Source organism: Mesoplodon densirostris, chromosome 7 (assembly GCF_025265405.1).
Source record: "Mesoplodon densirostris isolate mMesDen1 chromosome 7, mMesDen1 primary haplotype, whole genome shotgun sequence".
Taxonomy (NCBI): Eukaryota; Metazoa; Chordata; class Mammalia; order Artiodactyla; family Ziphiidae; genus Mesoplodon; species Mesoplodon densirostris.
In genome coordinates, this window is record NC_082667.1 from 22918991 (window position 1) to 22991079 (window position 72089).

A 72089-nucleotide genomic window follows, 5' to 3' on the forward strand; every position below is an offset into this window, starting at 1 on the left:
AAGTGCCTTTAGTTCAAAATAATTTTATGTCAAAGTAGCATATTTTGGGGTGACATATTCTGGTTTCTTTCATCATGCCCTGTCACTTCTTTGTCTCATGCCCTGTCAAGGTTTCCTGCCTTTATGGGTTTTAATTTAAACTACCTTCTTGTCCTAAATGATTTTGGATTCCATGTTTCTGCTCACATAGACTCAGTTTCAGAAAGTCTTCCAAAGCTAACTCTCCTTCTGCTTGGAAACCAAGCAGTACCCTATGGGGCCCTCCCAAGTACAAAAGCCTTTCTGTGTCTCCCATTTCTTGCTTGTAGGAAAAAGGTTTCAGCCTCCTAGACCTTCCCTGAGTTCCAAAGGGCAGATTCAAACAGCTAGTAATCAGAGAAGTGAGGGAATACAGAAACAAAGGAAAAGCAGTCAAGAAACAATAGTGCAGTGATGGGGCAGGGTCCTGGTTCCTTGTGAAGGGATATACATAACAATCTGATACACATCTCTGAGCTCTTCTATGGGAACTAATGCCCCCCCACCAGGTGGAGGATGGTAACTTCAGGTTGAGCACAAGCATGTGGACCCCAGACTGGTTGGAACCAGAAGAGTGATGATTGAGATTCCTGGAACACCACCCAGTTACCTCACCACCAACCAATCAGAGGAAGGTCACACACCCTGCAGACCTCCTCCAAATTTTGCCTATATAAATTCTTCCTAGAAAACCATTAGGGAATTAGGGTTTTTTGAGCACTACCTGCCCAGGACTTCCTGTCTGATGTCTTACAATAAATGCTGCGTTTTCCTTCACCACAACCTGGTGTCAGTAGTTTGGCTTTACTGTGTGCAAGTGAGCATACCCAAGCTTGGTTCAGAAACACTATTTCCATTCAAATCTACTGGGTCACACTTTCTTTGAATTTTTAACCTGTCTCAGTTGACCATCATTACAAGCTGGTATTCTAACTACTGGTAACTACTTATGCATATATTCCTGTCTGATCCTATTCACTGTTGCTTCCTTAACATGTAACTACTACACACAGTAGATACCAAATATACTATATTTGCTGAATACATGCATATGTGAAGGAATTAACTTTAAGATAAGAATTTCAATGACTATAACTTAGTATTCCTTAAGGCATTTTATAAACTTACTACACAGGAATGAGCTTATCACTTGGAGAGGGGGGATCATAAATGTTTTCAATTAATAAATATCTATTAAGTTAATAGATCACTAATGACAACAGTAATACACAATTGAGAACATAAGACATGTTCAACACTTGATGATTATGAGAACACAAAATAGGACCCCTGACTTTAAGAATCCTAGAGTCAAGTTTAAATACAAGGTAGGTACAGGATGGGAAACACAATTAAATGAGACAACCCAAAGTATTTGTCAGTTTCTGGCACAAATTAGTACTCAATGAATATTTTCTTAGTAATAAGATGATGGTGGTAATGATCCTAAGTGTCAAATGAGTTGTAAAATCGTCAAAACTCTCACAGTCATTAAGAAAGATCACATAGGCAGGAGCAGTATGGCAAGACTTCATAGTAAGAAAGGTGAGATTTAGATCATTGTAAAATGGGGAGAAGAAATCATATGCAGGTAGTTGGCACATAAACAAAGGCACATAAGTAAGAAATGCATTTAGTTGAGCAAGAAAAACACCACTGCCTACGAAAGCAGTAATTTAAAAAGGACAGAGAGAGATAGATAAGGTCAAGGTTGTAGGATATATATATATATATATTTGTGTGTGTGTGTGTGTGTGTGGTACACGGGCCTCTCACTGTTGTGGCCTCTCCCATTGCGGAGCACAGGCTCCGGACACGCAGACTCAGCGGCCATGGCTCATGGGCCCAGCTGCTCCGTGGCATGTAGGATCTTCCTGGACCAGGGCACGAACCCGTGTCCCCTGCATCGGCAGGCGGACTCTCAACCACTGCACCACCAGGGAAGCCCTGTAGGAGATTTTTAATGGCTGGCCTCAAAATTTTTTTTTTAATGTCTGAAACATTTATATTAACATATTTCCATACAAATAACCCTAAGAAAGTTTAGTATTAGTTGTTTTTTGTTTGTTTGTTTGTTTATACTGCAGGTTCTTATTAGTCATCAATTTTATACACATCAGTGTATACATGTCAATCCCAATCGCCCAATTCAGCACACCACCATCCTCATCCCACCACGGTTTTCCCCCATTGGTGTCCATACGTTTGTTCTCTACATCTGTGTCTCAACTTCTGCCCTGCAAACCGGTTCATCTGTACCATTTTTCTAGGTTCCACATATATGAGTTAATATACGATATTTGTTTTTCTCTTTCTGACTTACTTCACTCTGTATGATAGTCTCTAGATCCATCCACGTCTCAACAAATGACTCAATTTCATTCCTTGTTATGGCTGAGTAATATTCCATTGTATATATTACCGCATCTTCTTTATCCATTCATCTGTCGATGGGCATTTAGGTTGCTTTCATGACCTGGCTATTGTAAATAGTGCTGCAATGAACATTGGGGTGCATGTGTCTTTTTGAATTATGGTTTTCTCTGGTTATATGCCCAGTAGTGGGATTGCTGGATCATATGGTAATTCTATTTTTAGTTTTTTAAGGAACCTCCATACTGTTCTCCATAGTTGGCCTCAAAATTTGATGTTTACTCTGAATGCTATTGGGAATCATCAGAAGTTCATGAATAGGAAGGATGACATTGACAAGAGTAATGCTTAGAATGAGCCTTGCAACAATGCCCTGGGGAAAGATGTTAGATTGAAGAGAGAATAGAAACAGGGAAATAAGTAGAAGTGTATTTACATATGAATTAAATAATATTGTACTGTTTGAACAAATATCACATGTTTTTGGAAATCACTCTAAAGAAAATAAAATGTTATTATATGGTCATGTTCCCAAGAGAGTCAGTAATCTTTCTGAGGAGAGAGATTTAAATACCAGAAATAGACCTAGAATGAGAAAGGTGATAAAGTATAATAATGTCCTTAATTAAATGACACTTATAATAAGTGAAACAGATCAGAGAAAGAGAACATGGGAATCATTGGGGAAGACTTCATGAAAAAAGTGACACTTGAAATTGTTCTGGAATGATGAGTAAGATTTAAATAGCCAAAAGGCATAGAAAAAAAAAGACATCTTGATGGAGACACATCATAAACAGAAGTGTGGAGACATGAATGAATACAGCATGTGCTTGGGACAATAACTGTAAAGAAAGAGTAGTCGATGAATCTATGCAAGGGTTAAGAGAAGGGTGGATAAATAAACAAGCTCCAAGTAGATGTTCAGATGGAATCATAGATCATTATGTGTCCAGTATCTAATTATCTACTTAATTCCAGGCATTGCTCTAACATTTTCAGATGTGGGTTTGTTTAATGCTCACAACAACTCTATGAAGTAGGTGTTATCCCCAACCTACAGATGAAGAAACTGAGGCTTCTAAAGCTTAAGTTATAAAACAGGACATCAGTAAACATTTTTGAATCCCCACTATGTGCCCAAAGTGCCAGTTATTACACATATATATATATATATATATATATATATATATATATATATATATAATTATAGATAGAGTCAGTATTTGAATTTAAATCCATTTCACTGGAAAGATCCTGCACTCTCATTACCCCATGTTGCCTCTCTCTATCTGGCAACGTAAAGCCCAGAATAGAGTCTTTACAAGTGAGTGGCAGAAGGACACACGAGTATCACATCTCCAAGTTGCCTAATACACGTTTCCCAGGTTTTTGTTAACATAGTCATCCTTTTTACTATGTCCTTTAAAAAAAGTCTTTCTTAGTAACAAAAAGCACTTTCTAAAACTGGAGTTATAAATGGAGCCATAAGCCAGCGCTTTGTAATTGAAATGAAATCATTAGAAGGCAGCACCAACATTCTGTTAGACTCCTCCTGTGGAGCGTGGCTCAGACTCAGCGTGGCCAAACCTGAGCTGAGACACATCAGAAAAAGCAAGCTAGTGGAGTTACACTGTAGTGGTTACAGGAAAAAGCAAGCAAACAAACAAACAAACAAAAAAATATATATAAAACATCATCTCAGAGCTATCTGTAGAAAAACATGATGGGCTTAAATGAGATTTAAATTAATGGGCTACATGCTTGCAGTGACAATTAACAGACCTTTAAGCTAACAAGAAAATTAGGCTAGAGAATAGCTACATAGCTATGTCTAAAACATCCTAGCAAAAAACTGGCACATCTCAATAGACAGATATATACCGTTAGACAGATAAATTGAGAGAGAGGGAGACGGGGAGAGAGAGAGAGAGAAATTGAAGGGTAGCAGAATATGCTACCCCGAAATATGCCACTTTGGTGTATTGATTATTTCAAACTGTAGGCACTTGAAAAACAGCAAATACAGGGAGAGGCTTTCTCTGAACTCTCCTTATCTACCAAAGGATAGTCCTTCAAAAGGCACTCAGTTGTTTAAATCCCCTCCCTGAGAGTTTCATCAACCAAGAAAGATTGATTCCTATCATAGGAGAGAAGAGGAGAGGAAAAATTGACACGACACCCCCAAAAAACTTTGTCACAAACTATTGTACCTCTCATCTGCTCTTCTAAGGGCCCATTCATCTTTCCTAAAAATCATTTACTCTCCCCTAAAAGGCCTGCATCATCCTCCCTTTTCCCTATTAAGATGGTATTTAAGCCTGAATTCTAAGCCAACTTGGGGAGTGATTCATTTTTTCCCTGGGTATCCCCTGTGTTATATGAGGAATACATGTTAACTTCTGTTGGTTTTTCTCTTGTTAATCTGTCTTTTATCAATGGGGTCTCAACTAAACTCTAGGACAAATACAGGGAAAATTACTTTTCCTTCCCTACAGTACCTATATCTACACACACACACACACACACACACACACACACACACACACACATGGTCACTTGCTGTAAAAAATGATGCCTTAAAGAGGATTATTTTAAAATGCATATACTACTTACTTTCAGTCACATCAAACACAACAACAGAATCTTAAGCAAAAGGCTACACACAGTAACATTATTTACTTATTTAATTGACTCTTCATAGGATTGTTAGAAAGTAAACCACAGGCCCAAAATGGTGTCATTTGGGCTAAAGCCCAAGATACAAAACCTAGAGTTTAACAGCTGATTTAATTGCAGCTTCAGCCTCTCCCAAAAATGTAATCTTAATCAATCAGTCTGGAAATTTCTGGACAAGCACCAGTTAAATAATCTGTCCTGAGGGTCTTCTCCATCCCCCAGAGGAAGAAGGGGCAATCAGCATAATAAAACCTTTGTCAAGTTCCCTTTTCCCAGCAAAAGATGATGTCTTGGCTTAAAAATAATCCTTTCTTTTCTTTTATTAATACCTTCTTGCCCCACCCTCCTTCTTCCTATAAAAACCTTCCATTTTGTACTACCCCTCTGAGCACTCTTCTAGTTGTTAGATGGGATGCTGCCTGATTCATGAACCTTTGAATAAAGCCAATTAGAGCTTCAAATTTACTCCGTTGTATTTTGTTTTTTAACAGGATGTTTGCCTTTAAAGTTCAAAATTAAGTGACTTAATGTAATGGAAAGAGTATGGAAACTGGATTCTAAATGGGGTTCCAACAACCACTTACCATTTACAAATAATAAAAACTAGCAAGTTGCTTACTATCACAACCACAGTTGTATAATCTGCAAAATAATGTAAAACTACTGGGTTGTACAGTTTTTATGAGATATAAATCAAGTGAATGTGATTAATTCCGCATCTTAAAATCAACTGAAGTGACTAGTTCCATGTCTGCCATGGAAGACAGTCAGTAAATACTAAGTCCTTTCACCTTGTCTATGGTTGTCTTGTTTGGAATCCCTGAGAAGCAAACCCTGAGCCAAGAATTCAAATGTAAGAAGTAATCTGGGAGGTGATGCCTAAAGACACAGTGAAGGGGAGAAGAGAGGCAGGGAAGGAGGACAATAAAGAATGCATTATCAAACCATCAGGCTTTGGGTAAATGAAGCTAAACCCCACTGTAGAAATTTGGGAGACAAAGTAGAACACATCTTATAATTAACCAAAATGAGAAGCAAGGAAGCTGGCTTATTTATCCACTACTCCCCACCTGTCATGGTCTAAATGATGCTCACTTGGGCATTAACTCTCTGGCATTTTTGGCTTGTCATTTGTGTGGCCCAGCATGCTCCCTTTGGCCAGAAGAGTTCTGAGGCACAGAGTCATAGGTACTCACAGAGTTGAACTGCTTCAGAGTTGAGGGAGGTGAGAGCCAAGAGGATATTCAGGGCATCAGCAGAGAGATATCTAGAACAATATTTTAAAATGCTACCTTTTCGGGCTTCCCTGGTGGAGCAGTGGTTGAGAGTCTGCCTGCCGATGCGGGAGACACGGGTTCGAGCCCTGGTCTGGGAGGATCCCACATGTCGTGGAGCAACTAGGCCCGTGAGCCACAACTACTGAGCCTGCGCATCTGAAGCCTGTGATCCGCAACAAGAGAGGCCACGACAGTGAGAGGCCTGCGCACCGTGATGAAGAGTGACCCCTTGCTCGCCACAACTGGAGAAAGCCCTCGCACAGAAACGAAGACCCAACACAGCCATAAATAAATAAATAAATAAATAAATAAAATGCTACCTTTTCTAAGAATTTGCCAAGATTCAGTCCTCATCCCTTCCATTTGACTCTTCTTAGTTCCCCCCACCCCATATGTACAGCAACAGTAACGGTCTTGTTTACTGATTTATCCCAAGCTCCCAGGACCTGGTAGGCATTTAACAGGCACTTTCCTTCATTTTATAATATATAATATTTATTCTTCACTTATGAAGAATGAGGCACTGTGATAAGTGATGTAGATACCTAATTGATACATTAATATATTTCACCTTCATTATTTTCCTGTTAGGTCCATTTCATAGAGGCAAAAAATGAATGACACAGGTTAGAATATATGCTCCGAGCCATACAACAGACTGACTGCAAAGGCCATGTGCTTGATTACCAGGAGACTGCCTTCATCCCAACTCTCACACCCTTGGAGCCCTCATTCACTTTCATGCTTTAAGCAATCACCGTTGGTGGGTGACACCAAAATCGTAATCTCTAGTCCTCCTTCTTTGGTTATCACACCATTCCCTCAAATTAAACCTCTCTAAAATGAAGCTCTTCCTCCACTAATTTCTCTTGTGGACAAATTGTGTCAAGGGTATCAGGCTCAAATCCTCTGAGCCATTCCTAATGCTGCACACCCTCCCGAGCACAATGAGTATAATAGTTTATACAACCAGTCCTTTAATGGATTCTCTGCTATGTACTAACAACTTAAATGACTTGGGTCTTATGAAGAATCCTCTTACGAAGATTTGTGTAAGTCTAGATGCTAATCTGGACATAAATATCATGAAGGGGATAATAGTTAAGAACTACACGTGAGCTACATGAGTAATGATATATGAAAAAGTGAGATGACAGGATTATAAAATTCTCTGTGGTCTTTTCTGTGTCTGCTAAGGGTTCCACTATTCCAGGATGGGATTCCAACTTAAAGAAAATAATCAGTTTTATTTGCATATCAAGTCTGTTAATGACCCCACATTAGAATCACTGGTAGAATAAACTCTTTTACAATGAGTAGCAATGAGTGGATGGAGGTTAGGTTATTCATTACTGCTTTAGGCCTGGCTAGAACTACCCTCGGTCTCAGGAAAGTTTGAGACAAAAATCTTTACATTGTGCCTGCCTCTTTTAAGGATTAAATGCTGGAGTTTCAAGCTTTGTGATAATTCAGTAATGAAGAATTTTAGATCTGAAAACCCCCTTGTATCACAAACACACTGATATCTATAAAATAACCATTTAGCTCTCAAATGGGGACAATGTCATCAAGAAGAGGCTAGTGGCAGTAACACCATGTTGCATTAGTTGAGTACTTACTCACTAACAACAGCTATTTATTATCACCATGAGATGGGAATAGTCTAGGCATGGCGGGTGCAGAAGTAAACAAAGTATTCAGAGGCACATCCCTGGGGGTGGAAGGGTAGGGGATGCAGAGTGATTTCATGTCCTTGATGGAGTTTGAAGCTCAAATTAAAATTGTCAGGGAGGGTGGGAGGGAGACGCAAAAGGGAGGGGATACGGGGATATATGTATACGTATAGTATAGCTGATTCCCTCTGTTATACAGCAGCAACTAACACAACAATGTAAAGCAATTATACTCCAATAAAGATGTTAAAAAACTAATAATATTAAAAAATAAAATAAAATTGTCCAGGGCAACTGTTGTCTTTCTTATCCATTCAGAAGTCATAGAATCATCCAAGTGATCATTTGGACTCTGCTAAACAAAGGAGGCCATGAACCTACTGACCATGATAAAAGGCTCTGTCTAGAAATTTATGCTTTCTTTTCCTGAAACAATGATTAAATAGCTTTGAATACAGTTAAGCATAAGATCTATTGAGATAAGACTAAGTAGAGCCATCCAACATTCAAATCTCTCAGAGATTCCAGTTGGTTTTAACATGCCTCAATTTTAGGAAAACAAAAACAAAAACAAAAAACATTCATTTAACCAGGGATTCATTTAAATAAGACAGATGCCAGGCAAGCCTAGAGGCTCTGTATTGCTTCAAATCATTTCCATTCATTCCAAGTAAAACCATGAGGTACTCATGTCTGTAGATTACTAAACCCTACTGCAAAGCCTCTATTATCAGGACAACTTCATTCATATTCCTCACCTTGGAAGCTATTCCATACCTTATTTTCCTTTTCAAACAATAGAAATAATTACACACCAAATGAAAGTTACAGTACAAAAATGACATATGCCCTTTTTCTCACCAATGAAAATTTTAAAAGACTGACATTCTGTTACATTGGCTTCAGATATTTTTAGGGAGATAAAATATCAATCCAGTTGAAGTCTTCCTCCGAGCTCCTTTCAATACACAAACTCTTTGGCTTGTGATGTTCTCAGCCCTGAACACTATTTCTTTGTTCTTCACTTGGCCAACTCCTACTCATCTTTCAAACTTTAACTTAAGAGCTCAAACCAGGTCTAGAAGCCAAGTTATATGATTAGTTATACAATTTCAAAACATGCTATACTCTTCAGAGGCACTTGGTGCAATTTTAAATCAGTAGTTTTAGTGGAATGGTTTGGTTTGATGCCTTTCTTTCGTAAGCAATTCTGAGCTGTGTCTTTGTCTGTCTTTTCCACTCTGCCCAGCACAAGGCTTGGCAAGCAGTAGAAACTCAGCAAGTATTTGTTGAGTCAATGGAAGAAACAATGCATTTTTCTAAATCAAAACAAGATGAAAATGAACTAATGTGTCAAATTCTATCCAGAGTGTGTTTTGTTCTATGGCATTTCTGGTCTGTAGCCTTTTGTTTTTTTCTTTCTTGCTACTATATAGTTGTTGTTACAAGAATAATATGATTTCTCTTGACAGTATTGCTTGTCTGCCTTTTACTATCTCAATACAGACATTTGAATCTGTGTTCACTCGGTTTAAAAACCCAGATATGTGAGAGAAAGACAGATTGCCATGGATGGGGCTCTTTTTTAGATATACAAGATTTTAAGACACATTTTTACAAGTTCCCTCTCCACCTTTTCAAGGGAAACTTTCTGATCTCTAATCCATTCTATAGGGATACTAGAAAAACTCAATCCCAAGCCCTATGGAATATTACTTGTTTGACTACAGCGTTAGGAAAAAAAAAAATCTCATTAAGAGATTCAGAATTTAGGCAGCTGAGTAAGTTAACAATTAGGTCAGTGGTTCTCAAATTTCATGTGTATCAGAATACCCTAGAGGGCCTGTTAAAATACAAATTCCTGGACCCTATATTCAGAGGTTTTAATTCAGCATACCTGTGGGGTCCAAGAATTTGCATTTCTAGTAAGTTGTCAGGGCATGGTAATGTTGGTGGTTCCTTTATATACTTTGAAGACAACTGCATTAGATAGTTCACAAGGTAGATACAGTGAGAACAAATAAATTGTATACTAGGGATCTATGTTCTCAAAGAAAATGCCTTTGCAAAATGTCAGGGATGACTGTTTTTGATGAACTGCTCAGAGTGATGGACAGAATTCTGGCCATGCTCCATTGATGATTTAGGAAAATGTGTAACTCCTGTGCATCCCAGGATAGTAGCTTTTAGTTATTAGACATTGCTTTGGAAAGTTCTTCTGCCAGTTAACAGCACTTTGAACTAGGACAGAATTTGTTTCCCTTTCTGTGCCTCGGTTTTTGAGGTATAACATGAGGAGAAAAATTTATCTACCATACTGCATGATTAATAATAATCATGCAGTATGGTAGATAAATTTTTCTCCCCATTATAAATGTATATTACTTATATATAATATTTATAAATATAAATATTCAAGACAATATATGATAGAGACCTTAGCATACTGCATGGTGTATAGTAAGTGAAAACAAATCTTAGTTCTCTTCTCTTACTGAAGATTCATATTGTATAATCTTTAGGATATGTATTTCAGCTTTTCTTTTGGATACACTTAATAGAACAATATTCCAAGAATGGTTCTGCAGACTGGTCATTAATTTGATCAGTCAAGAAAAGAGAGGCTTGAAGACTACTCATGAGGCTAGCCCCACTGAATCATGTAAACATATGATGAAATTCTTTTTCAGAGGCAGGATGAGGCAGAAGGCAGAACTCCACTCTTGGGTTTAGATGTCAACATCATCTCAAGAGCAAAAAGGGCAATTAAACCAAGTAATGTCTCTTAAGAGCAGCAAAAAGGTTGCTTCTGTGGCTAATAATACAAGCAGGTTAAATATTTATGCCAATATTCCCAGCTGTACTCTCCATCATCAAAAAGGAGATAGCTGTAACTTTGGAGAATTAAGCGGTACTGAAGAACAGTCTCTCTGTCTTCTAGAGGAACATATCTGGCCAGATGGATTCTGGGTTGCCTGGCCACCTTCTCTGTAAAGAGAATTTCTCTGTTTAATTTTGGAGTCTTCATTAGGACTCGATTTGCCACTGAACTAAGAATAATTTTTCTTCCTGTAGTCAAGAATCCTTGGTACAGGAAAGCAACTCTTGAGAAAATATTTATATAAATTATTTAACTTATACTACCCTCAAGAAGAAAATCCTCATGAAAAGTTAAAAGAAACAAAAAAACAAGATACATTCACTGCAAAGTTATAATAGGGTAGGATCTGATTACATTTTGAATTTTTAAAAACAATTAATATAAAATCTATGTTTAAAATTTCTTTGATATTATCCTAGGCAGCCCTTTTCTTTTTGGAATGTTGTAGTTATTTCTGAATTGCCATGTCACATTGCAATGAAGCCAGGACCTTACATTAGCTTCACAAGAAAACCTACCTCTGGCTTGAGAAGTGCTTCAATTAAATTAGAAAAGAAATGAAAATCTTTAAGTTGATCAAAACTAAAAGAGGTAATAGAAGATAATTAGAGATGCTTAATAAGGATTTAAGGCTTATGTTATGGTTGGGAGTGGGGATGGAATATGCCTGTGATTCTACAGACTTGAGTTCAAACCCCAGTTCCCAGTTTATTAGCTCTGTAACTAGAACATGTACTTGAGTGTCTGAGTCAACTTACTCATCATCACAGTGATTTAGAGAAAACTTCAAATAAAATGACTTGCACATATACATGATCCATACTTTCTCACTTTTTTCCTAGTATTCTCAAAACTCTGGGAGGACTAAGCTAACTTGTGAGATAAAATGAGGATAAAAAAATGCTCAGTGTTTCACCACACTTTCTCTGCCAAGGTGTTCAGATCAAATTGTGTCTACTTACACTAAATATAAGGTAATTTTTCAAACTCCCATTGAGATGAACATAAAATTGCATTTTTCCCATTTCTTTGGCAGTATCTTTCTAGTATCACTACTTTCCTGAAAATAACTGTCCTTCAGGAAAAACAAAACAAAAATAATATTTAAAAGCAATTAGAGACAGAAAGAAAGAAGTTTAAAAAAAAAGGAAAGTGAAAAAGTCACGAATTATATTGGAGAGTGATCTGAAACTACTTTAATCCTAATGGAGAAAGGTTCAGAGTAAATGAGAAGTTAAAATCTTATCTCTGCATCCTCTAGAGTGTGAGAACTTGCACATAAATTCCCAAACAATATTCAATATGAAAGAATAACAGTAAATTATATTTTTCTTCCATTTAGAGACTTAGAGCGGTTCATTTCTGGACTTCTATTCAAGCTCACATGACAAGATTTTATTTTTTTTATTTTTATTTTTTTGCGGTGCGTGCGCCTCTCACTGTTGTGGCCTCTCCTGTTGCGGAGCACAGGCTCCAGACGCGCAGGGTCAGCAGCCATGGCTCACGGGCCTAGCCACTCCACGGCATGTGGTATCTTCCCGGACTGGGGCATGAACCCATGTCCCCTGCATCGGCAGGCAGACTCTCAACCACCGTGCCACCAGGGAAGCCCTTTTTTTCTTTTTTGGAAGTTCAATTCATCAGCCATCTTGATAGTATTTTTTCTTTTTTCTTTTTTTTTTCTTTTTAATATTTGATAGTGGAGATTTAGATGAATAGTAGAAAAAAATGGGACTGTCTTATCATTTATTACTGTACAAATCAGTCATTTTACTTATGCCCTAGATGACTTCCCCAACAATAATATCTCATAATGCAATCTTACAAGCCTATCCAATCACTTTAATGAACTTCCACCAAGTCTGAAAAATAAAATGCCCTTTATGACTAATTTAATGGCCAGAGATAAAGGTGTCTGGATTTCCCTCCTAAACTGCCTGGTCTAGCAGCTAACATCAGCTTCAACCCCCTTCATATAATGGGAAAAAAACTGAATTAAACTTGAGAGCCTTGAGCCATTATAATGGTTAAATCGTATTTCTCTATTTTTTTATGCCATGCATCTATATTTCTGCTATATAATAGCAAGGGAACTCAGGAAAGGGACAGCTAATAAATGAAGGAATATTGTGAGATAATAACTACTATTCTCTTTAAAGGTCATCTATAGATGAGGGAGTATAATGCTCTGTTAATATTGCTTGTCATTTTATGACTGGGCATCATTTCCTTATAGAAATGTAACCCCAGATATCAATTTTCCTTTCTTTCACACACACAAAAAAGCAGATTAACGTCTGACAATGTGTTAATCTTGAGAAATGCCTTGCCTTGTAGTGGAATTTCAAAAAGGAAAAAAATATTCTGAAGGAGGAAAAATGTTCTCTTTCAAGATGTCAAAATTTATCTCACTTCTGTTTTTCTGGTTTTCTCTGGTTGTCCAATCTATGAAAAATCTTTGTCATAAAAGAGGGTTGAAATAATATCTTGCCTTTGCCTTTAGAATAAACGAGAGTCAAACTGATACATTAAATTTCTCAATTTAATAATAAGAGTATGAAGAGGATTTAATAATGAAGAGTATTATTAAATATTCTACAAAATATTTTTCTGAATATTCATATATTGTTATTTATATTATTTAATATAGCATACTAATACATTTATATTTATATATTAATTAATAAGTAGTATAATATAATTTATACCAAATGTGGTTTTTATTATTATTAAACATTATATTTTTATTTCCCTCGGTACTGGGTACTTATATTATTTTTATTATGTAAAATAATGGTCCATGAACAGTCTGGTAGACAGACTTTTATGGATATCAATAATTATATCTTCTTATGATTGTACTTTGACTATTATAGTCTGACTCAGAGTAGATACCCAATAAATACAATACAGTATATTGTCTTATTGAATTGTGGAAATAATACATATTCTTGAGACAACAGTCGAAGAACTACCTGTGACATACTTGGTGCAAATACCACAGATATTTCAAAGAACTATAAATCCTTACAGAGAATGCTTATACACACTTGAAATTTCATAACGAGTTGGTTTCTTTGATGTGCTTAATCTTCTATGTTTTGGTCACTGATTTCCTGCTATAGTCAATTTACTTCTTGGTATTCATCTCTATGTCCCTCATTCACATCTGCCTTCTAAAGAATCACACTTTGCTTGAGAAACTTCTTTCCTCCCTTTACCCATTTTAACCTTTTGAATACAATTGTCTATTTTCATCAGAGATGGATTCTATGCTTTATTAGCCAGTAAATATGTATTTAATTAAGATGTTACTATGTGAACAGCCCTGTGATGTACACTATGAGAAAATACTAAATTAGCATAGTTCTGTGTCAGTTGAAGATATGGTGGTTTCTATTTTTAAAAAACTGCCACTGTGTTAGGCAAACAGGAAGAGTTCAGGTTAAGAGACTGGACAATGAAGTGTAGGTGAAACTAATTGGGAAAATTTCACTGAAGGACTGGGACTTGATATAAGTTCTGAAAGATAAGTGAAATTTGAAGGAAGAAAGGGAAGACCATGTTTGGTCAAAGAAAAACATAAGGAAAGCCATCAAAAAAGGACCATCTTCATAGATTTAAGATACTCTGTTAGGGAGGAGCAGGTCATATGATGAAATATATTCCAATGACTCTAATATGCTAAGGTAGGGCTTCTCCAAAGTTTCTATTTCATGGAACACATAGGAGATAGTTTTTGTACAGCATAGTGGGTAAAGATGAGGATATAAATGGTGGGAGGTGATCATTCTGCAGGTCCCAGTTGCTCAGGCTCAGCCTGCCTGCCCTAAGGATAGCGGGGATGAATACTCTCAGTAAATCTGAAACCTCACATCAGGGAAAGCCTGTGTGAAAGCTCAGGATATGCTAAACAATCTAAGGTTGCCACTAACTTGTGTGTTTCTGTTTACAAGGGACAAACTTTAATAAAACAGAGAATTTGGGGAAATAAAGTTGTAGTCCCAAAGGATGTCTCTGATAGCTGAGCAGAGGAGATGGGGGGGGTGTCAGTTTAGATTTTAGCAATATTCAAATCAAACATTGGTCTTGTTAATTTAGGAGAGAGGCCTCTTTTAAGACCCATAGCTTGTCTATATATAACTTGTCATATAGTAAAATGGCTTTCTGTGTAGGTGGCCAATGATATAGACATGAATAAATTGAGTGATTGGTTAAATTGAGCTAAAAATTTGGAAGTAAAATATGTGATCATGTCAGGGTCATGAAAGACCACCAAAACTTAATCAATAGAATAATGTCTATTCTTCCATTGTATCAAGTCTAGCAAATTCTTGAGTTTGTGTCAATCCTAAGGAGAGTGCCATAGTAAAGTTAAAAGGAAATATGTAGAATCTGATCCTAACCCCTCATTTTAAATATGTGGAAAAAGAGAACCAGTGAAAGGAGGTGAAATATTCAAAGTACCTTTTAGTGAAATGAATGTCCAAGACAAGGCTAGAACCCAAATTTCTTTCTCACAGCCCACAAGACTCCTGACAGGATACCATACTGACTCTGGCAATTTTGTGTGAATATTAGAATATAATCTAGTAAGATCCCAAGAGTTTTGCCAAGTCACATTCCAAAGGTTCAGTTGAAACCAGTGCCATTGCACTCCTCTATCTTTATCAGGTACTATAAGAATGAATGCAAAATGTATCAGTTTGCTATCACTGTGTAACAAGCCAACCCAATATTAATAGCTAAAACAACAACTTGTATTTAGCTCATGATTTTGTGAGTTAGCAACTTGGATGGGGTTCAGGTAGGTGGTTCTCCCAATCCCAGCTGTACTCATTCATGTATCTATGATCTAGTATAGGGTCAGCTGGAGGCTGGTTGGTCTAAGATGTCTTCAACTCAGATGGCTCATCTCTGTTCCACATGGTCTTTTGTCCTTCACTAGCCTAGACAGGATTTGATAACGTGGTGACTGGGCATAATTCAAAGAGAAAGAGAAGAGTATTCAAAGACCTCTCATGGCCTATACACATAATTAGGATAATATGATTTTCACCACATTTTATTGACCAAAGCAAGTCATAAGCTTGGCCCATATTCAAAGGAGGGATAATAGATTCCATACCTTGATGAGAGGAGTTGCAGGTCAGATATTAAGAACATGAATTGAGGAAGGGGAAAACCAGGGTATTTTTGCAAACAATCTACAGCAGAGAGAAGGACAGAAGAGACTTTCTTCAATATTCCTTCTGAATTTACAATATAAGAAATAACTGGATTGGAAAGTTGAAGTCAGTGCTTTTACTTTATAGCAACTTAAGTCTTCTGACAATAGGTTATATATCCTTAAATGTACACTCTGGGAGGGAGGGAGAGGGAAGAAAATCATTTTTGACAGAAGAATTCAGCAGTATTAGTGACTGTGAATGGAAATCAAAATTAACAAATTGAGACATTATTAAGGGAAGTAAAAATATCTGAGACGTCTCCCTACATCTTTGCAGAACACTTTTCAGTCTCCTTTGCTGGTTTCTCTTCCTCCACCAGCCCTACAAATAAATGTTGGGCTGCCACAGAATTCTGTCCTTGGAATTTTTCTCCTTTCTCTCTATATTTTCAAACTAGATGCCATCAGTCCTGTCACCTTAAATATCACAAATACACTGATGGCTGTCAGATTTAATTGCCAACCCAGAGCTTTCCTCTAAAACCAGACTTATAAGTGACTGCCTTCTCCACATTTCCATTACTAACTCAAACTTACCATGCTCTAAACTAATCTGTAAAATTGATTCTTTGTACATAAATAAATAAATAAATGATAAAATAAAAAATTTTCAAGCTTTTTTCATCCAGAATAATCACCCAATGTTCAGGTAAAACCTATTTCCTAAATTCTTCATATTTGTCCATCAAAATTTTTAGTGTCTATTTACTTCTAAAATACACCTCAAATCTGACCACAGATTACTAATACCTTGCTTAGTCCAATGACCATTTTCCATTACCTTCCACAAGTCTCCTACTTTGTCCTTGATTCTTACAGGCTATCCCCCAAGAGCAGCCAGAATAACCTCTTAAGAAAATTTAGCAGAACATGTCACTGCCTTGCCTAAACCTCACCAGTAGTACCTCATTTTATTTAGATTAAAAATGTTTAAAACCCTTACTTACTACAGCCGAAATGGTTTGATCTAAACTGGACCCTGTCTACATCTTCAACTTCATATCTACTGTCCCTTATGATGCTGCCTCCAGGCCCTTACACTTGTTGCTCCTTCCACTGAAAATTCTCTCTGTCCACATTTCTGCATGACTGCCTTCTCATCATTTTGGTCCCAACTCATATGGAACCTCAGAGAGATCAAACCTAACCACACTAAGCAGAACCCTCCCACCAGCCAATTACTCTACCATATTACCTTCTTATATTTTTCCTTTTAGCAATGAAAATAACTGAAATCTTTATTTTCTTGAATTGTATTGTCTGTTTGTCTCCCCTAGAATATAACCTCGTGATGACAGAAATTCTATTTGGTTCACCACTGTTCTCATAGGAGATGCTTGATAAATATTTGTTAGCCTCTAGTATTTTATAAAAATCTACTTACTCAAATATACAGGGCGAATGCTCTTGAATGTTCCACCCCCCACACCACCCTGCCCCAAATTGACTCAATGGGAATTTAATCATGCAAGGCTAATTCTTTTTGTTTTTGTTTTGTTTTGTAGAAAACTTTAAGAAATGCTGGCTCTCAAGGCTCCATTTCCTTGGGCTCTGAGTAACTTAAGGATAAACTTGAAGAATTTATGCCTAATCATTTATGCTTAGTACTTAATTCAAACTACATTTATTTATTCCTAATTCCCAGTACAAAGACTTTCCTGAAACATCGCTAAACTACTTTAGTGATTATCAAGTCTCATAATAAAAGAAGTAAATCTAGATGCGGAGAAACTATTAATTTTAAAAGTAGTGTCTTAAAATTGTCAAAATTATCTACTCTAAACTTTGTTATTGTTACTGTTGTTTTCAAATCAAGGCAGAAATTAAATCTTTTCACATTTCTTGTAATCACCAATCCTCCCTCCCTCCACTCAGTCCTTTTAAAATAACTATACATGTTATAAAGACATGGGTTACCAACTCAACAACAACAAAAAACAAACAACACAACTGAAAAATGGGCAGAAGACCTAAACAGACATTTCTCCAAAGAAGACATACAGATGGCCAATAGTCTGTGAAAAGATGCTCAACATCACTAATTCTTAGAGAAATGCAAATCAAAACTAGAGGGAAGTACCACCTCACACTGATCAGAATGGCCATCATTTAAAACTCTATAAATAATAAATGCTGGAGAAGATGTGGAGAAAAAGGAAACCTCCTACAATGTTGGTGGGAATGCAAGTTGGTACAGCCACTCTGAAAAACAGTATGGAGGCTCCTCAAAAAACTAAAAATAAAATTACCATATGATCCAGCAATCCCACTCCTGGGGATATATCCAGACAAAACTATAATTCAAAAAGATACTTGTGGGGCCTCCCTGGTGGCGCAAGTGGTTGAGAGTCCGCCTGCCGATGCAGGGGATGTGGGTTCGTGCCCCGGTCTGGGAGGATCCCATATGCCGTGGAGCGGCTGGGCCCGTGAGCCATGGCCGCTGAGCCTGCGCGTCCGGAGCCTGCGCGTCCGGAGCCTGTGCTCTGCGACGGGGGAGGCCACAACAGTGAGAGGCCCGCATACTGCAAAAAAAAAAAAAAAAAAAAGATACTTGTGCCCCTATGTTCATAGAAGCACTATTCACAAGAGCCAAGACATGGAAACAACCTAAATGTTCATCAACAAATGAATGGATAAATAAGATGTGGTACATATATACAATGGAATACTACATAGCTATAAAAAGAATGAAATAACACCATTTGTAGCAATGTGGATGGAACTAGAGATTATCATACTAAGTGAAGTTAGTCAGAAAGAGAAAGACAAATACCATATATCACTTATATGTGGAATCTAAAATATAACACAAATGAACCTATCTGTGAAGAAGAAACAGACTCACAGACACAGAGAACAGATTTGTAGTTGTCAAGGGGGTGGGGGAGGGATGGAGTGGGAGTTTGGTGTTAGCCAATGCAAGCTATTATATATAGGATGGATAAACAAAGTCCTACTGTACAGCACAGGGAACTGTATTCAATATCCTGAGATAAACCATAATGGAAAAGAATATTTAAAAAATGTATATGTGTATAACTGAATCACTTTGCTGTACAGCAGAAATTAACAAAGCACTGTAAATCAACTATACTTCAATTTTAAAAAAAGACATGGGTTATGAGTAAATATGCAGATATTTGGCAGAATAATTAGACAAATGTGTATGTCCGAGTTAAATGCTCTTCTAAATTCATGTTATTTTGGTACTATGAGCATCCTGTTTAAAATAACATTACTGTTAATTTTTTCAGTACCCTGGCAGCAAACCTGAATGCTCAGGAAACTAAACAGAAGGAACAAAAGTAAATAATCCAATGTGATGTCTTTTTTTTAAACTCAAAATTGCCGAAACTCCACACAGCAGCTACCCTTTGAACTTAATTCCATAGATTATAAATTTTTCAAATGGCAATTAACTTCAGCAAAATATTTCCATCTACCTTAAATATCTTGGACACTTTTTCTGAATATAAAATAAACCACTACAGGTATTAGCTAATTTCTTCCTTGTTCAGTGTGGTATGAAAAATTTAACACCCAAAATATTTTCTCCTCTATAAATTACTGAACAGAATAGTTGAAAGTGCTGTTATTTTTGTTAATTTGAAAATTGATACTGTACAGATAGGGACTGGGTTTGTTTTTTCTTGTAAAAAGGTAAAGAAAATAGTAGGTTTATAGTTGAGAGTACCCAAATCTAAGTTTAAATACTTGTTATACTTGTAAAGACAAGAAATGGGGGAATACTTTCTGTCTTGTGCTTCTTTTTAGCCTGTGAGATTTACTGCAAAATCTATAAAATAGCTTATATTTCCTCAAGCTTTGCTTTCATTATATATGTAATATCATTACATTTTTCCCCCTTTTAGCTACAAAACCAATGCTACACTTCTCTGACACAAGTAAAAAGAAATCTAGTAATATTGATCTTAGCTCCTGGGTTCCCAAGATTAGCGCATTTCAGAGAGTTAACCAAATCTACTTTGTCAATAAGAAGTGAATGTCCTTACCACCATGGTGAGCATATTAAAAAGGGCAATTCTGGAGAAAACATGACTGTAAAAATTTAGCATAATCTTAAAAATGATACCAAAACAATTCTGCAAGAGAAAACAGGAAAGAGGCAAATATATATATATATATATATATATATATATATATATATATATATATATATAGTTGTAACATAGCCATGTTACAGAAAATGTATTTACCCTACATCCTTAAACAAATAGAAAACTGGATAAAAAATACTCATCAACTGCTCTCAGACATTGGACAATGGGCATAAGTGACTATGATACCTGGGAGAAGAAAAATGAGTTCTACAATTGTTTCAGGTTATTGTATGGCCTGAAGGCAGTTTCCAGGCTGTAATGCAGAGAGACAGAACCCAAACAAAACCCAGAGGTCTCACTGTATAGAAGAGACAGAGCTGAGTGTTTATGGATGTTGCTGGCACTAGAGTGAACAGGCAGTGTACCAGAAAAGAGAGAACTTCCCAGAGAACTTTACAGCTATACAGAGAGTCTCCAGAAGTCTTCAGCTGAGTACTGATCTGTACCTATGTGAGATGAAACCAGCTGAGGCTAGGAAATGAACCACTGGAAAGAAATAGGCAAAACAATTTTCAGAGTTCACTGTGTAAATAATTGTTACTTCTCCCAAGCCAGAGGGCAAAGGGTTATTATTACAGGTGGCATCAGGTAGAGTCCTCAAAAGGTAGTGCCTTATTTCTGGAGTTCACAATTAGTCTTAGACTGAAAAGTAGTCTGGACCTACCCTAAAAGAACTTTAACGTCTCAGAAAGATCAAACCGAGCTCAAGTAACTTAATTTCTGCCAGGACAGAAGTCAAATACTATTGAAAAGAAAAAACACAATTCAAATATTCAACAATGGAAAATTCAGTGTCTAGCATCTAGTGAAAAAATTGGGACGCATACAGAAAAGCAGGTTATTATAACCCATACCAGGAGAAATATGAGTCAATAGACACAGAGACAGAGAAAATGAAATTATTAGACAAGGATGCTCTAACTGCTTTTATAAATGTGCTCCATATGTTTTAGAAGATAGTGAGAAACAGAAGTATGATGAGAGGAATGGGAAATACTTTTAAAAGACCCACTTGCAACATCTAGAGACAAAAAATACAATATATGAAATGAAAAATATAATGGATGAGATTAACAACAAATTAGATATGGCAAAAGAGAAAAATCCATGTATACTTGAAGACACTGCAATTAGAAACCTTTTCCAAAATAAAACATGGGGAGAAAATAGACTAAAAGAGCATCAGTGACCTAATGGACAATATCAAGCTTTCCAACGTACAGGCAATTGGAGTGTCAGAAAGAGAAGAGAGGAAAGACATTAAAAAAAAAAACTGAAAAAATAGAAACCAAATATTTTGAAGAACATCAACAAAACCTAAAAAGAAAATGCAAAGAAGACCATGCTAAGGAAGAGCAAAATCAAACTGTTGAAAACTAGTGATAAAGAGGAAAACTTAAAGGCATTTAGAAATAAAAGCCAGGGAAAATAAAGCAATATTTTTAAAAAAAAACACAGATCTTGAGTATTTATCAGAAGATTTGGAATAGTAATCATAATTGCATTTTGATTTACAAAGAAATAAATAAAAATTTAAGAAACAAATTCTTGAAACAAAGGGTAGTAGATTATGCTACTCTAAAATATGCCACTTCATCATAAGGGTTATTTTGAGCTAAAGGCAGCTGAGAAGAAGCAAGTACAGGGCAAGCTCTCTGTCCCCCCCATTTGCCTAAAAGCAGAACATAAATTTACATGGTATCCCTCCTCCCCACTCTACCAGGAAGAACAATGGTTAATCTTTGGAGACAACTTTAGAGCCTATTAGCCTGGAGAAATCACCAAAGCAATCTACATAACAAACTACTATCTAGTCTTTATCTCTGTCTTTGGAAGCCCTAAATTGCTTTCCTTTGTCCTGTCAGTCTCCACAAATTTATTGTTCTTTGTTAAAGGTGCTACATAAGCCAGAATTCTGAGCCACCACGTTGAGTTACTCACTTTTCCCTGGATGCCTCCCATGTATACAAGAGGTATACATATTAATAAACTTGTCTGTTTTTCTCATATCAATCTGTCTTTAATTACAGGAATCTCAGCCAAGAACTTGGAAGGACAAAGGGAAAATTGTTTTTCCTTACCTTACATATTTTGGCAAGGTTGAGGGATATTATAGAGAAGAGAGAGAAAACATATTTGGGGAGTGATGAGTGGGATTAGGAGAAGGTAAAAACTGTAGCACATGGTTTTAATTTTCTAGTTCCCAATACTGTAGCATAGCTATAGGATTTTAGAGGTCAGAAATTCCACAAAGGTTATCTAGTCCTATGTCCTTGATTTATAGAGAAAGGTGATAACAGAGAAGGGAGTAACTAAAATTCAACAGCTAGAAAATGATAAAGTGGGAGCTCAGTTCATTTTGAACACAATTTTTCTTTACATGGTTTCCTACTTTACAAGAATCATCTGAATGTTATCAATTGAATATTTGTACAAATGAAAAAACTTGATCTTGCCTCACACACACCCCAAAATTATTTAAGATGAACCAGACTATTGCAGGGCCCAATGCTGAGGCCAGGTAAGGATCACGGGATTGCAGATATATATACAAAGTGTAGCCAATATTTGATTCATGAATCACTCTGCTTATTGCACATAATTAGCACACAACACAGGTTAGTTTAAGTAGTGAAAATAGAAAAAGGGGTAACAAACCACTTCAAGGAGTGGGAAGGAGGCACTGAATGGCGTTGAATGGCAGTCTCCAGTCCAGCAACAGTTCTCCCAACAACTATGAGTAGGAAGTCAGTCACCTTCTGCTCCAACAGAGCCTCAGGCAGCGTCCATCTGAAACAGCTCTCAGCAGCCTGGAGTTGGATCAGGTCCTCCAGTGAATAGGCTTTGAGTCGCTGGGCTCAGTGGTCTCATTTTAAGGAATCTGCTAGTAGGGTGTATGGGTTTTGCCCAGGGGATCTTGTTGTTCCTTCTGTTCCAGTGAAATCTTTCTGTGAACATTACCAAACAAATTCCTAATCTAAAGTAACACTTATTTTATCACACTAAAACACTTGTAGTCCTGTACCTGATATTTGAAAACAGCTAGTATGAAGGCTCACATTGGCTGCTGTGACTCCATCTTGAAGTACTAAACATAGATTAAGTCCTTTGAGTTTCACACCCTATGAGTAGGAACCATAACACAAAAGAAATCACGTCATAACACCGATACCTTAATATGAAAAGTAAAACAATAACACATCCAGGAAAAAAATAATAGAATATCATTGTGGCCTTGGGATAGGCAAGGATTTCTTGAACAGAACATAACAACCACTATTAAAGAGTTGATAAATTGGCTTCAATGAAAATAATTTCTGTTAATCAAAAGACACTACTAACATCATGAAAAACGCAAGCCACATACTTAAAAGACTATGCTTGGAACGCATTTCTGATAAAGGACCTGTAATCAGAACACATACAGAATTCTACAAATTAATTTTTTAAAAAACTGGGAAAGAGACTTGAAAAGGCACTTCATAAAAGAGAGGGTATCCATGTGCTTAATATGTACTTATTAACCACATGGCTAATGAAAAGGTGCTTGGCATCGTTACTCATCAAGGAAGGACAAATAAAAGCCATGATGAGAAACATCTACACAACTATCAGAATGTCTAAAATTGAAAGGATTCCCAAGTATCTGGAACACCTGGAACTCTCCTCCTTTTCTTATGGGAGTGTAAATTGGTACAAAATTTTGGAAAACTGTTTGTAGTATCCACTAAAGCTAATTGTATATATAATTAAGGACCTAGCAATTTTACTTCTGCTGATATAATCAAAAGAAATTAAAATATATTTTAAAAATATTTATAGCAGTGTTAATCATAACAGTCCAGTCTGGCAACAACCCAAATGTTGTCACCTCTAGAATAGATATATGACTTTCGAACATTAGAATATTATACATCAATGAAAAGGAACTCATTCCTGCTACACGGCACAATGAATAAATCTCACAGACATAATGCAGAACAACAAAAATTCAGAGTGCATGCTTTTGCACAGCCATAGTGAACAGCAATCCAGAATGACTTAGGTAAATTAAATCTCTATATATCATAGGACCCAGCAATTCTGCCCCTGATGATCTCTCCCACTAAAATTCTCACAGGTGCATAAAGAAGTAAGTATGAGGATATTCACTGCAACATCACACGTGGTGGCAAGGAAGAGGAGGCACCTGGGTTTCCTCTAGGAAAATGGTAGGTAAAATATAGTGGATGACTATGCAGTCACAAAGTACAATAGATCAGAGTACACACAGCAAAATGAACAAATATTATAAACATAATGCTGAATTTAAAAAACAAGAAACAAAATGAGATCAATTAACACAATTCCTTTCAGTAAATTATATGCAATACAACAATAATGCATTTTGTCAGGGCATATAAAAATAAAATATCTAGTAAACATAAAAGAATGTTTGAGGGGAAGGGAACAGGACTGATATAAGGTGTTAAATATGAATAATTGGGAAAAGAAAACAAGAAACAGGCTTTGTATGGACCATTGATGACTTTGGGTCTTGAGCTGAGGTGTGTGACTAACTCAGTGCTCTCCACCTGATGTTCACAAAAGAAGGAAAAAAGGGGGAAAAAAATCCCCACTAATGCAGAGGGTAAGATCACAGAAGTGAAAAGTGTAACAGCCTTACGAACATCAAATGCACAAGGCAATGTGTTTTGTTTCATTTTTTAACATCCCTTTGCAAATAGGCTCCAAGATACAGCAGTGAAAAATGAATGAGGCACTGTGAATAAAATGCCATGGGGCTTCCCTGGTGGCGCAGTGGTTGACAGTCCACCTGCCGATGCAGGGGACACGGGTTCGTGCCCCGGTCTGGGAAGATCCCACATGCCGCAGAGCGGCTGGGCCCGTGAGCCATGGCCGCTGAGCCTGCGTGTCCGGAGCCTGTGCTCTGCAACGGGAGAGGCCACAACAGTGAGAGGCCCGCGTACAGCAAATAAAATAAAATAAAATGTTATAAAGATAAAGTTTTATTTTACTCCTACTTTGATCTCTGGGGCAGGGTCACAATGTGAAGAGAAACATGATTCTGTCACTTGTCCAGAGCAAGCCTATATAAAATTCCTCCATTTAGAACTGGAAGGGAACTCAGGTGTCATTTAGCTCAATCATCTGAATTGAAAACCACAGAAATAGCAGGCCACAGTTCTTAAATTACTTGCCTAAGATATACTATAGATGAGTAGGGTAATTGTACCTAGAACCCCATTTTCTGCCCCTAGTCCATGAGGTTCCTTTATTTGTTCCTACTGAGATCATTGCCCACTTGGAGAATATATCAGACTTAGGGGAGAACCATGGTGACAAAACATTCAGAGATCCATATAAAATTACATCTCAACTAACCTGAAGACTTTTAGAATGAGTTTTTCCAGGTGATTGATTTTCAGTTGCTTTTATTGAACACACACATTCAGTTTCAACACTCACAAGTGAGACTGTTTCTTAAAAAGACTAATACTCGTTTTTGGCCTGGGTAAATAATTTGAAGAAAAAAATGCAATTGCACTCACTTGAATGAAATGGTTCTCATTTGGAACCCCAAGTTATTATTTGTGACCAGAGATGAAAAAGGTACAGAATATTATGCATGATCAGTTCTTATCCCAGAGCTGTAACCTGAAAATTGTGCTTTTTGGTGGTTGTCTTATTATACATCACTTTCTCCTAAAACTTAAATATTAACAATAATGATAATAAGACTAATTCAGTCATTGACAGTTCTGTTAATTTAGGTCTATATAATGAAGATTTCACAGTTACCATTTACAAACTTTTTACTATAACTAATTAAATGTATATTCATTTCTAGAAAATGTACTTCATGGAAAGAGATGTTGTGTTGCCTCCATTAGTACCTATCCCATCTCTTCCCCAGTGTGTAGCAACCACAGAATTTGCATGGGATTGACCTCATTCCTCCTCCACGGTTGTCTCTGAAGTAAACAGAGCAGCATGATGCTTCTTTTGCCATCTTGACTGGTCCAGGAATGGGTAGCAATATCCAATCAACTCAACCCATTCAGTTCTGAGTGCTCCTCTGACCACAGTGTTGGTCTCTGGTTTGTCAAATCAGATGAAAAAACTACTTTTTATGTTCAGGGATAAGCTAAAATGGCTTGCTTGTTGTGCAGATGTGTGGCCTAGAACCACCAGTGCCCTTGTGCTTCGTGAAACCAACCATACTAAAGATGAGGATACACACAGAAGAAGAGGCAGAAGTGAGAGAATCTCAGAGGAGCAGAACTTGGCCCCCTGATACAATTATGCCAGAGAGCCACTCTCCTCTGAGGTTTTCTATTTCAGGAGACAATACACTACTTTTATTTTCAAGCTACTTTGAATTGGTTTTGTGGTTATGTGCAAGTGAAAACACCTGAAATGAGACAACTTGTAATTTTACTATTTAGAGAGAATCACTGTTAGCAACTTGGTTAAGAAATTCAATCTTGTGTGTGTGTGTTTGTGTGTCTGAGTTAAAATATCATAAAACAAAGTTGGGAACTAATAATACATACAGTTTTATAGGCTATTATTTTAATGAAGAGGATGTGACTATATTGGCATGTCATTAAATTTCAATCACAGTTCTTTTAATGACTTCACACTACTACACTATATGTTTGTGCCATAATTTATTAAATCAAGACTTTATATTTGGACACTTAGGTTGCTTCCAATTTCTTGCTGTCTAAACAGCAGTACAATGAACAACTTTGCAGCTATGTTTTCTGTCATATCCAGACTTGTTACTTTTGAATAAATACCAAGAAATGTGACAATTATAGAATCAAATACTATGAAGAGGTCTAAGGATTTTGATTTGCATTGCCAACTTGTCCTCTAAAAATCCAACTTCACCCTCAAAAAACATATAACAGTGTTTATTTCAATATTTCCTCCATGATATAGTTCTTGGTAGTAAAACAATGATACCAACTTCTTCAAAGGTATGAAAACTATAATTGTACACATTATATATTATAATCAATATTGTTGATATTAATAATATACTAGTTAAGAAAATATCATTATTTGAGTGATTTATTTTGTGTCAGACTCTTTTAAGGCTTTCTTAGTTTAATCTTCATAATGTTCCTGAGAGTTAGATATTATTAACTTCATTTTAAATAGGAGGACACAGATTTAGAGCACAAATAAGTTTCCTGTGACAGCAGAGCTAATAAATTGTAAAAAAAAAAAAAAAAAAAAACCCTCAAGTTTACTATTGCTCAACCCAACAATATTTGGAGAGCAGTAGAATTTAAAAAATGCCCCACAGAAATCCAACCTGGATAAAAAGTATGATGACCATAAATTTTGTAATGGTTCATTCCTGATATATTCATATTGTCATAGCATCCCAGCCAGATCAACTTTTGTGTAGTAGCCTTTTTCAATTTATTGAATTATTATTAAAATAACTGCACTAAAATAAAGGAGGATGATTACAGTAAACCTTAATTTTGTACTTGCAGCCACCTAGTAATGTGTGAATCGCATGTACGGCAACATAGTTTTCACTTTAACATATGGTTAAATATGAAAAGAGACAAGATAACATATCTCTCTTTCCCAAATCCTTTCCTGATAGAATTTAACATTCCTTTCAAGGAAAGCATACTAAGCACTCACTGATAAAGTGTGTTCAGATACAAGCAGTAAGAGTCAGGTGGTGGTGGAAAACGTATTTGACATCCCTGCTATGAATTTGGTACACCAGACAGTCATTCTATGGGTCTTGCTTGGACAAGCCAGTGGGGTAAGTGGGAAACATGAGAAATTATAGGTTAGATATACATGGAGTATGTGCTGGAAACACAGGATGACCAGTCCAACTATAGATACCCTTTTTACAGTTGTTCTGTCATGTAGCATTAAACATTAAAAATCAAAGACTATTTTGTTTGACAATGTTTTCTGAGTTTACAGTAAGCTCTTTCAAGAAGCAATAAGCTGTTGATAATAGCCATTCTGACAAATGTGAGGTGATACCTCATTGTGGTTTTGGTGTAGCCACTATGGAAAACATTATGAAGCTTCCTCAAAAAATTAAAAATAGGACTACCACACAATCCAGAAATTCCAGTTCTTGGTATTTGTCCAAGAAAAACAAACAAACAAAAAACGAATTCAAATGTATATATGTACTCCTATGTTCTCTGCAAAATTATTTACAACTGCCAAGATATGGAAGCAACCTAAATGTCCATTGATAAATGAATGGATAAAGAAGTGGTATATATAAACAATGGAATACTATTTATCCATAAAAAGAAATGAAATCCTGCCATTTGCAACATGGATGGACCTTGACGGTGTTATGCTAAGTGAAATAAGTCAGATGAAGGAAGACAAATACCATTTAATCACATTCATACGCAGAATCTAAAAAACAAAACAAATGAGCAAACAGAACAGAAACAGACTCAAAGATTCAAAGAACAAGCTGGTGGTCCCCAGAGGGGAGAGGGTGGCTGGTTGGTTGAAATAACTAAAGGAGATTAAGGGGTACAAACTTCATATTATAAAATAAAACATATTATAAAATAAAATAAAAAAGAAGCAATGAGCTAAAAATACTTTTCAAGTGAAAAATTAAAGACTAAATTTCATTCTTTGAGAAATTTGATAATGACTTGCTTAGCTTGCACAAAATGTTCATCAACATTTACTCTCCATCACAGGAAGAACAGTGATTTCATTGACCCCATCTAAACATGAGGACACAAATCTACAGAAGAAACATCAGCATCTATCTTAAAAGTTAATAGAAATTTTAAGAAAAATGTGTTCAAGGCAACAATTCAAAGTAGGCAGCCTCAGAAGGTGCTATGTGTCACCTTGTGATGTGTGGCTTTTCATTTAAATCAAATAAGTCTTTGTTTAAATTCATTTTGCTAATTTTAAATTCTAAGATTTTTTATACACAGATGAAATGCGGATCGATTGCTGTTACTAATTAGCTCCATTAGCAGTTAATTCACTTTGTAAATAGTTCAATTATGTAAATTTTATTTCAGTGTCTCAAATGTTTCAGAAAGAAATCAATCAATTCTGATAATAGATTTTTAAATCCAGCTTATGAATCCAACATCAAATTTTTTAAAATCCATTCTGTTGAAGGTGAAAGATCTGTTCTTTTTGTTGATGATTTTTTAAATGTAGTTAAAAAGTTTAACATTGAAGATAAAATTATTTTTGTAATATAAACACAAATTCTGCTGGAGTGGTGTCTAGACAAAAACAGTGTTTTAACAAATTTAAGTGTGACCAATTATAGTTTCTACAGAACAACAATTGAAAAAATATCTTCATCCCATACGTACTCTTCTTGTGTGCACTTGACACTCCTTATATGAAATGGCTGGAGTCTATGTCCCCTGCCTTAAATTTGAGCAAACATTTGTTAATGCTCCATTAGAGTATGGCAAGTGTCATTATGTGACTTCCAAATCCTGATGATCAAAGTGCCATGCATTCCTGCTTAGCTCTCTCTCGATGCTGCTCTTGTCATCTAGCTGCCGTACAGTAAGGAAATCCAAATAAGCTCATTCAAGAAGACCATTTAATGACATGTAGATGTTCTAAGCAACAGCTCAACTGAGGTCATAGTTGACAGCCAGCTTCATCCACTAGATATGTGAATGAAGACTCTTCCAGATAATTCCAACCCCCAGCTGTGGAGTTACCTCAAACTTTCAGGTCTCCTAGCGGAGACCTTGGACATTTTGGAACAGAGACAAACCATCCCTGCCATGCTCTGCCCTAATTCTTGACATAGAGAATCCATAAGCATAATACTGTTGTTTCTTTATGCTGTGAAGTGTTTGGGTGATTTGCTATGCAGTAGCAGCTATCCAATACCTTAGGAAATCTACAAAAAAGAAATGTATTTGGAATTGATTATGATACACATCTAATTCAAGACAGTTTTTGCACAAGCTGTGATATTGTACAAATTTAAACAGAAGCTATAGTTGTCCAAAATTTATAAATATTTTATGCATAAGCTTTTAGAGTAGATGAAATATAAAATTTTGTGAGGGAGCAGAAATCTCCTGACTGCTCAGCACCACTTTTTAATTGATTTTTTTCTTTCGGTAAGAACAGAGATCTTTAACATGAGATCTACCCTCTTAACAAATTTTTAAGTGCACAAATTTTTAAGTTAAGTATTCTTAACTATAGGACCAATGTTATACAGCAGATCTCTAGAACTTAATCATTTTGCATTACTGAAATTTTACACCCATTGAACAGCAACCGTCCATTCCTTCCTCCCTCCAGCCCCAGGCAACTATTCTTCTACTCTCTGTTTCTATGAGTTTGACTAGTTTAGATACCTCAATAAATAGAATCATTTGGTGTTTGTTCCTCTGTGACTGTCTAATTTCATAAGAATAATGTCCTCCAGGTTCACTCATGTTGTCACATTAAGCAGGATTTCCTTCTTTTCTAGAGCTGAATAACATTCCTTATTATTTTTTTATCCATTCATCCATTGATGGACACTTAAGTTGTCTCCAAATCTTAGCTGTTGTGAATACTGAATACCGCGAATGAACATGGAAGGGCTAATACGTCTTCAAGATATTGATTTAAATTCTTTTGGATGTATATTCCAAGGTGGAATTGCTGGATAATATGGTAGTTCTAGTTTTAATTTTCTGGGGGGATTTATTTTTAATTTTTAAAGGAATGTCCATACTGTTTTCTATAGTGGCTGTACCATTATACATGTCTACCAACAGTGTATAAGGGTTTCAATTTCTCCACATCTGAGCCAGCACTTCTCATCTTTGGGTTTTTTGGTTTGTTGTTGTTTTTTTTTTTTTTTTTTTTTTTTTGCTGTACGCGGGCCTCTCACTGCTGTGGCCTCTCCCGTTGCGGAGCACAGGCTCCGGACACACAGGCTCCGCGGCCATGGCTCGCGGGCCCAGCCGCTCCACGGCATGTGGGATCTTCCAGGATCGGGGCACGAACCCGTGTCCCCTGCATCGGCAGGCGGACTCTCAACCACTGCGCCACCAGGGAAGCCCCTGGTTTTTTGATAATAGCCGTTCTAACAGATGTGAGGTGATATCTGATTGTGGCTTTGATTTGCATTTCCCTGATAATTAGTGATATTAAGCACCTTTTCATGTAGCAATTGGCCATTTGTATGCCTTCTTTGGAGAAATGTCTCTTCAAGTCTTTTGCCTGCTTTAAAAATCAAATTATTATTATTGCTATTGGATTTTAGGAGTGCCTTATATAGTTTGGATATTAAGCCCTTATCAGATATATGATTTCCAGATATTTTCTCCCATTCTGTAGGTTTCTTTTTTATTCTGCTGTATAGAAGCATTTAGTTTAATGTAGTTTGACTTAGCTACTTTCACTTTTGCTGCTTGTGCTTTTGGTGTCATATCCAAGAAAGAATTGCCTAGATCAATGTTATAAAGCCATTTTTCCTGATTTCTTCTAGAATTTTAATTTCAAGGCTTACTTTTATTTCTTTAATACATTTTGAGTCAATTTTTGTGGATGATAAAAGGGTCCAAATTCATTCTTTTACATGTGAATATCCAGTTTTCCCAAAACAATTTGTTGAAGAGACTAGCTCTCCCTGTTGTATATTTTTGTCACCCTTATCAAAGATCAGTTGATCTTACATGCATGGATTTATTTTTGGCTTCTCTATTTGTTCCTTTTTTGATTTCTATAGCTTTGCAATATATTTTGAACTTGGGAAGTGTGATGTTTCCAATTTTGTTCTTTCTCAAGATTGCTTGGGCTATTCAGGGTTTATTGTGGTTCCATATGAATTTTAGGATTGCTCTTGCTATTTCTGTAAAATACCACTGGAATTTTTATAGGGATTACATTGAATCTGCAGAGAGCTTTGGGTACTATGGACATTTTTGCAATATTAAATTAGAAGACAACCTTCCAATCTATGAACACAGGATGTCTTTCCATTTATTTATGTCTTCTTTAATTTCTTTTATCAATGCTATGTAGTTTTCAAAATACAAGTCTTTCACCTCCTTGCTTAAATTCATTCCTATGTATTTTATCCTATTTGATGCTAGTGTAAATGAAATTGTTTACATAATTTCATCTGCAAACAAGATAATTTTACATCCCCCTTTCTGATTTGCTTGTTATTTCTCCTTATTGCCTAATTGCTCTGGCCAGGACTTCTAGTTCTTGTTGAACAAAAGTGGTGAGAATAAACTTTCTTGCCTTTTTCCTGATCTTAGTGGAAAAGCTTTCAGTTTTTCACCATTGAGTATAATGTTAGCTGTGGGCTTCTCATACATGGCCTATTATGTTTTGAGTTTTTATCGTGAAAGGGTATTGAATTTTGTCAAATGCTTTTTCTGCATCTATTGAGATGATCATGTGATTTTTATCCTTTATCTTGTTAATGTGTTCTATTATATTACTTGATTTGTGTACATTGAACTGTCCAGGGATAAACCCCACTTGGTCATGGTGTATGATCCTCTTATAACTACTTTTGAAATTGGTCTAAATGTCATATGTAGGGTGAAATTTTTTATAAAAGAGTTCTCTAAATTTAGGTTGTCTTTTGTTGAAAATCACTTGTATATCTTTAATCAAAGTATTTAAGAAGTGAAACACACACACACACACTAGCTTTTGAAGCTTTAACAAATCATAAATATTGAAAATCAAGGTTGCTTCCAAACAGGAAGATATTTAAATTTATCTCAAAGCAAAAAGATGAATCTTAATAACTTTGGAAATAGTGTACAAATTTAATTTTTTAATTCCATAATTAAACTTTGGAATATTTTAAATTTGAGGGAAATATTTGCATAGAGATTCTACTTTGGTTGAAAGAATTTACATTCTGAATCAGCATGGAATTGAAATTGACAATTCTATATTTTACTTTAAAAATATTTTTCCAAGCAAGATACTTGAAATGGAGTAAAGAAAGACAGCATCTATAAAATATTTGTGAAGCTACATTTCCACATTTCAAAATAAAACAAAAGTTTAGTGAGACTATTTTCCATTTAGCAGAACTTGATCTTATTTTACCAGGTATATTAGATGACAAATCAATTAAACATGTCAACATCAAATTTATTAATGATAAAAATGCAACTGGAAGATGATTGCAGTCAACTTAATTTTTAAAATGATTGTATTAAAAGAAATGTATTCTTTAGAAAAATACTAATATATATTAGAAACATACATTACTGAAAATGTGATTAAAGTGCATGAGCACATACTATAAAAAATTATTATTTGTTATTTTTATGTTCAGATCATTAATAAGAAAACTTTATTTTGCTTCAATATATGTCAATGTTACTTTATATTTTATTTTTACATCTACTAATATAAAAATACCAATTTGTTAGTGAGTAGATTTGTCTGTCTGACTTTTTTCACTTAGCATAATGACTTCAAGGTCCATTCATGTTGTCACAAATAGTAGAATTTCCTTGTATTTTATGGTTAAATAATATTCCATTGTAAATACAGACTACAACTTCTTTATCCACTCATTCACTGATAGACGCTTAGGTGTTTCCAGTTCTTGGCTACTATAAATAATGCTGCTAAGAACATGGGGATGCAGATATCTTTTTGAGTTAGTATTTTTGTTGTCTTTCAGAATTGTGATTATCAGAGGTGGAGGTTGGGGGGGAGGAGGAATTAGAGGAAGGTGGTCAAAAGGGACAAAGTTCCAGTTATAAGATATATAAGTACTAGGAATGTAATATATGACATGATGACTATAGCTAGAACTGCCATAACATATATAAGAAAATTGTTAAGAGAATAAATCCTAAGAGTTCTCACCACAAAAAGAAAATTTTTTCCTTTATTCCTTTCTTCTTTTTTAAAATTGTATCTAAATATATGAAAAGGATGTTAGGTGAAGCTACTATGATAATCATTTCACAATATATGTAAATCAAACCACCATGTTGTATGCCTTAAATTAATGCAGTGATGTCAATTATTTCTCAATTAAACTGGAAAAAAATGAGTGATATGCAACATTCTATATACATATATGTATGTATATATACATATACATATATAATTATATTATTTTTAGTATTCCCCCTTTATTTTCAAAAGCCTCCTACTTTGGACAATAAGTTATTTGCCCACTCTAATAAGAAGAGACCATTTCCAATAATTATTCAAGACTAAGCAGTCTGCTTTCACTGCAGGTCTGTAAAGTAGATATAATTCTCATAAGGAGGTAAGCCTTGGGAATTGAATCCTCCTTTGAGTCCATAAACACAGTTGAGAAAATAAATGGCTCTATGGCAGTTCTCCAGCCCTACAGATTGTAGGTCTGATCAGAAAGCTGACAGAGGAATTTTGTTTTGTTTTGTTTTGTTTTGTGTGTGGTACGCGGGCCTCTCACTGCTGTTGCCTCTCCCGTTGCAGAGCACAGGCTCTGGACGCACAGGCTCAGCGGCCATGGCTCATGGGCCCAGCTGCTCTGCGGCATGTGGGATCCTCCCGGACCGGGGCACAAACCTGTGTCCCTTGCATCGGCAGGTGGACTCTCAACCACTGCACCACCAGGGAAGCCCGGAATTTGTTTTTTAAGTAGCCACACTACACAGGGTAGGGAACGTGTTCAAGTGCTCAGTGGCAGATACCGGCTACCATCAAGGTGGTAGGTGGTGACTGCTCTTTCCCCGCTCTCCTGCTCTTACCCTAATGACTCCCCCCAATCTGCTTCTTACCCCTGGGCTTCCAAACAGCACTGCAAGTGTTCTAGAAACTCAATTATGCTAGTGCAATCAAATGACAGGAACTGGGTATTCTTTGAAGGAGGCCAAACATTTTCAGCCGTGGTCAGCCCTACAAAATTTAGAAAGGACTTTCATTTTCTTCTACATACTGTACCAAATTAGGGGCCTTGTAATTTAAATTATGTTCCTTACAAACTTCCTCATTTAAAACTTCACAAAGTCAGGTTGCCTGTGGAGCAGAGAGATGGTAATGAGCTAGTATCTGCCAAAGTTAGGGCAATAATGATTTCAAGGTCATGGACTGGAAGAATGCTGAAGGAGAGATGACTGGCAAATACCAAAAGTGCAGAAGAAGAAAGTGTATTCCAAGGATTTGTTGAAGTTGTGCCACTGCTAGAAGTTGCTTAAGTAGGTTTGAGAGAGTAAAATTAGCAGGGCTGTGAATAAGTCCTGCTTTGTGCATGGACATGTGTCTTTCTTTGTTACTTCCTTGGGGGTCACTAAAGAAATAGCCACATCTTACTGGATATATACTGATGAAGCCTTCTTATCTTTAATTCAAAGAGAGTAATAATATGTAACAATTTTCATGTTGTCACACGTTTCTGAGTGCCTAGTTAGGAGCCAAGTGCTGTTGAGCTGCTGGGGATTCAGTAGAGAACAAAACTCTACTCTCAGAGAGTTCATATTATGGTCAAAACTAGGTAGGTACCTGAAACAAAGAGGGACATGCTATTTTGAAGGAATCATCAGGAAAGATACTTGAGCAAGAGACCATAAGCAAGTGAAGTAGCCATTGCAAAGGCCTGTGAGCAACACACTGAGGACACTGAGAGACAGAAAGGAGTACAATTTGCCCTGTTGTGTACTGAAGGGCAATAAGAGAGGCAGGAAATAAGGGAGAGATTTACCAGGTACCAGACCATCATGAACCACAGAGATCTAGTATCTGCTGGGCTAGTATTTCAAAATATGGAAGTTAATATACGAAAGTATTGCTAAAGTCCTCATTGCAAGGGTGAAATCAGTATTTCAGATGTTCCATACACATTCAATATACTCATATGGCACCTATGCCTTTCTTGACTGTCCAGTCTTGGTGGCCCTTAATCAGAGCTGTCTTCCCAGCGTCTCCAGAAGCTGGCCAGGACTTTCTACCACCTAGCCATTCAGCTCCTGTTTTCCTAGCTCATAGCAGGCCACCAGCTATGGGCTCCTTTCTCTTTGAAGAGCCCCTTTGGACCCCGATTTGTAGCTTCACAAACACAACCCTATGACTTTTTGGTTTCAGCCTGCCCACTCTCCTCTCATCTCAGGCCTAAAAATTTCCACAACTGCTCTTGCCTGTCTCCACCACCTCCCTCACAAACATACACACACACACCGACATGCATCAGCTTGCTCCAATAAAATGATAGCTACAACTGGTTGTTGAAAGATTCACACACTTAATCTTGATGGCAACATTGTAGACAGAACCCTAGTGACATAAGTTCTTAGTTGATCTTCCCTGATGACCTAGAGCAACACTTGAAACACTCAATGAAATCAAACATCACCTGGATGAGGTTATTGTGTGTTCGTTTCCATTCGACTGTTCCATAATTTAAAGAAGTTCTTCTATGATATTCTTATTTCTAGTTTAGTTACACCAACCTATTCCCATGACAACAAAAGCATATTAAATAATTGTGTGTGCATCTGTGTTAAACTAATGAAAAAGAACCGTACACTTCATCCCTGCCCCTTTTTTCCCCCCTCAAAATATGTTTTGTTTACAGAGCTCTTGCAAAAATCCTACCACAGGAAAGTGCTCACTCAAAAGTCCTGCACCTAATAACAGCTATAATATTTTATATCATGTCTAAGCCCTTTTATATCAAAAAGAAGTGGACAGCAATCCTCTAGAAGCAATAATGGTGTAGCAATTAAAATCAAGACAACCAGATATGAATAAGGAAGTTTTCTTTCTAAGAAGAGGAAAATATGGATGAGCTGGCAAGTTCATATAGAAAATCATGGAATGAATTTCCAAAAGCCCAGGTCTCAGCTCTTTACAGAGGCTGTTAGAGTCCAGCATCTTTTTTTTTTTTTTTTTTACTTATTTTTGGCTGCATTGGGTCTTCGTTTCTGCGTGCAGGCTTTTCTCTAGTTGCAGCGAGTGAGGGTTTCTCTTGTTGTGGAGCACGGGTTCTAGGCATGTGGGCTTCAGTAGTTGTGGCACATGGGCTCAGTAGTTGTGGCTCGCAGGCTCTAGAGTGCAGACTCAGTAGTTGTGGTGCACAGGCTTAGTTGCTCCGCGGCATGTGGGATCTTCCTGGACCAGGGCTCGAATCCGTGTCCCCTGCATAGGCAGGTGGATTCTTAACCACTGCACCACCAGGGAAGCCCCAGCATCTTCTTCTTTAAAGTTATTAATAAATACATCAAGCAGCACTTAGTTGCTTGCTCAACACAGAGCATCTTTCCATTATCCTTCCTCCATTCAAACAGAGCACACTCCTTTCTGGGAGATTAATGGGTTTTAATCTTTGACAAGATGTTGCTTTTTCACTGTTATTTATTTCCATACTAACTCATTTATGGGAGATCTCATCAAGAGTTGAACAAAACAATAAGAAAGGAGAAAGAAAATTATGTTAAAAAATTATTATCCACGATTTCATTAACCTTTTCTTTCCTAAAAACTCCCAAAAGTTAGAAAAATCACAAGGTTCAGGAACTACCATGTGGTTTAACTTTATCAGACTGTTTACTGTGAGGATTACAGTGTTGGATTTTTAAATGATCATACTAATGTTCTTAATTAAATCTCCTCATCATTTTTAAAAGGCTGAAATGAAGAGCCTTGGTCTCCAGTGCCTGAAATCTCTTAAAAAGAAGTGTTTTCATGGACAAGGCAGTAAATAAGTGAATAACTTTCAAGCATTCCTATATCAACACAATTTCTTCACTAGCTCTATAGTTCTGTAGCCCAGGGGAAAAAATGCCACTGAATTGTATTGAGTTGATCTGTCTTAAATTTTTCTTAGCCTTCTTCTTGTAAACCTTATTTCCTATGAAGTATCACCTGACTCATTTCCATTCACATTTCCTCTGTTAAAATAAATGTTCCTATATGGAAAGAACTTAGATTATCAATATCTGTTAAAAACAAAACAAACCAAATAAATAGACAAACAAACAAAACAAAGAAACCTACTGGTATTGGTTATCCAGTTATCTACTCACCCATCCCCTTCAAACAATAATCCTTTTATAAAAATAACTCACTACCCTCTCTTCTACTCTTTTCCTTCCTTGTTTTATTTTTAAGTGATTTTTCTTCAAGTTCACCAACTAAGTTTGGTTTGTTTCTGATGGTGATTACATATGTTGTAGTTCTTTGAGACTTTGTGTTAGTGGAGAAAATAACATTAGTAATAAAATTAACTGAATCTATTCAACAAAGTTAAATCTCAGGATAAGATATGATATAACATAATTTTAATTATCCCTTGGAATGTGATTTTTAAAAACTGGTTTAGGTTGTAAAAACTTGATATAAAAAAATCTATGATCTTCTCTAAGTGCTTAATCATTCCCAAATAACTTCTGAACCCAATGTCACCTGAAAGAGCAGATTAAAATAGCATCAAGAAGTGTCCACTAAAACTCCAAAAGTGTTTCTGAATGTGAGTGGTCAGCTGGCAGTTTTGCTCCTTTACACATACCAACCAATACAAACTAAGCAGACAATGCATCTGCCAGATTTCTCCCAAGGGAAGGTATTTCATCTAAATTGAAATTATCTCTGAAGGAAGATAAAGTTATTCTCAGACCCAGCTTTCAACAGAATGACTATTTTTGAGATGCACTGGCTGCCCCCAAATGCACTGTGCATATAGGAAATGGAAATACATAAAAGTTACAAAAAACACTACACAATGTAAAATATTGCAGATTTTACCAGTTAGCTGTTAGCAGAGGCAAGAAAAAAAAATACAGATAATACTAGCAATATAGCAGAAGCTCAAAAATCTGAAATAAAGGTAGCACTCTCAATTAACCAGTATTTTTCAGAATTAATTGTTCAGAAGAACCACCCAAAATACCTGGAGGCATTTGCATTAGAAATTTGGATGGCAGCAGAGCTTTTAATTTAGATTTGAGATGAATGTATGTTAAGTCTCCTGAACCATATAGAACTATGAGACTGGACAACCAAGTTAAATAGCCCTTAATTTAAAGTCTCATCATTCCTCTTCTCTCTCCCTCTCTCTCTCTCTCCCTCTTTTTTTTTTTACATTTGATCGCACCCTTTTTGAATATCCTCCACAAACATCATTACATGCTACATTTCTATTTTTCATTCTGTCACTTTTATCATTTTCTGCTGTTTCCAAATGACTACAGGACATCTTGATTTGGATGTTTCAATAGTATCTAAAAACTCAGTATTTCTCACACTGAACCCTTCTTTTCCCCACAGCCAGCTCTTTCTTCTATGCTCTCCATTTTTATTGGTGGAGACATCATATAATTTTCAATTCTGTCTCTATGGTATCTTCTGGATTCTTTTTCTTCTATTTCATTCCACTCCTATCATTATTATATCTTTTTCAGCATTCCCAAAATATAAGAATTGCCTTCTGCTAAACATTTTCCTGTCTTTCATCATTGGTGGGGGGGGGGTAATCCATTTTACACCCTGAAGCATTGCTAATTATTTTAGATCTTTTAATGGAACCCTAGTTTTTCTTAAGGACAAAGTCCTAGCTTTGTTCAATATCTCCCTTACTCTATGAAACAGGCTGATGGAGGTATTCTCACTGCAAACATTTCAGGAACATGTTGGAGGAGGAAAACAAGACCTAAATGACCTATGCACTGTACAGGGGCACATCTCATGGCCACGCCTAAGTTCAAGGTAGTGAGGAGGCACAATCTAGTCACGTGCTTGGAAGGAGGAGTACAGACTATTCGGTCGACCATACTGAAGATTAGCACAGAGCTGCTGTTCACACTCTTACACCCAGACATTGTCGTAAGAGCCACTACAGGAGAATTGCAGTTTAACTTGGTGTAGCTCTTCACCACTATTTTTTTTTTTTTTTTTTTTTTTGCGGTACACGGGCCTCTCACCGTTGTGGCCTCTCCCGTTGTGGAGCACAGGCTCCGGGCGCGCAGGCTCAGCGGCCATGGCTCACAGGCTCAGCCGCTCCGCAGCATGCGGGATCCTCCCAGACCGGGGCACGAACCGGCGTCCCCTGCATCGGCAGGTGGACCCCTAACCACTGCGCCACCAGGGAAGCCCTCTTTACCACTATTGATGAGGATTTTGCTCTTACTGCAACAGGAACCATCTTCTGCTACTCTGCTGACATGGCTTTGTTATAACAAACTGGGAGGGGCCTGAATTAATAAGAGAACTTATAACAGACCTGTGATCTGAAAGAAAAACAGCATCAACTAGCTAATGTTTAATAGTTCATAATTATAGAACGCTTAGTATGTGCAAAATATAAGACTTTGCATGCATTAACTTATTTAATTCCCCAAATAGAACAAGTACTATTATTATCATTTTACAGGGAAGAAAATAGAGGCACAAATAAGTCAAATTAACCCACCCAGGCTCACAAAGCAAGTGTGTGACAGAGTAGGAATCAAAACCAGGAAGTCTGATTCCAGAGCCAGCCCTTTTAACTGTGGCCGTGCACTGCTTCAGTGGAAATGATTTAGCAAGTATATTTTAATGATTTATTAAGTTAATTATACAATATGCTTCCAAGAAAGAAAAAAAGTATATGTAAAAATCAAAGTTAAAATAAGAAGGTTCATCAGAAATATTGAGTTCTAAATGCCTTTATCTAAGAAATCTAATTATTCAGTTCTTTGAGGCTATGATTTGCAGCTAACACATCCTGGCATAGGCACAAGGCTGAAGTCCTCATCAAAAGAAGATAACATATATTGTATAACTGAGGCTGTTTTAGAGTCTTGGGAACCAATTAGTTAAGGACTACCCTTAATATTTTATTCAGGTGAAAACTTCTTCCTCCAAGCAAATGACATAGGTATCTAGGATCTCAGAGTCCTTAGCCAAATGCTTGAGTAAATTCAAAATTGTTTTTTGGAAAAAAAATTCTACCCTCTGACACCCTGGCAGTCCTTCCTCCAAGTAGGAGTTGAATGGTCCTCTGTCAAGATCAGAGCATGAGCCAGGTTCTGAATTTTCTGATGATAATGCCAGGCTTTCACCTGCATGCCACACATATGAAGCATATGGATGGCACCTTAATTGACAACACAGATAATCAATACTGTGGAATTCCTGAGAGGAGCCAGCCAAGAATTTACGACAGCCCAGCATTTGCAAAGAGCTCATTTGACATATTCTAAAGAACCTGATAGCGGCTCACTCATCTAAGTTCTCCATGTCCCATCCCTATGTTAGACTGGCTAATGAGATAATAACTTTTTTTGCCTTTACTATCTTGAATTTTTACCCAAAAGCATTTTTAAAGACTTTGTTGAGTTAAAGACTAGATTTATGAACTTAGTTTTTATAGAAGGCTCATAGAAAATATTCACTAATTCACATTTCTCAAGCTCCTATTAATTTGTTGGCAAAGACTGCATGTTGTACTGGAATTTTTGTTTATAGATCCCTAATCTTCCTTTAAATTTTTTTTTTTTTTTTTTTTTTTTTTTTTTTTTTGCGGTATGCGGGCCTCTCACTGTTGTGGCCTCCCCCGTTGCGGAGCACAGGCTCCGGACGCGCAGGCTCCGGACGCGCAGGCTCAGCGGCCATGGCTCACGGGCCCAGCCGCTCCGCGGCATATGGGATCCTCCCAGACCGGGGCACGAACCCGTATCCCCTGCATCGGCAGGCGGACTCTCAACCACTTGCGCCACCAGGGAGGCCCTAAATTTTTTTTTTTTTTTTGCAGTACACGGGCCTCTCAGCGTTGTGGCCTCTCCCGCTGCAGAGCAGAGGCTCCGGACACGCAGGCTCAGCAGCCATGGCTCACGGGCCCAGCCGCTCCATGGCATGTGGGATCTTCCCAGACTGGGGCACGAACCCGTGTCCCCTACATCGGCAGGCGGACTCTCAACCACTGCGCCACCAGGGAAGCCCCCCTTTAAATTTTAAGTTTCCATTTGCTTTATGTGCTTTTAATACTTCACTATTGCTAGGAAACAAGTATATTTTGGAGGAAGGTGTGGTATATACTAATGAATTATTAATACATGGTTACCAGGTATCAATCTATTTGAGCAGCTATAACAAGATACCACAGACTGGGTAGCTTATAAACAACAGAAATTTATTTGTCACAGTTCTGGAGGCTGGACATCTGAGTTGAGGGTGCAAACATGATAGGATTAGGGCCTTCTTCCAGGCTGCAGACTTCTCATTGTATCCTCACATGGTGGAAGGGGCTAGGGAGCTCTGTGGCATCTCTTTTTTTTTTTTTTTTTTTTTTTTTTTTTTGCGGTATGCGGGCCTCTCACTGTTGTGGCCTCCCCCGTTGCGGAGCACAGGCTCCGGACGCGCAGGCTCCGGACGCGCAGGCTCAGCGGCCATGGCTCACGGGCCCAGCCGCTCCGCGGCACATGGGATCCTCCCAGACCGGGGCACGAACCCGTATCCCCTGCATCGGCAGGCGGACTCTCAACCACTTGCGCCACCAGGGAGGCCCTGTGGCATCTCTTTTGTAAGAGTGTTAATCCCAGTCATGAGGCCTCCCAAATGCCATTAAGATTTGGGTGTGAATTCTGGGGGAACACAAATATTCAGACCACAGCACCTACTGCTTAGATCAAGGAGCTAATATTACATAAAGGTGCTAATACCTCAATTCAACAGTACATTCAATGAAATATAAACAAGCAAGATTTCTGGAGAATTTATCCTCTTTTTACTTAGTATAATCCGTCAGAAATGATCAAATATTCTCTCAAGGCTGGGTGCGAAAAAAAATTAATGTAGCTTGAGTGCTGAATATCATGTAAAAGAAAATTATGGTAATGACATTTAGGAGAAGAGGATAACCTATTCAATAATATGTAATCATGGCTACAGTACAAATCTTTTCCTAATGTTATAACACAGGTTTTGAAGTCATGAATGAATTTAACTTAATGATTTTGTTATTTCATTGTGCCTTATTTATGTTTTAATTGTAGTTGTAAAATAACTCAGCATTTACATCTTTATGCCTTGTATTCTAGGCTGAATTTTATGCATTAGTGAAAGAACTCCATTTACAATCAAGATGTCTAATTTAAACTTGCCTCACTTCCAATGCTGGGTAACTATAATAAATAATTTTAATGATAACATCAGAAATGTTTAAAATACTGAAGGGTCATTTGTCTTGCCAGAACAGTATGCATAATTAGAAAAAAGAAATAATTTACATTTTAGTAATTAGGCTTTTCTAATTTCTTTCGTTCTTTAGTCAAGTTATAACCTGATGACTTGAAAAGACATGATCAGTGCCTTTCAATACAACAGATATTTTCTGGCATTTCTCTGGCTTGAAAAAAAACTTGCGTTTCCATGGATGGCAGTTATACAGCTTCTAGTTGTTCAGCCTCACAGCAATAAGAAAAAGGAAAAAAAATCAGGTTTTTAGTCACTGGCCTTTTAATATGAAACATAAAGGGAAATCAATGAATGCAGCACTGGTGCATGATTGCTTTCCCCAGTAGCCTGATATAGCCTGAGTAACTGCTCCAGCACTAAGGAATATCCTTTCAAGACAATGCTACTGGCAGGTTCATGCAGGAAGGACAAGGAGGTTCAAATGGAACTAACACTCTTATGACTATTATTAAAATGGCTACAGCTTTCACCTGGGAGTAACTGGGCTCTGAGCCCATCTTCTGGTTCATTCCTGGATAAGCTCTCTGAAATACTCAATAAGTTCACCAACAGTCACTTCAATAGAAATATAAAGACTTCCTGGGCTGGCTTGGAGTTGGTCATAAGCTTGGGAAGAAAATAATTAAGTTGATTTAACCAATCCCACAAAATATACTAATCCTGCTGGAACAACACAGTATGTATGGAATTAATGAGCTCTATAAGGACATAAGCCAAGAGTCTTTTTTTCATCTTTGTGTCTCCAATATTCAACATAATGTGGAGCCCACTGTCAGTGATTTTTAGAGAAGTTTTTAGAAGTCAATTACATTTGTCTGCATCTACAAACTATGTAATGAATTCCATTTGTTGTCATAGGTATATTGCTCTGGATATTTATGGGATTGGTAATTGTCTACAAAATGGTCAGAGGAACTTAATGAAAGGAAAGGTAAATTGTAGACTGTAGAGAGCTTCAGAGAATGAGCAGACATCAGTAAACACCTTGCATGAGCCTACTGCATGCTGGAAATATACTGTAGAATTCCACATAGAAGGAATTTTGCAAACTCAACCACTGAAGTTTAAAATCACATCATATTAACTTTATACTCAATGGTGAAAAACCTCTTTCCAGAGATGCATCATACTACATTACATTAATTTGAATGTATCTATAATTATGTCCATCTAGTGTGTGTGTGTGTGTGTGTGTGTGTGTGTGTGTGTGTGTGTGTGATGCCTTAACATAAGTTTTAAACCAGGCCAGTAGCTAATTCCTAAGAAAAATTCACAGATCAGCTCCATCTCTTCCCACCCAAAGAGATTTTACTTTCAAACCTAGAGAGTAGTGCTAGGGAGACATCTGTGTGTGTGTAATAATCTGTTTAGGAAGGTAGGCAGTTTAGAATTCCAAATGACTGAGTTATTTTGGGGTTCCATGAATTTCATTATCTGGCATGACAGACAATAATGAGCATCTCAGCCTGGGTTTCAGCAAGTACCAAATGGCTAGCTAATTAATTTAAAAAATGGATGAACTATCTAGTGAACTGAATTAACATTATCAGAGAATTGCTACTGATGCATAGAACCAAGCTTTGAAAACTCAGAGAGCAGATAAGGACCCCTTGATATATTCTACAACTAGAAATATAGTAAAAATGCCTGGTTCTCAGTTTCTGAATCAGTAACATTTGATTACTTAGCATCCCAATTTAACCTTTGATTGAACAGATCCCCTGCTCCCCACAGAGACACAAAATATTTCATGAGCAGCTAACTAAGAATAGAGTTGTTCAGTCCAACTTCCCTTTTCCAGAGCCCTTTAAAGCTAACTAAACATTATAGAAACCTAAGTTTACTCTGATGTGACCCCAATATCTTTTCTAAAGAAATAAATATTCCATTCCTTTCACTTTAATTCAAGCATTACTGAGTGCCACGTCTGTCTAAAGTACTGATCTGAGCAGCAAAAGTAAATCTATTACCATTGAGTTTAAAATCAAGTGAAGGTACACAGACAAAGTAAAAATTGTAATAAAGGAACCAAGACAGTACCTTAGAAGCTCAGCGAAAAAAAGAGAATAAGTTCAACACAGTGAAAACGCAGAAAGTCTCATAGAGAACTTAGTAACTGAGATTGACCTTGAAGAAGTGTAGGCTATATTCTGACCTTAAGCAGACCTAGTGAATGAGTGAAGTATGTATTATTTTCAATGATACTTCTTACCATGGAAGATCATGTTCAAGCATCCTGGCAACTGTTAGTATTCTTTCAGATGGGCTTCAAATACTTCCCACAAACCCACAGTAGACAATAAATTGCTGTCTTTTACTAACAACTCTTTGTTGATTGATGGAGAGGATTCAAAACCCACTTATACATGCTATGAATAGCCTGCGCCACAAAATTTATTTCAGTTGGCTGCTTGGAAGAAGTTGTCAGCCATGGAGTCTTCTCAATACCTAACCAATTGATTGTGCTTCCTCCATTTTCCCTTAAAATACCTACAATCCATTCAGCGTCCACCTCACCATCCACTATGTCCTCTTACAAGCAAATAAGACACAATCCCTCCATAATGTCAAAGGGCCAAGAACTCTTCCTTGGAAGGAGATTCCTAATGTGTTAGAGAAAGTAATATGAGAAAGAAGGTCTAGGTTCTAATTCTTAATCAGCCATTAACCAGTTAACTGTCCAACTCAAAGATTTGCAACGATTAGAAAATGTAACTTTAAAAAGAAGCACATTATAGCATCAAAAAATACATAAAGTATCTAAGAATAAATCTTATAAATGTGGAATACCTCTATGGAGTAAAATTTGTTATTTAATGTCAGAAAAGATTGTCTAAGTATATGGAGAGCTACATCAGATTCAGAGATGAATGCAAATTCTCTTTAAATTATTGTATATGCAATACGATTTTAACAAAAATCATAATAAAATTCTCAGTAAAATAGCTTGACATAGCATAGTATAAAGGCAATTCACATGGAAGTAGAGTGAAAATTAACCAAGGCAATTTTTAACAACAATAATAACAAACAGGATAACAGATTGACTATAAATATTCAGTGATACAAATAAAATTGTGTCATCATAGGGACATCTAACAAATGGAATAAAATAGAGGCCCATCTATATGGAGACTCAGTTAATGCGATCACACTACAAAAAAAAATGGTAAAGAACAGCCCCTATAATAAATGAAGCTGCAAAAAAACAGCTATTCATATGTTTACAGAAATAAACATTCTTTCGTATTATTAACAAAAATAAATTGCAGATAAAGACCTAAATACAAGAGCAAAACTATAAAATCTTTAGAATAAAGGAGAAAATGCAAATCATAAAGGAAAAAACTGATAATTCTGACTGCATCAAAATTTAAAACCTCTGTATAACAAAAGATCTCACTGAAAAATAAAAAGACAAGCCAAAGATTTTGAGAAAATAGCTAAAATGTATATTGCATGTAAATCTTAGAAGTAAGAATATAGAAAATACTTCCACAAAACTACTACTACTACTGCTACTACTTTGTCTTTAGTAAAATAAAGACAAAGGCACAATAGAAAAATACAAAAATATATAAGGAAACACAACCAATAAACTTGACAACACGTTTAAATGCATTATTGATTCAGGAAATGAAAATTAAAGATGAAACACCTTTCACAACTATCAAATTGACCAAAGTGATTGATCTATTGGTCTAAAGATACCAAAAATGTATAAAGACATATGGCTGGTGGGAATTGGTACCTCTCTTTAGAAAACATTTTGGTAATACTTGGTAAAAATGAAGATGTATGTGCTTACAGATCAACAGTTCTGCTAGATTTCTGTCCCAGAGAAACTGTGCCCATGTATACAAAGTGTCATGTCCTTAGATGTTACTGCAGCATGGTTAGTAATGAGAAAAAACTGAAAAATACTTGTCTCTCAGAGAAATAGAAAAACTGTGGGTATGTATATATGTGAGTGTGTGTGTGTATGTGTGTGTTTGTCTTATATTATGGTTAAAAACAATGAAGCTGATCTACATGTTAAAACATAAAAACTTAAAAGAAGATAATGCTGAGCATGTAAGGCAAGTTGCAAATGTACATATTCAAGAATTAGCAAATACCTGCTATGTTCCAGCACTTCTCTATGACTTATACTATATGAATGACTAAACCACTGAATCCCTAGCAAATCTTACATTTTCTAGCAGAATGGTAAGAATTTTTAACTCTGATTTTAACACACAATAATATTCACAGTATACCTTCTTTTAAAGCAATCACATATATATTTTAGTTTTAATTTATTTTGTATTCTGTAAAGGCCTACTCAGTCTCTGGTCCAAAGAGAGAAGGGTGTGTCATATCATTCTTGAGTATGTAGTTGATGGAATAGTCCCACAGTGGTAGAAATTACTGATGGATTAATAGAGATGAATATCAATATCTGAAATTCTAGATTTTGGATTTAGATGCTTCAGATATTTTTCATTTGTAATGAAGTTCTGCTTGATAGTGAGTCCTGTGCCATCGTGCCATTTTTACAGTACCAGGATAATGACTATTTTACCCAAATTTAGTCATGTAGCTTTCTCTCAGTATCAGCATTTAACCAGTAGGTACTTCTAACATTCTTTAGCTCAAATGAAGCTTTATCTAGTCTTCTATCATTTTTAATCAAATTACTATTATATTACTTTCCTGTGGTATACAATGTGATATCATTAGTGTAAAATTTGAAGACATGAAAAGCAGTATTAATTATGAATATCTACATTTGTTTTGAGTTCAAAGATATGCATGGAAAAGATACACACCGAATTTGGGAAAGGTTTCCTCTGGACAGGAGCGAAAATGATAGGGTAGGTGGGACCTTAAAAGTATCCAAAATAGTTTACTTATTTATAAAATAAAAAATATCTGAAGCAATACAGTAAAATGTTAACATTTAAAAATTTTTGGATGTTGGGTACATGGGTATCTATTATCATATTTTCTGAATTCTTCTGCATATTTGAAATATATATAAAATTCAAAATCAAAATGTTTTATTTTAAAATGTTTTACTTGAAGAGACAAATAATTATCATTATTTCTAACTTTTCACACCACAAAACATGCATCTGGAATGTTTGTAAACAGAGTGGTATGGCAACAAACCTATATTCTTTCAAAAAATGATTAGATTTACCATACTAAAGAAGAATTAACATTTCTAAGGATGTGACTGTATATGAAAGCCACCTGATAACAACTACATAAGATACTTGTCATCTTTCCCTATTGATTCAGATGATCTGATGGAACCTAGCATGGCCTCATATTAGTAGACAGTTGCATTAATCATTACTGTACTGCTGAGTCTCTCATGATAGTAATTCCAGATTTCCAATTGATTCAATTTCTCAATATCAGTAGCTCCATCCAATGATCTTTCTTTGTCTGGCTAAAGATATCACGACACCTTTATCATGGATGATTAATAGATGGGCACAAAGATAAACAAAAATATAAGGACATAACCATCACCAGTGGTTCCATCCATCACTAGTCATATCTCTGCCTAGGAATTTAATATTTTCTGAGCTTGCTTAGAGTCCAGTTAAATTAGTCAAAAGCTCAGTTGATGAGGAAGGCTGCAAGGTTTAAAATAGAGTACAGTGCTTGGGGGTAAGTAATATTTTACTAGAAGGTGACCCATCCTTATTAACATATTTCTACTTGCCTGAATAGGTAAGCCAAGGGATGGTTTTGCATTTAGCTTCTTTATTTAGATTAATTCTTTTGAAATTCATCTATATTTTAGCATGCATCAGCTCTTCATTCCTTTTCAATGCTGAGTAACATTCCATTGTATAGATATACCACATTTCATTTATACTTTCAGCAGTTCATGGACATTTGGATCATTTCCCCTTTTTGGCTATTATGAATAATGTTGCCCTAATCATTCATATCCAAGTCTTCTCTGTGGACATGTGTTTTCACTTCCCTCGGGTAGATACCTACAAGTGGAACTGCTGCAGTGTGTGATAATTTATGTTTAACTTTTTAAGAAACTTCTAAACTGTTTTCCAAAGCGACAGCCTCATTTTACATTCCCACTAGTGACATATGAGTGTTTAAGTTTCTCTATATCTACACCATCACTTATCTTATTGAATGTCATTTTTCAGCCACAGCATTGGGGTAGTTAGTTACACAGCAATATTTTACAAAAGCAATTTTATTATTTATTTTTCCCCTTCATCACTAGAATCTAATTTTCACAAAAGCATGAACCTTCACCTGCATTGTTCAGTCATCTAACACATAAAAATTTGCCCAGTAAAGATGCCACCAATATCTAAGGATCGAATCCTCAAAACAACCATGTTAAATAGGCATAGTTGCCCAACAATACTAAGTAATTTCTAAGTTCACTAGTTTCCTCCTCCCTCTTCCTAAAATTCAGTGTAGTAAACAAGCTTTGGGAGGCTGTACTGCATTTAAGTAATCATCAAGCAAATTATAAATATATATATATGTATATATAAATTTAGAATAGCAAAACAAGAAAGAATCATATATGCATAAATGTTGTATATACATATATAAACATATACACATATATAAACATGCACACACACACACACATATATATTTCCAGACAATCTACTGCCTCTGAAGATCTTCACCATAAGGCAAACATAATTCATAGGAAAGGAAGACACATTGAAATGTCAAGTGCCAAAAGAAATTCACAAGAGTTAACGACTGTCTGTCTCTGATCAATTTGTTAGTCCCTTGCAGAGGAAACATGTAAAAAAGAAATACTCTAGAAAAGTCTCAAGAAATAGCCAATCAGGTCCCTGCTGATAGCTCAGTGGGTGTATTCAACCAGAGGTCCAGGGTGATATGTATTTAAAAGCATTCTAATTTGTGGCCCTGTTATACCCAGGAATCTAGCCCAAGGAGCACTTTCCCTCATTGTGGGGGGAAAAGAGAAAAAGCTGAATGCCCAGAGGCAGATGGAAATCATATATGTAACAGATTTTCCCAAGGAAGTGTGTGAATTGAATTATAAGCTCATATTTTTAGGAAAATGGCAGCTATTCCATCTTTATTATTTTTTAATTGGTCTGTTTTTAAATTAAGAGAGGTAGAGGCAATATTAAAATAATAAAAATATAAAGAAAAATTGAGTGTCCCTACCTTGAGCTTACTGGAAAGGTCACTACGATAAATTTAGAATAACAGAACAAGAAAAAGTTATACAAGTTATTTTAGGCAAACTTTCTGCCTTTAAGGAGGACTTAATCTAAACTGTTCTGTAAAGAAAATTATTTATCATGGTCTTAACATATTCCAGAGAATATTATCAACATTCATTGGCATTGTTTCCCTTAAAACTGAAGGGTAGCATTATTCCTAGGTATTTCATTCTTCTTGTTGCGATAGTAAATGGGATTGTTTCCTTAATTTCTCTTTCTGATTTTTGTTGTTAGTGTATAGGAATGCAAGAGATTTCCGTGTATTAATTTTGTATCCTGCAACATTGCCAAATTCATTGATGAGTTCTAGTAGTTTTCTGGTAGCATCTTTAGGATTTTCTATGTGTAGTATCATGTCATCTGCAAAAAATGAGTTTTAATTCTTCTTTTCCAATTTGGATTCCTTTTTGTTTCTTTTCCTTCCCTGATTACCGTGGCTATGACTTCTGAAACTATGTTGAATAACAGTGGTGAGAATGGACACCCTTACTTTGTTCCTGATCTTAGAGGAAATGCTTTCAATTTTTCACCATTGTGTATGATGTCTGTTGTATATGGCCTTTACTATGTTGAGGTAGGTTCCCTCTATGCCCACTTTCTGGAGAGTTTTTATCATATACGGGTATTGAATTTTGTCAAACACTTTTTCTGTATCTATTGAGATGATAATATGGTTTTTATTCTTTAGTTTGTTAATATAGTGTATCACATTGATTGTTTTGTGTCTATTAAAGAATCCTTGCATCCCTGGGATAAATCCTATTTGTTTATGGTGTATGATCCTTTTAATGTGTTGTTGGATTCTGTTTGCTAGTATTTTGTTGACGATTTTTGCTTCTATGTTCATCAGTGATATTGGCTTGTAATTTTTTTTTGTGTGTGTAATATCTTTGTCAGGTTTTGGTATCAGGGTGATGGTGGCCTCGTAGAATGAGTTTGGGAGTGTTCCTTCCTCTGAAATTTTTTGAAGAGTTTGAGAAGGATGGGTATTAGCTCTTCTCTAAATGTTTGATAGAATTCACCTGTGAAGCCATCTGGTCCTGGACTTTTGTTTGTTGGAAGATTTTGAATCACAGTTTCAATTTCATTACTTGTGATTGGTCTGTTCATATTTTCTCTTTCTTCCTGGTTGAATCTTGGAAGTTTGTACCTTTCTAAGAATTTGTCCATTTCTTCCAGGTTGTCCATTTTATTGACATATAAGTAGTCTCTTACAATCCTTTGTATTTCTGTGGTATCAGTTGTAACTTCTTTTTCATTTTTAATTTTATTAATTTGAGTCCTCTCCCTTTTTTTCTTGATGAGTCCAGCTAAAGGTTTATCAATTTTGTTTATCTTCTCAAAGAACCAGCTTTTAGTTTCATTGATCTTTGCTGTTGTTTTCTTCATCTCTATTTCATTTATCTCTACTCTGATAGTTATGATTTCTTTCCTTCTGCTAACTTTAGGGTTTTTTTGTTCTTCTTTCTCTATTTGCTTTAGGTGTAAGGTTAGGTTGTTTATTTGAGATTTTTCTTGTTTCTTGAGGTAAGATTGTATTGCTATAAACTTCCCTCTTAGAACTGCTTTTGCTGCTTGCCATAGGTTTTGGATCATTGTGTTTTCATTATCATTTGTCTCTAGGTATTGCATATACCCACAGAAAACCATAATTTGGAAAGATACATGCACCCCAATGTTTACTGCAGCACTATTTACAATAGCCAGGGCAAGGAAGCAACCTAAATGTCCAAAAACAGAGGAATGGATAAAGAAGATGTGGTACATATATACAATGGAATACTACTCAGCCATAAAAAAGAACAAAATAATGTCATTTGCAGCAACGTAGATGGACCTAGAGATTCTCATACTGAGTGAAGTAAGTCAGACACAGAAAGACAAATATCATATGATATCACTTATATGTGGAATCTAAAAAAAAAGGTACAAATGAACTGATTTACAAAACAGAAGTAGAGTCACAGATGTAGAAAACAAACTTATGGTTACCAGGGGATAAGGGGCGGGTGGGGGGGAGGGATGAATTGGGAGATTGGGATTGATATATACATACTACTATATATAAAATAGGTAACTAATAAGAACCTTCAGTATAGCACAGGGAACTCTACTCAGTACTCTGTAATGGCCTATATGGGAAAATAATCTAAAAAAAGAGTGGATAGATATATGTATAATTGATTCACTTTGCTGTACACCTGAAACTAACACAACATTGTAAATCAACTGTACTCCAATAAAAATTAAAAAAAAAAACCCTGAACAGTAGCAGAATATGCCATCCCCAAATTTTCCAATTTGGCACAGGATTATTCTGAACTAAAAGCAATTGAGAAGCAGATACAAGAAAATCTCCCTGCCTCCCCCATTTGCCTAAAAGCATAACATAAGTTAACAATGGTGCCCCTCCTCCTCTCTCCTTCAGGAAGAACAAAAGTTAACCAATGGAGGCAAGTTTAGATCCCATCAGCCTGGAGATGGCACAAGAGGAATCTACATAACAAACTTTACGGACTTGCCTTTATCTCCACCCTCAGAAGCCTAAAACTGCTTTCCTTTGTCCTGTTATTTTTCCACAAACTTATTGTTCTTTGTTAAAATGCTATATAAGCTACAGTTCTAAGCTACCACTTTGAGTTACTCATTTTAACCTGGATATCTCCCATGTATACATTAGGTATACATGTTAATAAACGTGTTTGTTTTTCTCTTATAAATCTGTCTTTTATTTCAAGGTTCTCAGACAAGGAGTTCAAAGGGCAGAGAGAAAATTATTTTTCCTCCCTTATAATATAGTCACTCAATAAACAAGACCAGAGGGACCTCAAAAAGTATCTATTAGCTACAAAAAGTCTTTCCTTTGGTAGAAGGTCACTAAGCACATTGGACAGAAAATGAATTTCCATAGTGGAATAGCAGCCTATTTGTAAGAATCTCATCAAAATGAGAATGCAATAAGCTATTGGGATATTAGAATGGAACTAAAATACAGTAGTAGTAAAAGTAAACAACAACAACAACAAAACTATTCAGGCATTGCCCAAGTTCTCATTTGATTAAAATCTGAAAACTTTGAGAGATATCTCACATTTTAAGGAAAGTGTCCAAATTCATATTCAGCTCCATCTGACTTGAAAGCCTACATTCTTAACCACTGGCCACTGTGGAATATAGCCAGTGAGTTGAAGCAATAATTTAACAACCTCAGCTGACTCAACTGCACGTTGATCAGCAAGAGGACTCACACTACTAGAGAGTCATCAGCACAGGAAAATATGATCACTCATAGGGTTTACTATGGAAATCACTTTTCTAACCTAAAAAGTATATACAATTGAGGATTTTAGGACTTTAATCTCTAAAAGATGAATATGCATAGAGATGGGCAGAATTAAAACACAAGAAGAAATAAAAAATATCAGTAAGACAAAATAGAGCATAATAATCATTAGTATTTATTTTTCCCTTTATATTCTAGCAGGCAACCTACACCTGTTATCGCTAATCCACACCAGGAACTTTCAAAGTAGACATCTGCTTAAGCTGGGTTCCCAGAAGCAGACGTTGAGATGACAATTTGCATGCAAATAATTTAGTAAGGAATTGCTCTCAGAAACCAGGAAGGGAGGAGAAAAAGCAGGACATGGATATGAAGAAACCAACCATAGGAAACCAACCATAGGTCTCAGGCCAAGTCCCTCAGACCCATAGGGGAACTCAGGAGAATAAGTTACACTTCAGGTGTATGCCCCTGAGAACAAAGGAGCTGGCCTTCCACATTCTTGCACCCATCAGTCACAATTACAGGGATATAGGATATCTAGGGGAAGCCCTGAAAGTATCTGTTATAGCATCTTACCCTTATTTCATAGAGGAAAGAGTAAATGGAAACTCAGGATGCTTAGTACCTTTGGCCAAAGCCTGGGAGCCTGATTCAGAGAGTATTTGACTCCAAAGCCCAAGCTTCTTCCAACACTCTATACTCTCATTTAATTGTTCCTTCACCTGAGTTTTTTTGGTCATTCCCGTGTTCTGTTACTCAGGCATTCTCTGCCACTCTCTGTAAATGGTAGCAAAGGGTAGCAAATGTCATACTGATGGATTCCACAAAACCATCCTGATAATCTTCTAGCTTTGCCCGTGCCAACCTTTGCTGAGACCAGCAGTTTCTGCCATCCAGTGCTTCAAGAACACAGTGTTACATTAACCAGAAGAGCCCAGAGGCTCCAGTTGGCTCCACAAAGTGTTGCCATTACTGACAGTCTCAGGCTTAAAGAGCCTCAAAAGATTATATGGAAAAGAGTGGCACGGGGAGAAAAGTCCAGTCTTAGAAGTTAGGTGAGTAAACTGCAGAGCTGAATTTTGGAAAGTACAACACATTTGAGAATATAATGGCAAAATACCCAGAAAAAAAGAATTTTTTCTGCTTTTAAGCTTAGGTTTTGGTTGCATTCAGACCAAGCCAAAACCTGAGACTTGATCAATGCTGATGTCGTTCTTTTGCCACCAGTGCTCACTGGGATTGGGCAGGTTTCTTTGTTTCTATATTTCCTATGGTTATGTCTCCATTTATATCCTTTTTCTCTAGGCAATTTGGACACACCTCTGCTCATTTATTAATATCTTCATAAATGTAAAACCTAGGGCCCTATTTATCTAGTCACTGAAAGTCTATAAAACAGTAATATGGAGTGTAAAATATTCAGTAATTTTAAAGGGAAGAAAATTCTATATTTGACCTTATTTCCATTGGTCCATTCATCAATGACTCAAACATGTCATCAGCTTATCATCGTACATAAGTAAGGACTGAGTCTCGAATGAGGGATTAAACTAAAATTACTTTAAAAAAAGCAAAAGCATATTCAAGTCAATGTTTTATAAAACCTTGACTTGGATCATAATTTTGCTTGTCATCTTTTTCATAAAGGAAGATTTACACATCTTATGATAGCACTAACCTTTTCAAAGAATGGCAAGTACACTCCATATATTTAAGTAATTATGAATTATGACCCCTAAATTATGATATCTAAAAAAAAGTCAGAGAAAATGTGGGAAACTAGTAGAACTCAAATGATAATAGAAAGTGACTTTATTCTATTTTCAAGCCTTTTGTATTTAACTCAGTAATATTACCACATCTGGTACTTTTGGTTAAGTGATTCTAATTTCTTTCTACTTTGCAGATCATAAGTAAGTGTATAAACAAATTAGTTAATTCAAAGTTATTTTATGAGTACCTACTGTCTGCCACATGTGAAGTGTTTTGGGTGCATTAATATTGTTTCAGAGATTAGGAGGGAAAGCGCACTGTATTCCATAATAACTCCCATTCAGTCAGTCATTCAACAAACATCTATCAGGTATCATCTCTGACACTGGAACAGAGAGGAGAATAAGAATCACTGCCTTTCCTCTGAGAGCACAGGAGAGAGGGAAGGAGATGAACCCACATAACTGTAATACAGTGCAGGAAGCACTATGATAAAAGAGGTTAGTCCAGGCACAGAGGAAGGATGAATGCTAAGTGATCCAACAGCTGGGTCTTGAAGGACAGTGTGTGGCAGTATGAAGGGCAGATGTAGAATACAGTTACACATTCAAGTTAGAGGAAAAAGCATGTGTAAAAATATGGAAGTACCAGAGTGTAACTGTGAGGAGGTTAGCTGGAGCTTGGTGTTGAAAAAGGGGGACCAGAGGATATGCCCTGTCATGCTATAGTCTAGACTCCACCCTACAGGGAATTGGGAACCATTACAGGGTTTCAAATAGCAGATTTCTTTTATAGTTTGATCTGCAATTTCCAAAGACCATTCTGGAAGTTTAATGGACGATGGGACTGGAGATATGAAGAAGAGACTGTGAGTCAGAGAGACGAGTTAAGAGCCAAACTACAATGAAAACCTAAACTAAGAACAAAAATAATAAAACAGCAAGTATCTCCTTAGTATTCCTTATATGCCAAACTCCACACAAGACATTCAAATAAATGATCTCACTGATTTTTCTTCGTCAGCCATACTCCTCTTCCCCTAAAGTTTACATTTTCAACGTGTGCATTTTATAGATGAGGAAATGCAGTCTGAGGTTAAGAAAACTGAACAAAGTCTCACAGCTTGTAACTGGTAGAGCCAAGAGTCAAGCCCAGGGAAACATTTGAGAGATTGTTATGAGGCATAATTGAAGGAGATGAATAACCAATTGGTTGCAGGTGATGAGAAGGAGGGACTGCAGAGAGCAGTCCGCAGCTGGTCACTTCCCTTTTCCCTACTGTACTGACACCAAGAATACCAGGGCTTGTGGGGGAGGGTGGCCATTAGTATACATGCAAAGGCAACCCACAACCTGACAGTAGTTATGACTTCCCTATACCAGATACCTTACATGATCAGGAAGGAATAATGGCTACACCCAACTGGTGAATTTCCAGGAGTCACAGAAGCTGTGGGAAACCTGTGCCTGTCTCCGCAGGGATAACTCCTATCTTCCTCACAGAAATATCCTCATTCTGGAGGAAGCAGCAAGAGATCACATAAAAATTCTTCCACAAATGCACTGAATCTGTAGGCCCAACGAGAGGTTCCTACCATTATTTGAAAAACTGACAGGTAAAAATTATTCTAGCAAATTGAGGATGCCATATACCCATGATTGGAATGGCTTATACTTCACATCCTTCATATAATTTATATCCCCACACTCTTTACAGAATTAAAAGCTAAATAAAGAAGGAACATGTGGTATAAATTAGGGAAAAGCAATGGTGCCATCACAGTGAATAAATTTAAACCCTCTAGCAGGAGCACGTACATTCCATATGTTTTATGTCCATATATACTATGGTACTGTGCGGGCTTCTATGTCTGCATTATTTTTTAAGAAATAATTTTTGTAAGAGTTGAGAATGTGTAATCAATTGGCAAATGCTACTGAGGTCAATTGAATTCACAGGCTGAAGGAAAATTAAAACACGAATGGATAGTTAGAACACTTGCCTCTGTAAATCCATGTCATTTATGTAAACCTGTTAAAATTTCACTCATAAACTTAGCCTTAACTCACAAACATGTTCCTCTGATGGTCTAGTAAGAAGTTATTTTTCCATATAAAATGAATTTTTAAAAGTTATACTCTTTCTAAACCACCTCCACCATGCTCCTTCAGGGAAATTACTTACAGAGTCACAAAATATTAGAATTATAAGGGACAACAGGAAACATCCTGCATACCATTTCCAAATTAAGTTACATGAAAGGGCTCATAAAGATTTTTTTTTCCATGAATAAGGGATACTCTTGACAAATGTTTGGGAAATTGGGTTATACAAAGAACAACCTACTTCTTTCCCAAAACTATGTTAAACTATGTTTTAATATGCTAATTAGCAAGGTAAATTTCCAAGAGGATTCTAATATAGCCAGAGATTTTTTTTCTAAATTTGTTTTAACATGGAACTTTTAATTCTAGGAATAATTATCAGTATAAGTGTCCTCCAGAGCACAGTTCAAATATCTAATTTAATTTCATTTCCTCATTTTACACATAACACTGAAGTATGGCAAGGGTAAGTCATAAAATTAGGGTCTCAGGGTCATAAAATTCAATAGTGACAGAGCCAGCTCAAGAAACCGTTTTCTAACCACTTCAACTCTGATTCTCTTTGCTTTGCTTTCATCTTTCATGTTTAACATTTGCATTATTTTTTTTCTTGGGTACATTATGTAGGCATTAAAATGATGAGGGTTGAGTTAGCCATCAGTACAATGAGAAAACACTAACAATGGCTACTGTAATTGAGTGCCCACCACATGCCAGATAAAATCTCAGGATTCTAGCTTCCTGGCTTTCTTTCTCACAAGAACACTGCAAACTACTGATGTACATATTATTCTCTCCATTTTATAGTTGAGGAAAGTGCTTCAGAGACATCTGTAACTGTTCACATAGCTTAAAGGTCTGGCTCACTCAAATCCCCTGCTCTTTGCACCTGACCACTCCACTGTTAGTGTCAGAAAAAGTAATGCTCCTCAAAGCACTCATCATGAAGCTATTTCCGAATAAATTCTGCAGAAGTAAAAAGTGGGTGTGCTTTCTGAAACAGCCCTTCTCTCTTTCACTGCAGATACTTGGAATCCATTAAGTATTAACTTTTCCACATTATGAAAAACCCTCTACATTGGACCACTTTTGTCCTCTATTAGACTTCTAGTCTTGAAACTTAATGGTCCAAGATATTTTGCAATGGAAAATGTTAAAAATGATCATTGAAGCATATTCTAATCATTACATTCTATAGAAAGTAGCCAAAATATTCTAGGTAAAATTTCAGCTACAGCTACTGAATGTAACTTTAGCTAAAGTAACTAAAGTGACTGAAATATAGTCTAATCAACACAACAAAAGTATATCAGAGTTTTAACAGAAAGAGCCAATTTGATTTAGTTCTACCTTAGATGAAGAATCCACTGTGGATCCAAGATTTCCTAATGGAGTCAAGTTAACTCACCATGGTTCCTCCAACTGGCATATAACCAATAAGAACCACAGCATTATAATTAAATATATTATCATTCAGGTCAAAATGAAACTCTCACTTATCTACCTAAATTATAAGAAAGTAACAAATTTAAATCACACACTACAACCAGTGAAATAATATTAGTAACAATGGCTTTCAAAAATTAGCTAGTTAAGGCACCAAAACATATAAAATATTTATCCATCAGTCTGCTTTGAAATCAGACAAAAAAATAAAGGGAAAGAAATGGCTCATCTCTTTCTTCATGATGAATATTAAAGGGAGGAACACTAAGGTCTTGAAACATCCATTAGACATTAGATAGATGTAATTTGCTGGCTCTTGCTATTTTGTCTCAAAGTTGTAGCTTTATTAATAATAAACCTGATCCCAGCAGCAAGGGCATGGATGTGACTTGACATTGAGGTTTGTCAACTCTTCTTGCTTGTGGCAGCTTGAGGAGATCCCCTGACAATGATTCATGGTTTGAAACTCAGGACCATCTGCCCTCTTGGAGAGTTCCTCAGCCAAGGTGAAGAGGGGAGTTTGCACAGCTGTATTCCTTTTCCTTCTAAAGTCCACAGAAAAGCATCCAACAAACCACAAATTCTGGCACTAATTTGAATATGGCAGACATTACCCTCCATATGTTCTTGTTTCAATGGACTCTTTTTACAGTAACTATCTCATTTGATTCCATTTCTTTCCTCTCTTCACGTTGTGAAGTGTTAATTTTTCTCACCCTATAAACTTCCTAATATCCTTTGAATTCTGGGCAGTTCAGTTATGTGTCCATATCTGTTTTAAGGCAAAGTTCTTTTCCTATTGATAAAACTTCAGGGTTTAAGAGAATCTAGAGCTAAATCACTTTTTTATATTTAAGGAAACCAAGGCAAGGTGTTTAGCTGATCACCCTAAAGTCACATAGCTTATCAATGAAAGAATTAGGACTTGACCACTTGTCACCCAAAACTCTGCCCAGAATTTACTATTCTATCCAAGAAAAACTTCAGTGTCTCTGATATTCTCTCTTACATTGCTTAATGAGGAATAGTTTTTGGTTAATTCATTACCTAACAAATCACAGGAAATATGTCAGATGAACCAAATAATTTGAATTTTTATTAAACCAATATGAAAATAAATATATGTAATCAAAAAGGTCACTTTTTTCTTTCTTACAAGGAAAAAGAAACTTTTAAAATTAAAGGTAAAAATTAGTTTTACATATCTTCACCTCATATTCAAAATGTGATTCTAAATAAGCTCTAAGAAAATCTAACATATGAAATTAGATGGTTATATCATAGAGACAAGTCTATTGTTATTTATAGATACCAAGTAAACTATTACAGGATTCAAATCCCTGCGACTAGACAGTGGGTATGGTTAAACCTCAGTCTTTAGGTATGAGTAGGTAGAGGATACTCCACTCTTGAGAGAGTGGGTATGGGACTACTGCTAGCACATATGGAGAAGATTAAGAAACAAAATCATTTTCATAAGCCATGTATAAGAAGCTATAGCTACCAAGGGTATGCCTTCCTCATGATGCAGGTAAGTTCAAAAGGTCTGATGGAAGCTTGGCTTGGCTCAAAACTGGTACACTCACTCTCTCCTTCCACATTTCATTGACCAAAGTAAGCCCCTAGCCAAGACAAATATCGGTGGGGTGAACTGACCCATGAAAATGGATGAGAAAAAAGAAAGAATCATGAGCAAATAATTCACCCCATCACTTGTGCAGGGACAAGAGCTGTTTTAGTGGAATGGTGGAAGCAAATGCCAGATTTGAGTGTGTCTTAGAAAGAATGGGAGGAGAGAAAGTAGAAAATGTTTTCAAGGAGTTTGTCTTAAAAGACAGCAAAGAAAGAGGGTAGGAGCAGGAACAGGTAGTAGTTTTGTTTGGAGGAGTGTCTTATTGTTTTATAAAGTGGAAAAAAATCAGCTGCTTCTGTACTGATGGAAATGATCTTAAAGATAGAGAAAACTGATTACTTAGGAGAGATGATGAAGGAATTTCCTGTGTGATGTTCTTGACTAAGCAAGAAAGTAAAAGGACTGGCAGGAAACAGGTTAGCCATAGAAGAAAGGATGAGGATGTTATCTATGATAGTAAGAAGAAAATATGTTCCATTACAGACAGTTGATTCAAAGTGATGATGAAAACTTATGAAAGTTCTCTTCCAATTGCTTCAGTTTTCCTCAGTGAAATTGAAGCAAAGGTCATTAGCTGAAAATAAGGATGAGATACAAAATGTTGAAAGTTTGAGCAGGCAAGAAAGCATACAAAATTTTCATTGTAAAGAATTGGCAAATGAAGGAATAGAGAAATATAATAGGATTGTCAATGTCTTTTGAAAGTGAAGAATCATAAATAACCTAAATATACACCTATAAGTTACTGTTGAAATAAAAATTACGAGGGGTTTTAGCTCTAACATGTAAAGAACCTGGAAGTTGTCACTCTCAGCCTTAACACAAGAAATGATTGCACAAACCAAAATTCAACAAATTTTCTTGGACTCATCAGAGAATTGAGGTCATATGGAAAACTGAACCCCAATATCTGGAGAGACAGGCAAATACAGAGAAACATAGTATTCTATAAACATACAGTGTTCATAAACTAAGCCAGAGCTATACACTGACAGGAACACTTAAATGGTAATTTTGACAAACTGCTGGAAGTTGAGTGTAGATTACTTTGAGAACGAGAACTCTTAGGGACTAGTATTACAGATTCCCATACATTTAGAGGTTTATTCCTCAAATGGTTGAAGGAACAAGGGACCTCTCTGGGGCCTCTTTTCTAAGGGCACTAATCCCATTCATGAGGATTCTGCCATCATGATCTAATTACCTCCCAAAAGCCCCATCTCCAAATATCATCACATTGGAGATTGGATCTCAACATGAATTTTGGGAGGACATAAATATTCAGTCTATAAAACACTCCTAATTATACACCCCAAAGAACTGAAAACAGGTTCTCAAGCAGATACATGTACATGCATGTTCACAGCAGCGCTATTCACAATAGTCAAAAGGTAGAAACAACCCAAATGTTCATGGATAAACTGTGATATATACATAAAGTAGAATATCATTCAGCCATAGAAAGGAATTAAGAACTCATATATGCTACAATGTGGAAGAATCTCAAAAATGTGCAATGTGAAAGAAGCTGGAGACAAATGGATTTTATAATTCCATTTATCCAAAATAGGTAAATCTGTAAATACAGAAAACAGATTGGTGGTTGCCAGAGGACAGGGATATAGGGATAATGATGGAGTAACTGATTAACAGATGGGGTTTCCTTTGTGGTGATGAAAACATTTTGGAACTAGATGGTGGTGGTTGCACAATATTGTGAATGTACTAAATGCCACTGAATTGTTCACATTAAAATGGTTAACTGTATGTTATGTGAATTTCACCTCAATTTTTAAAAAGACACATTTGGAAAAAGAAGTAATTATTTTAGGTGAATTGTTCAGGGAGGAAAGTGCTGGGCTAGGGTAGAGTTGATGACTTAATACTTGGGACTGATGAGCACATCCAGGTGAGGTCCCTGAGTGAGTGCTCTTAAGTAAATTATTCTACTTCATTCAAGTTCTTATCTTCCGGGTGCAAGTACTTCCTGCAGGAAGCAGCTGAGATTTTTTTTCCTGCCTGGTCCCAGTATTGTTTCACGTGGGGAAGGTAAAGTATGTCTGGATTCACTGTTGTTTAATGCATGGCTTAGTATAGGAAATGTTCTTGGCTCCTGTACTCTGCAGGTAGGATAGGTAGGCAGATGAGGTTTAAAGAAACCAAAGATAAAATTTTAAGGCAAACTAGACTTCCCAAATGGGGCAGTTTCACGGGCAATTCCTACCCACCCCAAAGTACCCCGAGGGGGCATATCATGCTATCTGTTCATCCTCTGAAAAAGGCCTGTGGCAGGCTGAATATTGATTTCCAAATCTATCTAGGTCCTAAGCCCTGGAACCTTCAAATGCTACCTTATATATGAAAAGAGACTTTGCAAATGTGATTAAGTTGAGAATCTTGAGATGGGGAGATTTTCCTGGATTATCCGGGTGGGTTCTAAATGTAATCACATGTGACCTTTTAAGAGCAAGGCAGAGGGAGATTGACCAGAAAGATAGAACGCATGATAAGTGAAGCAAGATGTTGTGTGGATGGATTTGAAGATAGAGGAAAGGACCATGAGCCAACTTGCAGCTCTAGATGCTAGAAAAGGCAAGGAAATTGATTCTCCCCTAGAGCCTCTGGAGGGAGCACAGTCTTGCTGACACCTTGACTGTGACCCAGTGAAACTCATCTTGAACTTCTGACCTGCAGATTAAGAGAATCAATGTTGGTTATTTAATGCTACCAAGTTTGTGGTAATTTCCTATAGCAGCAATAGGAAACAAGCACAGAGCCCACTGCTAATAGGTGAACTGCAAATATGAAAGACTACTCACCAATCCCAGTCACATGGTCAGCTCTTTCTCTACCATCCCACCTCACCACCCACCTCTTTCTATTCTCTTGGCTCAAAATGAAGACTTGAGAGAGGAAATGTAAAATATATATATATATATATTTTTTTTTTAGGAATCCAATAAGCCTCAGAGTTTGTTAAATCAAATAGTTTGTTAATACAAAAGAACTCGGTTAATTGACCAGCTTTCTGAAACAGGGGCCAGTAGTTTTTATTAGTAGGGGTAACCAACAAGGCCAATGTCAGAGAATTTAGCCTGTTACCTCCAGGAAGGTAGGATGCAAGCTAACTAGTCCTATAAGGCTCATTCCCTGGGGCTAGTTTTAAACTTCAGTGCCTGAATAGGGCATCTGCTCATATAATAAACATCATGCAGGAATTCATTTTTAGGGACAAATATAGAATTTTTTTCAGAATTTAGCCCTATTATGCCCCCCTCTTGTTCCTTTCTTATTGTTTTTGGAGGAAACCCCTTTCCTCTCAGAGATGCATTTCAAAAAAAAAAAAAAACATGGAAAAATTAAAAACAAATAAACATCTTTTCCTTACATTCCTTACATTAAAAAGTTGAGATTTTCCTCTAACAATCACTTACTCTTGAAAATTAATCCACTTATAAGTATAATAAAGTAATTTTTTCTCATATTTATGATGCCAATAATCCAATCTGGTGTTATGTTGGTAGACCAGCTCACTGGAAAAACAGAGGAGGAGAATTTCTGATTTACAGTAATTTTCAGTTTCCATGCTGATGGAAATACTTCTCCCATGGCCAATTTCAACTTATTAATAGTTTAACAGCCAGCTCATGAAATTCCTGAATATTTATCAGCCAGCCCTTATGGGCCAGTCAGTTCTAACACACCACTGCAAAGTGTTAAATTATATGTAATTATTAATGGTACTAAGATTGGTCTCTCTCAGTTGCTTTTTGGATATCAGAAGACAAAGAATAAAAATGAGAAAAATATTAGTGAACTATTAAATCCATCTTTATTTTATTTTTGGCTTAGTGTTTTCCAATATAAACAGAAAAGGAGAGAGCAGAGACAAGATACCAGATTAGGTCTCTAAATAAAACTTGAGAATGAAAGAACAACTTTAACTACCCTTATTAGGCTAATCTCTACCTACGATCCAAGAACCAAATGCATCACCTATCCTAACAAGAAATTAAAGAACTAGAAGAGAGAATGAAATATAAATAACTGAGAGGAGCTGATGAAGTTGGGTCCTAATTCATCACACAGAGAAAAAAAGAGTCCTCTTAGGGTATATTGAGAAAGAACTCAGATGGTACAAACTGCTGTTTAAACTATTTCATTTTTAGTATGAAGAGTTTATAATTCTTGAAAAAACCTATAGCTACCTTGGAGAGAATCAAATCCTTATCCTCCAAGGACGGCAATTTAGAGAAGATCTTCAGATGGCAAGGGGCAGTTAGATCTTACAGTCCCTACTCTTGCCTAGGGACAAGATTGTTATCTCCGGTGTTCACCTTCCCCTGCGTTAACTGATCCTTTACCTAAATCCCAGTGTCATAGTTGGCTGAGCTTTTGCATTTAAACCAGACTTTACTAATGAGTTAGGCTAATGGAAACAATTTCAGAAAGGCAAATATACCTAACTGATCTGACCACAAGATGGTCCTTCCCCCAGGAGCCCACTCAGCCCAGCCCACTCTCATGAGGTCCAGCTGAGAGCAAACTTTATATGGCAGAGACCATCTTTTCCCCACCACCAGAGTCCATTCTTGAACATACAATAAATCCTTAGAGTCCAAATCCAAGAAAGGATTGCTCTCAAAGTACTCCTTCTCTTTCCTGTTTGAGACTTTCCTTCCAAATCTGTATTTTCTGTTGTAGGATGTGTCTCTTCCCAAGATGACTGACATCAGAAATATCTCCTGCTCTCTGGCAAGGCTTCCCACTATCCACAGGGATGTGGCCCAGACCTGGTTTTTACCATAGCAACCACATCAGAAAGCTGTAAGATGTCATTTTACTGTGCATCTCAATGATTGCATCAATGATTTTGAGATCCTCTTTGTTCTTTGTGGCTACTTCCTTTTGGAGATCCCTGCCCTTGTTTTGGATTATCTCCAAATCCTTTAAAAGACACTTACTTAGTGTGTTCTCTAAGAAACCTTTCTCACCCAGACGACTGTTTGAGAAATACAGGATAACACCTTGGTCTCATTACTGTCGAAGAAGACTGACGTTCTATTAGTAGTACTGAAAGCCAGAAACAGGTATGGGGTAGATGGAGGGCTCCTGTAAAGATTCATAGAAAGCTCTGCATTCTCAATTTCTATTTCAAAGAGAAAATGACTGGAAATTGGTTTAGGGTTGGGGAAGAGGATTATAGATTCAGTTTGTTTGTTTTTTTAATTACAAGCTCTTTTGGGGGTGCTCTCCTCTTAAAGTAATACTAAGTAAGTTAGTTTGATATTATTTTTCTCTGATACCTTATAAACAGTAAAATATCAATTCTGACTTCAACTAAAGGAACAACATTAGAATCACACCATGAAGACATTTACAGAAGGATAGAAGAAGCATAAGAACCATAAGAAAAAATTAAGTCTTTTCAAAGCTAAGGGGAAAAAGGTAATGCCAGGGCCAAGGAAGATAAATAATATATAAACTCGGGAACTCTAATGGTAAATTGAGGAGTAAAATATGACTATTCCAACACAGGCATCATTTCTTATATTTGCCTTGTAGGACAGAGTGGAGAAACAGCTTACCTCATCGATATGAAACTGCTCAGAATCTCAAAAGCCACAGCCAAAATGAATATTTTTATGGAATGTAAAAATCCTTACTGCCTACACTATCAAGGCTACAGCTGCACTTGGCATCACCAACTGCCAATTTGCATGGAAACCTACTCCTCTGCTGTTGAAAAAGAAGCCCTGTTTATTTTCCATCTGTATCTGGGCTATCTCCTTGCAGTCAATCAAATTAAAATAAGTATATGGACCACAATCCAAAAATATACAGCTTTTAAATGATTTTGCAATATGGTGACATGAAATACTTGGTAAGTTCTTAGTGACAGCATTCCCAAGGAACTTTGTTAGAAGATCTGGATGGGCTCACTACTACTTAAAATCAACATCCACTTTTATACAGATACCTAAAACCTGTCTTTTTATGATTAAAACCTCCTTCAGTCATTAAATGCATTGATCTATACAATACATCCATTGTTGAACTGACCTCATAGTAAGTGTTGACTAAATGCCAGCACCTCTTATGTGGACTTTGGGAGTAGATGCTGGGATGTCTTGGGATAAATGATGTGCTGAGACAGGAATCCTAAACTTTTCAAATAAAGTTCATTTTACTCTAAGTTTCTTACAAGGGAAGTTACAGGGAAAATATCTTGGCAGAACTGAGCAGTGATACACTTGCATTTCCTAATAGCAGTTCTAGAACATTAGGTAGGAAGTCTCATCCTCATTATGAGCACAACCTCCTATAATCTTTTATCGGCCTAAGAAACCTACACTAGTGTGATGGCTGAATAACGTAATGCTACATCCTTTTGGCCAGTGAAACTCATTCTCGTGGCTCTTAAATATTCATTTTACACTCTATACTTAAAAACCAAAGTTAAAGTTTGATTTGAAAGTTAACAGAAAGCTCTGTGAGTGTATGTGTGTGTGTTTTCGATGGATATATAGAGACAGATAGTTAGATATATGTGATTGATTGATAGATATATACATACAAACATACATACATAGGCATGCAAATACTTATCAGAGCAACCTTACAAGGTTATCTGACCCAGCACCATGACTTTGAATTGGTTAGATATTATCACCTGTTTTCAGAGTTGAAACACCTAAAATTTATAGATTTTAACTGTTTGCTCAAGGTAATAATGCTAGTAGAGAGCTGCAGAAGAGCAGTAGGAACTCAGATCTCCTGCATCTTGATACAGTTTGACACAATTTGTTTTCATTATTAATAAATTTTATTTTCTGTATTTTAAACATTTAAAAAATTTTAAATTTTATATGTACAGAAAAGTTGCAAAAATGGTACAGAGAGTTCGCATATACACTTCACCAAGCTTTTGTTAACGTTAACATCTTTCATAACCACCACACAATTATCAAAACTATGAATTAGCATTGGAGCAATTCTATGAAATAAACTATGGATATCATCAACTTTCCACTAATGTCTTTTTCTGCTCCTGAACCTAACCAAGATTCCACACTGTATTTGGTTCTCACTTCTATGTCTTTTTTTTTTTTGGTGTTTGATTGATATTTTATTTGATATATAAATATGTTTTGTATAGATGTTTTTTATTAGAGTATAGTTGATTTACAATATTATCTTAGTTTCAGGTATACAGCACAGTGATTCAATATTTTTATAGATTATACTCTTTTAAATTATTATGAAATATTGCCTATATTCCCGCTCCTGGGTCTTTTCAATCTGTGTGATGCCAGAACTACTTAGTAAAGGAAATCTGATTTCTTGCAAGGAATGATTACCAAACTTAGTGCCCCAAGAAGCATCAATTAGTGATAATATTGTGAAGTCTTCATACTCATTTGCATCTTATACTTCATAATGGCCATTATATCTTTTTTTTTTCTTTCTATATCCTGAACCAGGAGTATCTGAAACTTACTTGGCCCTTTTCCTTCCATAATTTGTCCATTTTTACAACTGCAAATGTAAGATGCAGAAGCTCTCTCTCTACGTCAAAAGAAGGATCAGAATGGACAACATAGTAAAGAAGAAAAAGTTGATCATTTACTATCCACATAACTGTAGGGAAATCACTTAAGCTCTCTGGATCTCCATTTCTTCATCTGTAAAACTGAAAGCAGTAATGCCCGATTCTTACGGTTATTTTAAGGACTGAATGTAAAGCTCCAAGCCCAGCGTATAGGATATAATTATGCTCCCCTTCCCACCCAGGGGATATTTGACAGGGTCTAGAGACATTTTGGGCTCTCACAACTTTGAGGAGGTGCTACTGGCATCTGGTTGGATAGAGACCATGGATGATGCTATACATCCAACAATGCACAGCTCAGTCCCCCAGATCAAATGATTATACAGCCCCAAATTTCTGTAGTGCCAAGGTTGAGAAACTGTGTTCTAAATGATGAGATCCATTTTTGTCATCCAGACCCCGGAACATAGGTAAATTGAAATTCATAGTGGAGCAAAACAGATTTCATAAAGTCCAATCCTTTCAAATATCAACGAACCAAAGGTTTATCTTTACATTTTAAAAGTGATGTAAAGAATGGAAGCCAAAAGCTAAAAACACCGTCTCTGGAAACCAAGGTCTTAACAGTCAATATTGCTCTGTCACAAATGTCTTCTACCCCTGGCTTTACCTAATCTCAGACCACAACCCAAAGAGAGTGAATGAAAACAACACATACTAACATTTCCTTAAATTAAGGGCAGGAAATGTTTGTTTTCAATCTCACTTAACTGCATCAGAGAGCTGAGGGTAGAGGTTGGCCAACACTTTCATACTTCCATCATACTTTTCATTTAAGAGACTCTTAACACTATTATTACCTTTTCCAGCTACCTTTCTTCAGGAATATCTGTTTGGAGCTCAATTCAGTTTTCTCCTTGTTAAAAAGCTACATCCTTGATAATTGGTTCAAGATGGCAGAGTGGAAGGACGTGCTCTCACTCCCACTTGCAAGAACACTGGAATCACAACTAACTGCTAAACAATCATCAACAGGAAGACACTGGAACTCACCAAAAAAGATACCCCACACCCAAAGACAAAGGAGAATCCACAATGAGATGGTAGGAGGTGTGCAAACACAATAAAATCAAATCCCATAACTGCTGGGTGGGTGACTCACAAACTTGAGAACACTTATACCACAGGAGTCCACCCACTGGAGTGAAGGTTCTGAGCCCCACATCAGGCTTCCCATGTCAGGACCTGGGGGTCTGGCAACGGGAGGAGGAATTCCTAGAGAATCAGACTGTGAAGGCTACTGGGATTTGATTGCAGGACTTCGACAGGACTGGGGAAAACAGAGACTCCATACTTGGAGGGCACACACAAAGTTGTGTGTGCATCAGGACCCAGGGGAAGGAGCAGTGACCCCATGGGAGGCTGAACCAGACCTACCTGCTAGTGTTGGAGGGCCTCCTTCAGAGGCAGGGGGTGGCTGTGTCTCATGGTGAGGACAAGGACACTGGCAAGAGAAGTTCTGGGAAGTACTCCTTGGCGTGACCACTCCCAGAGTCCGCCATTAGCCTCACCAAAGAGCCCGGGTAGGCTCCAGTGTTGGGTCACCTCAGGCTAAACAGCCAACAGGGAGGCAACCCAGCCCCACCCATCAGCAGACAAGTGCATTAAAGTTTTAATACCTCTGCCCACCAAAGCAACAGCCAGCTCTACCCACCACCAGTCCCTCCCATCAGGAAACTTGCACAAGCCTCTTAGATAGCCTCATCCACCAGAGGGCAGACAGCAGAAGCAAGAAGAACTACAATCCTGCAGGCTGTGGAACAAAAACCACATTCACAGAAAGAAAGACAAGATGAAAAGGCAGAGGACTACGTACCAGATGGAGGAACAAGATAAAACCCCAGAAAAACAACTAAATGAAGTGGAGATAGGCAACCTTCCAGAAAAAGAATTCACAATAATGATAGTGAAGATAATCCAGGACCTCACAAAAAGAATGGAGGCAAAGATCGAGAAGATGCAAGAAATGTTTAACAAAGATCTAGAAGAATTAAAGAACAAACAAACAGAGATGAACAACACAATAACTGAAATGAAAAGTACACTAGAAGGAATCAATAACAGAATAACTGAAGCAGAACAACGGATAAGTCACCTGGAAGACCAAATGGTGGAATTCACTGCTGCAGAACAGAATAAAGAAAAAGGAATGAAAAGAAATGCAGACAGCCTAAGAGACCTCTGGGACAACATTAAACATGACGGCATTTGCATTATAGGGGTCCCAGAAGGAGAAGAGAGAGAAAGGACCCGAGAAAATATTTGATGAGACTATAGTCGAAAACTTCCCTAAAATGGGAAAGGAAATAGCCACCCAAGTCCAGGAAGTGCAGAGAGTACCATACAGGATAAACCCAAGGAGAAACACACCGAGCCACATAGTAATCAAATTGGGAAAAATTAAAGACAAAGAAAAATTATTGAAAGCAGCAAGGGATAAATGACAAACAGCATACAAGGGAAGGCCCATAAGGTTAACAGCTGATTTCTCAGCAGAAACTCTACAAGCCAGAAGGGAGTGGCATGATATACTTAAAGTGATGAAAGGGAAGAACCTACAACCAAGATGACTACCCAGCAAGAATCTGATTCAGATTTGATGGAGAAATCAAAAGCTTTCCACACAAGCAATAGCTAAGAGAATTCAGCACCAACAAACCAGCTCTACAACAAATGCTAAAGGAACTTCTCTAAGTGGGAAACACAAGAGGAGAAAAGGACCTACAAAAACAAACACAAAACAATTAATAAAATGGTTATAGGAACATACATATCGATAATTACCTTACACATGAACGGATTAAACACTCCAACCAAAAGACACAGGCTTGCTGAATGGATACAAAAACAAGACCCATATATATGCTGTCTACAAGAGACCCACTGCAGACTTGGGAAAAATACAGACTGAAAGTGAGGGGATGGAGAAAGATATTCCATGCAAATGGAAATCAAAAGAAAGCTGGAGTAGCAACATTCGTATCAGATAAAATAGACTTTAAAATAAAGAACGTTATAAGCGACAAGGAAGGACACTATGGAATGATCAAGGATCAATCCAAGAAGACGATATAACAATTATAAATATATATGCACCCAACATAGGAACACCTCAATACAGAAGGCAACTGCTAACAGCTATAAAAGAGGAAACTGACAATAACACAATAATAGTGGGGGACTTTGACACCTCACACCAATGGAAAGATCATCCAAACAGAAAATTACTAAGGAAACAGAAGCTTTAAATGACACAATAGACAAAATAGATTTAATTGATATTTATAGGACATTCCAACCAAAAACAGCAGATTACACTTTCTTCTCAAGTGAGCACAGAACATTCTCTAGGATAGATCACATCTTGGGTCACAAATCAGGCCTCAGTAAATATAAGAAAACTGAAATCATATCAAGCATCTTTTCTGACCATAACGTTATGAGATTAGAAATCAATTACAGAAAAAAAAAAAACCCGTAAAAAACACAAACACATGGAGGCTAAACAATACGTTACTAAATAACCAAGAGATCAATGAAGAAATCAAAGAGGAAATAAAAAAAGACCTAGAGACAAATGACAATGAAAACACAATGATCCAAAACCTATAGGATGAAGCAAAAGCAGT